This window comes from Mytilus galloprovincialis, chromosome 13 (genome assembly GCF_965363235.1).
Source record: "Mytilus galloprovincialis chromosome 13, xbMytGall1.hap1.1, whole genome shotgun sequence".
In the NCBI taxonomy this organism is placed as follows: Eukaryota; Metazoa; Mollusca; class Bivalvia; order Mytilida; family Mytilidae; genus Mytilus; species Mytilus galloprovincialis.
In genome coordinates, this window is record NC_134850.1 from 29412100 (window position 1) to 29484188 (window position 72089).

General features: G+C 32.7%; 2 protein-coding genes across 2 annotated transcripts; one reads left to right on the forward strand and one right to left on the reverse strand.

Moving 5' to 3' along the window:
- Nucleotides 1-9726: 9726 nt before the first annotated feature.
- On the forward strand, nucleotides 9727-26155 carry LOC143056244 (solute carrier organic anion transporter family member 2A1-like). The gene is made up of 10 exons (XM_076229330.1): nucleotides 9727-9829; nucleotides 10314-10943; nucleotides 12706-12792; nucleotides 15205-15390; nucleotides 16124-16288; nucleotides 19949-20138; nucleotides 21027-21156; nucleotides 22241-22398; nucleotides 24824-24888; nucleotides 25347-26155. Exons 1-10 carry the CDS (start codon nucleotides 9811-9813, stop codon nucleotides 25679-25681), a joined length of 1965 nt encoding a protein of 654 aa, XP_076085445.1. The 5' UTR covers nucleotides 9727-9810; the 3' UTR covers nucleotides 25682-26155.
- Nucleotides 26156-32488: 6333 nt separating this feature from the next.
- LOC143056245 (cytochrome P450 3A4-like) lies at nucleotides 32489-58510 on the reverse strand. Its single transcript, XM_076229331.1, has 14 exons — nucleotides 58353-58510; nucleotides 52316-52412; nucleotides 51837-51889; nucleotides 50497-50593; nucleotides 49963-50079; nucleotides 48061-48149; nucleotides 46112-46260; nucleotides 45646-45773; nucleotides 44079-44199; nucleotides 42622-42779; nucleotides 37528-37616; nucleotides 35733-35870; nucleotides 34320-34482; nucleotides 32489-32824 (listed from the first exon to the last, which is right to left on the reverse strand). The coding sequence occupies exons 1-14, from the start codon at nucleotides 58424-58426 to the stop codon at nucleotides 32750-32752; spliced, it is 1548 nt and encodes a 515-aa protein (XP_076085446.1). The 5' UTR covers nucleotides 58427-58510; the 3' UTR covers nucleotides 32489-32749.
- Between the last annotated feature and the right edge of the window lie 13579 nt (nucleotides 58511-72089).

Consider the following 72089-nt stretch of genomic DNA (forward strand, 5'->3'; position numbering starts at 1 on the left):
TAAGTTTTTTGATAAAAAAAAGTTTTTCAAGACTTTTACATTATATAAAGACACCAAACCTTTCATTTTATATTCTGAAGGGTTAACAATATAATCACGTCTTATTCTTTTAACCTTGTCATTGATACATACAAATATAAAGTAAGGCAACTGATTTCCAATACAAAATTTTGTACAAAGTACATAATCTTTCCTCTTTTTGGAATGTTATGCCATCGACCAGTTTCTAATGGAAATTTGATATTTGAACATTTAAGTTTGGTTACATATATATTCTATTTTCTTTTTTTCAATCTTACTAAATAATGTTCTAAGCAGTATATTAATTGCAATAACAATATCTTATCTTATCTTGTAATATGAGGATATCGACCGTGGGAAGCACAACTTTTCGAGGCTAAACATATCTACATTGGGTAAGAAATATTTCGTTTTTTACATATCCTGAATTTTTTTTTATTAAAAAAAGCATTTTGTTTTGTCTCCTTCAATTCTTTATTACATGACAGAAATTTCATTTACAACATTAAACAACATTATTTATTTCCCCGAGGGTATCACCAGCCCAGTAGTCATTTTTGTACTGACATGAATTAAAATTGATATGGTTATATTTATAAATTAACTGTTTACAAAATTTAGAATTTTTGAAATACTAAGGCTTTTCTACCTCAGGCATAGATTGCCGTAGCTTGACTTGGCGAAATTTTAGGAATTTAGGTCCTCAATGCTCTTCAACTTCGTACTTTATTTGGCCTTTTAAACTTTTTTGGATTCGAGCGTCAATGATGAGTCTTTTGTAGACGAAAGGCGCGTCTGGCGTATACAAAAAATTTAGTCCTGATATCTATGATGAGTTTATTTACATTAATTGGATACATTACGTTTAAATTATGTAACACTCTATACAAACGATCATAAAAATATTCATAAATCACAAGAGAAAAACGCGGCAAATGACCGTCACAATAGAACTTGTTACGTAATGTATCCAAGCGATGTAATTATTTTAATACTGTAATTTATTACAACGAAAAAGACCATAATGGCCGAAACGTATAAAAATTTTTGTTATGCTTTTATTACACAATCAAGCGGAGACTTTACAGTCCGCCAAAAGTGAAGCACCACCTAAATATAACTGGCACTATTGCGAAAACAATTATTTATGTTTTATGTTATGAATTGTATATAACATACACTAAGAGAAATCATTAGGACATGTCATAAAGATACTTTGGCGCCCTTACCTCAGTGTGACTCACAATGTGCGATATAACATTGTATTGCAAGTTCTAAAATCTCCAGAAATGTTTTCACGGTACGTTTACAATTGAACATCATAAAGCCGTCGTTTAAAACTTTCCTATATAAAATGATAACATCCGCTCTCTAGCTAGGTTCTCTCACAAATACTTCTTTCGTCTAGGAATTTATACATCATCGATACAGCTGCCGTTCAATTACAGAAGGATTATGCAAACCACATGTAAAGAAGTATAACGATGACGTAATATATGGCTAATGGTACTAGTCTCAAACTGAATTTTGCTTGCTAAGGCAGGTTTCTTAGATGGAAAATGTTTGTACTTTCCCCTGTGTAAAATCATAGGGAGCATCTATTTTCATTAAAGTGATATGAAGCTGGAGCTTCTTTGGGATAAAATTGAGAATGGAAATGGGGAATGTGTCAAAGAGACAACAACCCGACCAAATAAAAAACAACAGCAGAAGGTCACCAACAGGTCTTCAATGTAGCGAGAAATTCCCGCACCCGGAGGCGTCCTTCAGCTGGCCCCTAAACAAATATATACTAGTTCAGTGATAATGAACGCCATACTAATTTCCAAATTGTACACAAGAAACTAAAATTAAAATAATACAAGACTAACAAAGGCCAGAGGCTCCTGACTTGGGACAGGCGCAAAAATGCGGCGGGGTTAAACATGTTTGTGAGATCTCAACCCTCCCCCTATACCTCTAACCAATGTAGAAAAGTAAACGCATAACAATACGCACATTAAAATTCAGTTCAAGAGAAGTCCGAGTCTGATGTCAGAAGATGTAACCAAAGAAAATAAACAAAATGACAATAATACATAAATAACAACAGACTACTAGCAGTTAACTGACATGCCAGCTCCAGACTTCAATTAAACTGACTGAAAGATTATGATTTCATCATATGTACATCAGGCACAATCCTTCCCGTTAGGGGTTTAGTATCATACCATCATAACATATATGAGAAGAACATAACCCGTGTCATGCCAACAACTGTTTTTAGAATAAATGTGTTTAGTTCCGACGCAAAGACCTTATCAGTGACTCAATATTAACGCCAAAATATGCAATCTTTAATGACTTGACAACAGTATCGTAATTATATCCCTTCTTAATAAGTCTATTCAAAGGTTTTTTAAGTTTCTGAGGTGAATACTGACACCTTTGTGCTTTATAAAGAATATTTCCATAAAAAATTGGATGTGAAATACCTAAACGTATAAGAAGTCTGCATGTTGAGCTATATTTATGAATGATGTCTTTATACCGATGATAAAATTTAGTAAATGTTTTGACTAGTTTGTGATATCGAAAACCCTGGTGTAATAATTTTTCAGTAATACATAAATTTCTCTCGTTAAAATCTAAAACATTGTTACATACACGAGCGAATCGTACAAGTTGAGATATATAAACACCGTAAGATGGTGACAAGGGAACGTCACCATCTAAAAACGGATAATTAACGATAGGAAATGAAAAATCATCCCTTTTATCATAAATTTTTGTATTCAGCTTTCCGTTAGTGATATAGATATCAAGATCGAGGAAAGGGCAGTGGTCATTGTTAGTATTAGCTTTATTTAAAGTAAGTTCAGCAGGATAAATTTCATTAATATACATACTGAAGTCGTCATTATTGAGAGCCAAAATATCATCCAAATATCTAAAAGTATTATTAAATTTGTTTATCAGATGTTGTTTTGATGGGTCTTTGCTTATTTTTGTCATAAATTGTAATACAAAAAATTTGGCAAATTTGGGAGAATACAAAAAAACTTAAATTATCCTTACCTTCGTATTGGTCAATGCAGATGATTTTCTTTCATCAAACAATTCAAAGTATAAAACTTTTAGAACTATCCCATCGATCGAACTTGAAATAAAAGATACTCAAGTCTATTATTAATGCATATGACTTACATCTAGAAATTGGGAAGATTGAGGTCTTAAGTTTCATCGAAAATGTAATATCAACTTATGAAAAAAGTTAAATCACAAAACTACTGAACTCCAGGGAAAATTCGAAACGCTAAAACCCTTATTAAAAGGCAAAGTCAGAAGCTCAAACACATCAAACAAATGGATAACAACTGTAAATTACTTTCCATTTCAATGTACAACACGTCAGCATCGTCTGTATATATACGACATTCAAATTTGTTTTTCGTATAATAATATTACCTTCCTTGAGAGCTATATGCTTTTGAACCCAGGGTTCTTAATCATGATTTCCTTGATTTAAAGTTATAAGCTAATGTACCACGGGTTCTTAATCACAATTCACTAGATTGAAAGTTATCAGCTATCGAACCAAGTGTTTCTTGATTGAGAGGTATAAAAGGTATTGTATCAAGTGTCTCATCGGGAAAATAGAAAGTTTTCTACAAGACATCATGATTTGGTTATCCATATGTTTAATTGTTGTAGCCTCAAGATCAGTCTTCTTTTCCTAAAATGTTGCATACTAGTCACCAAATATAATTTGCCCAAAACAACTTGCCGAAAAAAGGAAAATAACAGAAATACCGAACTCCAAGGAAAATTAAAAACGAAAAGACCCTTAACGAATCCAAAATTGAAAAGCATAAGCACATCAAAATAAAAGAAAACAACTGTCATATTCCCGACTTGGAACAGGCATCCTGTATAGAAAATTGTGCATTAAACCTGGTTCTATAGCTGGCTAAACTTCTCACTTTTTTTATGACAGTCTTGTACAATTCAATCATATATGCCATAATCATTACGACTGTGTTACCAGTGATGCTTAGCCTTTGTAGCACCTGATATCATTACAGATTTTTAATTGGTTGGTGTTGATCACTCTTAGTTTAATGTGAGTATTTTTGTACACTGTTGTCGTTTGTATGCTTTAAGAACTAAATAATTTAGGTATTTTTTTGGAAATCAGCAGAAACCTTAGAATTTAATTGCATGTATAAATTATGTGTTCTCATATATTGTGTTTTAAAATTATATCATTCTCCACTTGTATTTTGCATTTCATATTATGTTTAACATTGTGTATTTTATATATTGTGTAGCTCATTGATATTTTGAAAACAATTTTATTAATGGTACATATAAACTTATTATCATTATATATATAGAATAATACATGGGTAAATCCGTATCGCATGCTGTATGCCCACGAGAAACCAACATCAGTCCCAAGGGCCGAAGGTACCGAGGGGTGGTTTTGGTCGAGGGCTGATACATTATTTTACCATGTATTGGTCGAACCAGTAACCTTTGTGTTGGTAGTCAAATGCACTAACCACTACACCACGGCTCTCCTTGATAATAAAAAATAAAGTATGGTGCTTAAATATGAAGGATACAGAATCATGGGAAATAATGTAAAGAATATAGAAAAATACAGAAAAAAAATACAAAAATGAAGGATCCCTATCCCTCATTTTTGTTCTGTCATGTATTAACAAGTTAAACTGAACATTTACTTTGATGAAAGAATGACGAAAATAATAGTGGGATGAGGAAAAAAATTTATAAATGAGATGAATCCAACGTTATCAAAATCAGGAACTTTCAATTTAATATTAAAAACAAATGACCTTAATACAATGTCAGTACACGATAAATAAAGGAAATAGGTATGGGTGAAAATGAGATAACTCTCCATCCAAGTCACAATGTTAAAAGTAAACATTATACGTCAAAGTAAGGCCTTAAATACGGAGACTTAACTCTCACCTAACAGCAAGGTATAAAGGGCCCAAAAATAACTAGTGTAAAACTATTCAAACAAGAACCGCGTCGGTCTAATCTAACATATATAACGCGAAGACGAGAAGCACCTATTAACCACACCAACAAACGAAAACCATGCAACAGAAAGCTATAAGGGCCATATACTAGTACTGAACAATTTCGTTTTAAAGTACACGAATATATTTTTGTAATTTGAAATACATTTTTTTTTAACAAAATAAGATAGGTCATTAAAACAACTAAAACAAACTTTGGTTTATATATTAATTTTAAACTCTTTTGAACAACAGCTGGTGGAAAATTGATTACGCGTTAAATCTGAAAATCGTAACAAAGAAAAAGAAATTGGATAAAACATTCGTTAAGACAAACATAACTGATAAAATCAAAGAAAACAAAGTCATAACATCGATTAATTACAAATATTCAACGTAATAACGTTTTTGTCAATAAAAATAAACTGAAGTATGTACGCAATTGCATTCTTTTCTTTCAAAATAAAGAAAAGAATATGTGGTCGATTGAAATTATAAAATGTGTACATATATTTATATTTTATAGTGTGTCTTTTTATGTTGTGATCTTATACTATTGTTTCAGAAAAGGGAGAAGGTTTGGTACCGTTGAAACATTTCATTCCACTGCATATTGTTTGCACCTGTCCTTAGTGGAATCTGATGTTCAGTGCGGTGGAGGACATTTTAGCGCATTGATAAGACATTTGAGAGAATCAAATCGGACGTTTTAGCGCCTAAGTAGAACCCATTTTAGCGCCTGATTTTTAACTCATTTTAGCGAAAATTAAAATTGTCAATGCCCATCTTAGCGATTTTTTTTAACCCATTTTATATATTAAGATAAACAAAAAAGGGGGGATTTTCCAGTTTTCCGACAATAACTCAAGAATTCTTTCACCAATTTGCAATAAATTTTAGTGAATTGTTTATATCTATAAACACGAGCTTCCTTTCGATTTTTATAAATTTTAGATTTTACGTTTCCGAGTTACAGAGTTTTATTCATAAAAAAGGTGGGACTTTCCACTTTTATGACAATAACTAAAACATGCTTTCAGTAGTTCTCGTGATACTTTGGTGAATTGTTTATATCTGTTGATGTAAGCTCCGTTTAGACTTTTATAAAATTTAGATAGTACATTTCTGAGTTCTGGGGTTTTCTTAATTAAAAAGGGACGATTTTCCAGTTTTTGGACAATAACTAAAAAAATGCTTTCAGCAGTTCTCATGAAACTTTGGTGAATAATTTATAGCTATTGATGTAATCTCCCTTTTGATTTTCATAAATTTCAAATATGACATTGATAAGAAATTGAACTGTATTTGTTTATAGTCTGACAACAGATTTACCAAGTATTGCGCAACAGCACAGTTCATTGCAAAACAGCAAGAGATCTTTAATGGAATATAAATTCAATTCATATAACCAATTTCAAGTTCTTTGACTACTTTTATTCAGAAACCTGTAATATGTCAAATATTTAATTACAATCCAAATGCAGGCCTGTATCAAGCTTGAATATTGTGTCCATTTTTGCCCCAACTGTTCAGGGTTGGACCTCTGCGGTCGTATCCAGCTGCGCTCAGCGAAGCAGTTTATTATTTTATTGTTCACAACTTTTTTTTATTAAATATATATATATGGTTCAACCTAACATTATTCCATTGTGGCTAGTCTGTAAAATAGACATCAATTTTATTAATGTTCTTATTTCAAAAAGAGGTGCACTCAGCATATAATTAATGTGTGCATGAAGGGACAACAACTTGCTAGAAATCGAATGTTTTTACCACAACTAATATGTCTTAATTAGTGGTTGTCCTCTGTTTATGTGGTTCATAAGTGTTTCTCGTTTTTTTTATATAGTTTAGACCGTTGGTTTCCCCGTTTGAATGGTTTTACACTAGTAATTTTTAGAGCCCTTTATAGCTTGGTGTTCGGTGTGAGCCAAGGCTCCGTGTTGAAGGCCGTACCTTGACCTTTAATGGTTTACTTTTACAAATTGTTACTTGGATGGAAAGTTGTCTCATTGGCACTCGTACCAAATCTTCCTATATCTATGTATATGTATAATTATTAGGATATGTATATATATATTGGTTCTATTTTGTTAGGATTATCTAATAAATCAAAAGGATTTTGAAGAGATTAGCATATTCACCTGGAAAAAACGTGGACATTCACCCCGCTATACGTGTACGTGCACTTGCTTTTACATGTTAACTTGATGTTCAATTGGTTTTAGTAAATATCTGTTATTAAATACATTTTTTTTCTCTTGGAATATGAAATAAAACGTCCAATGTATTTTGTTTATGTAAATATGTGGTTTCAGGACTTTTGAAAAAAAAATCACTTCGGTGATTGGCCTCAGTAAATATCAGTTGTTCAAAGGGAAAGAAAACACATATAGTTAACTCATCATAAGACAGTGACGGCGGTAAATAGTAGCGAGACAGAAACTATGGAAACTAACAACAAAAAAACCCAATAAAACTGGAGACGCGGTTTATTGATGTTAGGGAGCAATCATTTAAGTTTTGAAAAAAAGAAGAGGAGGTATGGTTAAGGTGTTTTCTTTGATTCAGATTTGTTTTTACGCGCGAACATTTAGAATTTAGGATTAGAATATTTAAAAAAAAAAAAAAATACCCCCTCCCCCTACTTGAAGTAAAATGATTGTTCCCTTTGAAAACAAATTATGGGGGCAAATAATAACGTTGAAAAGTCTATTTCGTAAAATGAAATATTGTATAATTGTTCAAATACGAAAGATTGAAAAATCGGTAATCATTTATAAGTGATTACTATTTAAAGTCATAAGAAACCTCAAATTAAAAACAAATATGCACATGTTTTTTTGTAACTCAATTGATAGTTTTCAGTATAAAACTTATGTACATATACTTTTTTCTGAAGACAATTCTTTAATTTGTTCATATTTAGAAGAAGTTTACTTTACTTTCATTGCTTCCTTCCAGGAGCAACTCCCCGACATATTTTCCGTATGCATAGTGACCTCAGAGTCACCCATCTCGTAAAAATCCGGTGATCGCAATACGCATGAATGTCCTTAAAAAAAAACTATTATCTGATTGTACATGTTAAACACGTGCTCAATATCCATGCCTATTGTTGATTGTTGACAAACAGGTGACAATCGTTAGACTTCGGCTTCAAAACACGAACTTTAATTACCTGCCATATTTTCACAACAACACTGACCGATTGGAAAAAAATTTGACGATTGTACGAAATTTATGCGAAAGGATGAAAAATTTTGTCCTGCATTTTTTTTAGCTGTAATATCTGTCCTGCCTTTTTATTTTTCACTCTGTTCGGTCCTGCCTTTTTTTTTTACCTAAATTGTCGTCCTGACCTTTTTTTTTCAAGTGTCTCATCCTACCTTTTTTTACTCAAAACTCCTGTCCTGCCTATTTTTTTCAAATTTCACCCCCCCCCCCCTAAAAATCAAATGATAGCTCCCTAGCAGTCATTGTGCAGTAAGGATTTTGCTTATTGTAGGAGACCGTACAGTGACATTTATAGCTATTAACTTCTATATTTCATATGGTTTTTGGTGCATATTTTTCTGATTGGCAATCTTACTTATCATCTTATTTCTGTATTAGAGAAAATGTTAACACTGAAAAGTTCGTTTCATAAAATGAGATATTATTGTACTATCGTTAATTAACAAAAGTTGAAAAATGTATTAGTATTTATAAATAATCACCATTAAATCTTCTTCAAAGTACGATTGTGATGACGTAATAACTCTTTATCAATATTATAACCGACGTAACAAATATTGATTATGTCACCTTTAACATAAGACGATTTAAAATATTTGATTGTAGTTGGATGTGTAACATCCAGTGGCAAATAGTTCATGCATCTTTAGAACTTGAACAAATTAACAAGAAATACAATAGGTAGGTTCTGTAAGTGTGGACGTCCGGGATGAAAGTCCGAGAAAGGACGGCTACTGTAAAAGTTATGGTAAATTGAATCGGGACAGAAATATTAACCTGCAACAGGTCATTTGGTCCGAGACCACAAATATTGTCCCTAGTATTGACAGCGGGTTACTTGCCATTAATTTTTATACCCCTTCAAAATTTATTTCTCCATGTTTAATGTCTCAAATTGCAAGTAGGGGTGAAATTACACTGAAAGAAATTTGGGTCCAGAATTTTAAAGGAAAGTAGTGATTTGATCCAGCTGAAAAAAGGTTTAAAATTAGCACTTCGGAAGCTGTCAAGAGATTTCAAGACGCCCTAAACATAAAATTGTCCATATTTTGAGTTAGAGCCGATGAAGTTTTCTATAATTTTGATATAATTTGTCCCAAAAGTAGTACAACACACTGTAAAAGTTTCTTTTAGAAAGCGCAGGTGGGATTTCTTTTATTTTCATTTATGTTCCAAAAGAAATGCACTACGCAATAATTGTGGTCTCGGACCATTTACGGACCTCAAATAGTGTATATAAATATAAACGAGTTTTATAGTTCTCCTTTTTCAGCAAAGATATATAAGTTCAATCATTTTACGTGGAAATTTAATTTAATTTAGATTAAAAGACATAATAACACGTGTTCACAGGTAAACACGTTTTAAGTCCATGTATATTTACAAGATATGGTAGCTTTTTGTTTGCACAATAGCCTTTTAAATTTTGTAAAGGTATATTATATCTATTTACTTTGAATGGATAGTATGTACTTAAATCAGCTGGTACGTCGTATATAGCCATACTACGCGAGTTCATATGATCGAATATCAACAAGGTAAGTGTTTGTGTTTGTGTGTGTGTGTTGGGGAATGCTAGTATGGCATACACGTGACTATGTTGTTTTTTTTTAATTCTAAATATGATCAGTCATTTATTTGTCACCATATATACGAATAATGATGTAGGTTAACACTTTGATCTTGATACTCGACAAATACTTACATAAATATACGGATATGTGGTATGATTGCCAATGACACAAACTGTCTGTTAAAACTACAGGTCACCGTACGGCCTTAAAAGTGAGCAAAACCAATACTGTTACCAACGTATACGACATCGTTAAGACAATGTTAGGACATTCTAGATCAATGCGGATAGTAATCCGACCTTTTCACTTTTAGTGTCTAAGCGCTGTCTGATCTCAAACGGGAGCAATAATCGGTACTGTGTGAACGCCGCAGTACATCCGTTTATTTCGTACAAATTACAATATAATGTATGCAACTTGAAATTTCATCACAAACTTTCTTTTCCAGAAATGAATACACAATCTGATAAATGTGGGATCGGCAGATGTCAACCAAAAAGTCTCCAGTATTGTGCGACCATAGCTTGTTTTACGGGCATCTACAGTTTATCCAGTTTGACAACATCCACCTTGTCAATTTATATAAGTTCGCAGATAACAACCCTAGAAAAACAATTTGGCTTTAATAGTTCACAAAGTGGATTTCTGTTAAGTTGTAATGACATTGGTTTCTTGTTGTTGACACTATTTGTGAGCTATAGAGCAACGACTGCTCATATCCCACTTGCACTAGGTATATCAACAGTACTTTATGGATTTGCCGGCATTTTGTGTTCCTTTGCATATTTTCTTATGCCGAGTCAGGGTAGTAGAACAGAAACAACAAATAGAACAAGTTTTGAGCAAACAGATTCTTTACAATTGTGCAATCTTATGAATTTATCGTCATACGATGCAGACCAGTGTGAAAGCGAGGCTCCTAAAGCTGTAGGTACAGCAACAACATTTACCCCTTTTGCTATGGTTATCATAGCTATTGGTATGATATTGCAAGGTATTGGGAAGTCTCCAAGGACGCCCTATGTTTCTTACTACGTTGATGAAAATGTTGAGAAAAGGAAAACATCTATGTATCTTGGTAAGTTAACAAATAAAGGATGTTCGCCTTTCTGTTCAAAACTGACGAGCTTTTTAAAAGACTGTTCTAAATTGAAAGTATACAAATAAACTTATTAATGACATAAATTGATGAAAAAAATAAGGGTCCGTGTGCTTGTTTTCAAGATGTAAGCTATTGAACATTTGGTGGGAAATGGTTCTCTGTAGATTTTTCATACTTTTAACATTGAATGCTTTTTGTTTCGAAAACTATGAAAAGAACAAGGATTATTTTTTATTAAATATTTTAAAAATATAGCTTTTAGATCCATGTGTAATAACATTATGAAAATAAAAGTAGGGTTTAGCGGGCAACATTTTTAAAATACAGTACATTGATAAAACCAGAGGATTCCGAATGTCTGGCAAAAATTATTAAAGGCATGAAATGAAACTGGACGTTAAGCAATCAACGATCCCGCAATCCATTCATCTCTTTTTGCATGATTTTGATGGGGTTAACAAAAGACTTACGTAGTTTTCTTTAAATTTTCAGTGAACTAACTACTAATTGAGAAGCATCCTTTGAGTTCATATATCAGTGAACATGAATTAACAATTGGTTTCTTGACATGCAGAGATCAACTCTTGTATGCAATATAGAGACTCGTTGGACAAATTGTTTAACAGAGCAGTAACTGATTATGATCGTTTATGTCCAAACTCGTATAATAAAAAGAAAAAAAAAAAAACCATTGCAAAACTAGATGTGTCAAAGCGACACGAATGGCCCCGTCTCAAAAAGTTGAAAAATCTGCAATTTCAATTACACATGTGGACACAAACATGATGGTAGTCTCACATATCAAACATCAGCTCAAAATCTGGAGGCGTATAGAAAAAAAGTCTGTATAACTGTGATTTTCAACAATTTTCAAAGTTGTAAACCCTTAATTTTGGCAAAAATTAGCAGAGCGGAGCGGAACGAAACTTAAACTTGATATGTAACTCATCATGAGTAACTCACCTACCAAAAATCAGCCCAATATCTGAAAGCGTTTAGAAAAAAAGTCTCTAAAACTGAATAATTTATCAAAGTCCAAAGCCCGTAATTTCGGCAAAAACTAGCCGAGCGGAAAAAAAACTTTAATTTGATCTGTAACATATCTTCATTAACTCACATACCAAAAATCATCCCAATATCTGAAATAATTTAGAAAAAAAGTCTGTATAACTGTGATTTCCAACAATTTATCAAAGTCCAAAGCCCGTTATTTAGGCAAAAATTAGCGGAGCAGAACGAAACTTAAACTTAATCTGTAACTCATCATTGTTAACTTATATACCAAAAATCAGCCCAATATCTGAAGGCGTTAAGAAAAAATCTCCGTATAATAGTTTGTTGCGGAATGACGGAATTTTGGAATAACGGAATTACGGAATTTCGGAATTTCAGATTTACGGAATTACGGAATTTCGGAATTTCAGATTTACGGAATTACGGAATTTCGGAATTTCGAAATTACGGACAAGGGTAAAACTATATGGCACCGACAACTTCGTTGAGGGGCCATAAAAAAAAAGGTTTTTATTTTAAATCAATGGAGACCGAACGGATGTGTTTTACCCTAAGTGTGGTATCATCATGACTTTGAGCACGTTTATCTTTCTGAACATTATACATTTTATTTTATTTGGAATATAATTTGTATGCTTAATATTCATTTATTTGACCTTGTACATTTTGTATCCAATGTATGTTCATAAAATTATGTACAGTGTGTGCTTGTTTTTTTTTTTAGGTATAATCATTACTGTTGGTATATTTGGACCAGCACTGGCATTTGCCTTAGGAGCAGTTTTTAGTAATATATACGTTACATTAGAAGGTACATGATATTTTGGCTTCGCTCGTTTAAATGAAAAAAATAGAAAACAAATAAAGCAAACACAAGAAAAAAAATGCGATAACAGGGACAGATTTTAGAGTAATTAAAACTAGTTGAAGTCTATAACATGGTGGTTTGCCTATCAAAAGTCAATAAAAGTCAATATTTTTATTTCATATGATACTTTTTTTTATGTATAAACATGTTTTGGTACCGGCTGTTTCCACTTGAAATTAATGTCTTCACATAGATAATTGTGACAGCGGAAATTTGATGCTTTCAGAGAATACGAATCATAAAATAATTTATACTTTTTGTGAAATTCAATACTTGAATATATACTTTGATTTATTTAAGATTTTAATGAGAGAAAAAAAACATTATTTTGTAAAAAAGATTTAATCTAGTCGTCTTATTAGTGTCAATTTAAGAAAAAGCTTAAAATTAGAAAGTCGCGTTACGTTACCATAGTTAAACTGAGCACAGTACCTAACCTAATCATAGAGTTAAACTGAACACTGCATGCGACCTAATCATCGTTAAACTGAAAAAATTATGTACTTTGACCTATAAAGGTTTACTTTTTTCAAATTTTGAATTGGATGGAGAGTTGTCTCATTGACACTCATTCCACATAAACTGAAACGTGACTGTAGTGTAATGTTTATTTGTCGTTAAGGGTACAGTTGAGTAGAATCTTAGTTTAGAAATGCATGGTTTACGCTAGAGAAAGAGTTAGGCAGATTTAGACGTTTGGCGGGAAAGTTAGTGGTCGGGTCGAAAGTTATAGGGGTGATCGTAAAGGACTCTCTATGCTCCGTAAGGGTAACATATAGAGAACACCCCTATCAAGGAAATAGTGGTATCGACCACGGGTATATAAGAGAGTGAGAAACGGCACTTGAGGCTGTCGGTTGGCTGACGATGAGCCGTCATAAGTCAACAGAGCGTACGTCGGTAATATTAAGGGCTGAAAGAGCTTTAATATTTAGAGGACACTTTGTACCGGGTACAAAGTAAACGTACGAGTTGATTGGATTGACAAGGCAGACTGTCCCACTCGGAGGACAAGTTGTACCAGCCCGCACTGTCTGGTAGTGACAGACTGTCCGATCAGAGGACAAGTTGTACCAGACTGCACTGTCTAGTAGTAACAGACTGTCCCATTCGGAGGACAAGCTGTACCAGCCACATTGTCTTATAGTGACATAACGTCCCATTAGGAGGACAGGCTGTTATATTGTATAAACTTGTATATATAAGAGTTCATACGTACTTTGTATCGACAAGGAGCCCGTGTATATATTTTGGTTCATTGTGAATAAAGTAGATAGCTGTAGTTTTTAGTATTACCGTATTGTTTGTGGACAACTTGGATCCAAGCATTGACTGGAACGGACGTTTGGGATATAAACGCCTGGTTACACGTTACAGTAGTTAAACTGAATACTGTTCGTAATAAAACCAGAGTTAAACTGAGCAGTATATATTAAACTGAACATAACCTAAGTTAAACCATAGTTAAACTGAACACTGTACGTAACCTAACCATAGATAAACTGAATATTGTGCGTAACTTTACCATAGTTAAACTGAACACTCCATGCGAAACGTCGGTAATAATGCAAACTAGACAAATATCCACCAAAGTTTAGATGACATGGGTGTTCGTGTTTATATATGTCTCCTTCATCTTTTATTTGGTGCTGAATGTAAGTTCATGAAAGTATCTGTTAAATTCAATAACACCTATAAAGACAAAGGGCCATGTAGACTTTTACATATTAAATGGTACACAAAATACAAGGGAGTATCCGAAAGTAACAAATCCAATAAAAACAGACATCTCTATGACCAAGAATAGTAGATGACCTGGTCGTAAAATTAATGCAATTTCTGGTTCATTCCAAGTACTTTCAAGGTCGAGAGTATCTGTTACAATTTTTATACCCCATCTGTGGGCATTATGGTTTTTGGTTTGTACGTCCGTCCGTTCATCCGTCCGTCTGTTCCGCTGTAGGTTAAAGATTTTGGTGAAATATTTTGATCAAGGTAGTTTTTGATGAAGTTGAAGTCCAATCAACTTGAATCTTAGTACACATGTTCCCTGTGGTATGACCTTTCTAATCTTATTGCCAAATCAGAATTTTCATGGTCCACTGATGCCAGAAAATGATAGTGCAAGTTGGGCATGCGTGTACTATGGACACATGCTTGTTGGTAATTATCCCCACCCAATTTTAACATTACAAGTATGTCACGTGACTAGAATTTGCATACACGAATCTTTATATAATTCTTTCGTACGCCGAAGCCAATTTTCAACATATTTCAACATAAATGAAAAATGACTATCACCCAAATGTTTTAATTGTTCACCCATAAAGAATAAATTTATAATATTTATTTCAGATGTTACCATTACAACAAGGGACCCACGCTGGATAGGTGCATGGTGGTTAGGCTTCCTCATTTTTGGAATTATTAGCATAGTGATATCTTTGCCGTTGTTTTGTTTTCCAAAGCACTTCCAATCAAATAAGGAAGTAATAAAAACCGAACCAAAGGAAAATGTTAAATTTCTCAGTCATATGAAAGGTTTGTTAAAATTTGCTTTGAAACATCATCTTTTTTTTTTTTATATAGAACTGTCATATAATTATACTTGTGAAAGAGAGGCGAAAGTTACCTAAAGGACACACACACTCATATGTTGAAAATAAGCTGACAACGCCAATGTAAAAATAGTGAAAGACCAAGAGAAAAGTAAACACTGAGCAAGCGAACCCATCAAAAACCTGGGGTTCGTGTTTTCCCAGATGTTGAAAGGGTAAGCAGATCCTGCTCTATTTTATTACATTATTAAATACACGTAGATTTACATATTGCATAATGACCGTATTAAAAATGCTTTAAAAAAACCTAGCTTTGCCAACTAAATTATGTTTGAGCAATTGAACAGTTGAATAACATGAAGTATCAAATTATCTGTAATTCTGTGGTCTATTCTCCAAATAAAGCTTCGGTATGCCTTGTCTGTTATGCAGAAAATGAATTTAAATCGTCTCACGTATTTTTTTTTCATTGCGATTTAGAACTTGAAATAATTCGTTTTGACACATGTCTGCTATTGAAAACTGTATGTTGACTTCTAGATATCGTTTGATTATCAACTGTATCAATAGGCGTTGTCTCATTGAGAGTTCTGGTTTATTTTTACAGCTGACGTATTCAATGCAAGAGAGTCATGATACCTCCTTCACGTACCCTATAATATTGACTATTAACTATCATTTAAAGGATATCTGAAATGTTTCTGTATTTATTGTAGGATTTATAAGCACTGTACTACGTCTATTTAGGAACGGGTGTTTCACCTTTTCTATCCTGGGCAGTTGTTTACAAATGTTCTTTGTATCGGGTATGATTTCTTTCATGCCAAAGTTTTTGGAAACACAGTTTACTATACCCACGTGGCATGCTAACTTATTAATGGGTAAGTTTATCTGATTAAATACGAACTGAATAACTATATTTTCACCAAGGCTGATGTTAAAATATTGTTTTTTATTCTCAGAAAAGCTTCTTTTTGGTATTGTTAAAAGAATTAAAATATAAGACGTTTGAAAATAAATGTACCCAAAACGCCAGAAATGCTTGTTAATCCTTCTATTTTTTTTTATGAAGAATCACCCTCTTTAATAAGTTTTATAATATGTTCTGCTGATAATATACTTTCATTAATTGTTTGTATTATTTTTTCAATAGAGAAGCGATATAGCATAAATTTTATGCGTAATGTGCGACAAATGTCCAGAAGCGAGTGTTAATTTTTATAATTGGCGACTTTAAATTTACAAAATGAGTTGTCTTCCTTTTACTGGAAAAGCATCTAATGAGGTGTGGTACGATTGCCAATAAAACAACTATCCATCAGAGTCCAAATGATATGGATGAAAGTAGAGATCTAAGTCACCTTATGACCGTTAAAAATGAGCAAAATTAATACTGGTAAGTTCATAATAAAAGCCACGACTTGACGAAACGTGAAACAATTCAGACGAAAAAAAAAAACCGCAACGAAAATAAATGATTAATGATCAAGTTATAAACAAAAATCAAATATACGTGTATGAAAACGATAGCAATATTGACATTGGACAGGCAGCACCATAGCAATTGCGGAGTTAAACATGTTTACCTACACTCAACTATTCTCTTAACCTGCAACAGTAGTATACATTGTACCAGCACACAAGTAACACATGTAGGCAATATGATTGATTTATTAAAAACAAAACCAATCACAATACCGATAAAAAAATATTCAAAGATTTTACTGGGGTGTTAACTTGACAACCTTAGAACAAATGTTTTTAAAGGGCCAATGAGTTAACAATGATCGTACTAAACTAATATGATCTATAAACCACATTACCGTAAACATTCCGATGTAATGTCCATATTTTAATAAATTTGTACAAATACAGCCATGCTTAATTTTTGTATCTAAAAAAGAATTTAGTAAAGATTCAACCTCAATTATTTATGCCTTTTCCATAGAATTCGTTCATTTGAATTTAAAACGATGATACTGGTAAACGGACATAGCGAACGCGTTGTAAAACATCCACACATTTTAAGAAGGAAAGAAAACAAATAACAATATGGGACGAAAAATTGTCTCTTTTTTTATGAGTGTCCCGTATGAAATGGAAATGTAGAAAATAGCAATTATTGCTGTTAATATTAAATCCATTCAATGGGAGTTTGCTTGGTTAAAATCAAATATAAATCAAGAATTCTTGATTATCCAAAGCATACATATCATCCAAGAAACTTGTTTAAATAAACAAATTAAATAGGATCTTCGCATAGTTATGCCATTAACAATACAGATATAATAGTAAAAAGTTAAATAACAAAAATTCCGAACTCCAAGAAAAACTCAAATCGGAAATTCCGTTTTCATTTGACAAAACCAAAGCACATCAAAAGAAATAATTAATTCTATAGTTTTCATATCCTCCCGCCTGTATTACGAAAGGTGATATCAAGTTAAGTAATGGTTTTACGGACACTAGTCTACAGCACAAAAGGTTAGGTGTAAAAACTTAATAGAAGAAGAGGTATTTCCTCATATTATCCTTTCGTAGCTGTTTTATAAATAAAAGGATGTTTTTGTCCCAGGTTGATGACCCTGGCCGTGTTGGTCACAACTTTTTGGAACTTTTGGTCCTCGGTGCTATTCAGCTTTGTACTTGTTTTGGCTTTCAAACTTTTTTCATCTGGGCGTCGCTGGTTAGTCTTGTGTGGACGTAGCGCGCGTCTGGCGTATTAAATTTTTAACCAGGTACCTTTTGTTGGCTATTAATCGTTTGTAACTCTGTCCTATATTTTCTCCCATTTATTTGTATTGTAGTCCTGTCATGTAATGTTGTCATTGTAATGTTATAATTAACATTGCCATTAGAGCGGGAGGTTTGGCATGCCACAAAACCAGGTTCAATCCACCATTTTAATCTTAAAATGCCCTGTACCAAGTCAGGGAAATGGCCATTGTTATATTATAGTTCGTTTCTGTGTGCGTTACATTTTAATGTTGTATTTCTGTTGTGTCGTAGTTCTCTTATATTTGATGCGTTTCGCTCAGTTTTAGTTTGCAACTCGGATTTGTTTTTTCTCTATCGATTTATGAATTTCTAACAGCGGTATACTACTGTTGCCTTTATTTAAAAAGAGATGGTAGAATTTTTTTTTTTTTTTTACAAACGAGCAAATCATATTACATACAACAATTCTCATTGAAAAGTTATAAGTGCATTTACAATTTATTATTCAACGAAAAATTTAATGAACATAAATAAAAAGATGAGGGCGATTCAGTTAACATGTACCAGTGCCTGACTGTGACTAAAATATGATTTACTGTAAAAGTAGATATCAGAGCCATGAAAACCATTAAAAGGAGAATACCAAAGTTTTAGAATTTAAATACAAAAAGACATTATTTTAAAAGTTAGGTGGGGTTTCTAAGTATTCGACGATAGATTTTTAAACTTCTATAAACGACTTCTGTGTCAATGTATTTTCAAATTTCGATTTCACAGCTGGGTAACGGATTTAGTTTTTTCGTTATAAAGAATTGAAATAAGCGAAATCACAGTCATTTTGTATGGGTTATAAAGGGTTAAATAGTTTCGGTTGTCAATCTAATAATACTTGGAAAAATATTTTTCAACCAAAAAAGCATTGTTGCATTTAATAGTTATCAAAGGTACCAGGATTATAATTTAGTACGCCAGACGCGTGTTTCGTCTACATAAGTCTCATCAGTGACGCTCATAGCAAAATAGTTATAAAGCCAACAAGTACAAATTTGAAGAGCATAAAGAATCCAAAATTTCCAAAAGTTGTGCCAAATACGGCTAAGGTAATCTATGCCTCGGATATGAAAATCCTTAGGTTTTCGAAATATAAAGAGGCGCTAAGAAAAAGACACCTTATCTACTTTAAGGCCATATAACAGGCTAGATGTACACATCGTGATTGAATTATATATGAACCATTTAAAGAACACATTTATTTTTGGTGCACTTATAAGTAATGAGATATATTCATTGGGTTTCTTATCAACGTTCAAGGATATTTTTATTCAATTTACATAAAAGTAAAAAAGTAATTTGATTGGTTCGGTTCTCAAATTAATAAACATACCGATGGATAAATAAATGTAGTTCCACTTGTCTCTTGTCTAATTAATTTAGAGATACTAAGGATGTTCGACCCCCAGGAATAACATACCTTAGCTGTATGAGACAACAAAACATCTCGAAAATTTTGGTCTTCAATCTTGTACCTTATTTTACGTTTTGAAAGTTTTTGATGCGTCTATTCCTGGTGGTTCTTTAGTTAACGAAACTCGCGTCTAGAATACACTATCTTAAGCCATATATCTATGATGAGTTTATTTAATACCCTCTTCTGCTAAATGAAACATATCTTTTAGGTAAACAATAAATAAAGCACGCTTAGAATACAATTTTTATTTTACGATATAGGATAGTCATTGCTCTGAACCTGTTGCATTTCTTTTTCAAATTCATTGTGACAAAAAACACTGATGATTTAAACGAACTGCAACATTAATTTTTAGGTGGTCTTAATATCTGCTCTGCTTCACTTGGGACATTCATTGGTGGATTCATTGTATACAAATTTCGAATGACCCCGTATGCATGCATGAAATTAGCACTGATTTTGACAGCCACTACAAGTTTCGCTCCACTAATTGGATTTTTTGTTGGATGCGATAACCCAGAAATAATTGGATACAACACAAAAAGGTAGACTTTTACGTTCTGTTTTGTTTTTGTTTTCATTGTGGTATATCATTTGTTATTTACACTTTCACTATTTATTGTTGCAGTACCATTTTTGTCTTCATTAGTGCCAACTGATTGTTGCTCAAAATCCAGAATCCACAATGAATTATCCGGTTCCGTTGTACGTCGCAAAAACACTCAGATGAAACGAAAGGGACAATCAAACACCATAAATCACTGTTTTCCAGACAACACACAACATTGTTAAATATTTTCATCTGAAACATATTGTAATCTGACTAGACAAAATCGGACCGATTTTTTCGGAACACTACCGATCCATGAGACTTTTCGGACAATGATAGGGCATTAAAGATAGGATCATTGAAGATAGTAATCTGATTTTTTTATTTTTCGTGTCGTATTGCCGGCTCATCTCAAACGGATGTCATAATCGTTGCTGTGTGTACGTCGTATGAAAAACATTATATTAACATTACATTAAAAAATCTTTCGATTTTGCCATTTGGTAAGGGACTTTCCGTTTTGAATTTTATTTGGAGTTCGGTACTTTTGTTATTTTACATTTTACCTCAAAGCTTTAACAACTCTATTAGCTTTCTTCTGACTGGCTTGTTTTGAATATGTGACTTTTAGTTCATTTTAAATTAAGGTGGCATTTTGAATTTTGAAGATCGAAATTCAGTGATTGAATTTCGATCTTCAGATATTAAATCTCTAATTTCAAACTGGACTTGAGTAGCACTTAATATATAGCAAGTAACATCATTATATTACTGTGCGTAAACCGGTCTAAATGACACGGTACGCGAAAATCAAGCTGATCACAACATTTTCATGTATGTAAAATACATAACAACATTAATATTTCATGTTCCTTTTTTGTAGCAATGTCAATTTAACAACTTGTATCGAAGACTGTAATTGTAACAAGGATACTTATTTTCCTGTGTGTGGTTCGGACAACCGGAACTATTTTTCGTATTGTCAAGCTGGGTGTATGGAACATAATTTAGACGTAAGCTTATATTACTCGTAGACAAATAAACCGTAAATGTCCTTCGCGTCATTCGGTCGGGGTTGCATTATATTTTTTCGAAGATTCAATCCTAAAGCTACTTCAGCTGACTTTTCGTACAATCCAAATTATCTGAATTGAAAGGGTCAGGACAGGTTTGTGATTTGGGGTAAAACAGCAGTTGTTCATTATGATTATTCATATCAGAATTACTGTTGACTGGCGGTGCAAGACTCTGCCAAGTATGGTAGTATTGCTACATGAAAAAAAGTTTCAAAATTGACGGTGTAAATATGTAATTGTAAAGTCGAAAATTCAAAAAAGTATTTGTTTAAATATGTGGTCGTTTCTGTAATCAAGATCCCCCCAAGGCAGGGTGATAAACCCTTCATGTACGTTTCACCCCTGGGCCCGGAGGACTAGCATCTTTAATGTAAGGTTTCCACCCTCTATAAGATTGCTGTTGCTAACGAGTTTCATCTACCATTTTTTGTGTTTGAATTCACTTCCATAGCCTTTGATTCAAAAATCCAATCACAAGGCAATGATATTATTTGATCCATAGCTGTGACAAGGATAATGAGCGCTAGGACATGTCCAAACACCGTTTAATTTGGCCTACCCACTGCATCTCTCGGGCCCTTGTTGCTCCGAGTTCTTCTATATATGCACATGGGAAAATGTAGTCAATTTAACTATGTACTGTCGCGTGGAGGCACTTTAGAAGTCTTTGATAGTGTAGATATAAAAAAGAAGATGTGGTAGGATTGCCAATGAGACAACTCTCCACAAGAGACCAAAATGACACAGAAATTTACAACTATAGAGGCTTTTTACTGGCAGGAAAGTTTTACATACAACTGATGTTCACCCATTATTGAGTTAGCCATAGGCAATACAGAGTATAAACTCATCACTTTCACTAGAAGCATACACAATCCCTGTGTTAAGTACCACATGCACAGCTCAAGTTACTGATGTTAACAGAACATATTCTGGTGTGTGCTATAAAAGACGAAAATCCATTAAATCTGCAACACAGCACTGACAATTTATTAATCTTATGTATAAATGTCTTTTCCAGGGATACGCTGAGTGTAAATGTATCGGAGAAGGCGCCACTGCTACACCAGGACTTTGTAAACCAGATTGCGATATGCTGTATGTTTATATATCACTGGTATTTGTGTTTGCTTTGTCGCAGACAATAGCTCTCATGCCTGAATATATATTTGTGATGAGGTAGGTTTTTTTTTCTTTCACTGTTATCTAAATATTAAAACTTTTTCCATCCTTTTTGTAGCAATTGCAAGCTACTATGTTATAAAATGAAATTGATTTATTGAAGCTCAATAAATATATATTCACCAAAAATAGATTTTTTTTACCTTAACATTTAAATGCAACAAATTTCAATTCAAAAACGTATTTAACACATAGTTGACCGATAAAAAAAACCTGTTAACAAACTAACTTTAAGAACTGTCCGTGGCATTCCCATGTACAATAGTAACGTGAATGAGAATCTGTGAATTTTTCAAACCTACTCTCTTTTATGAAAACATGAACAAAATTGTAAAAAAAAAATATATTGCTACAAAGATGACTAGAAAGAAGAAAAACAAAGTCTGGGAACAGAAAGTGTCTTCGATTTTTTTCCAGCCTGTTTTCGTCCTGCTTGTTCTGTTATCCCTGAAAATAATTTCGTCGTTGACTTAAATTGATCCTATACTTTGCGATATTCAATGGCACAATTTCATTATCATATTATTTTATTAAAACCTTAAGGTGGTCCATAACACTACACTGAGATAACTCTGTTAAAATTAAGTGAATACTTTGTCACGTTCTATTGTTAAGGAAATATTAAAGTCATATGAAACGAGTGACTGGTGAAAAATAATGTTATTCCAATTCTTGAACCAATGCATACAAACATCATAAACTTAGTCTTCTGTGCACGATTTTATCATTTTTTTTTCCGCATAATTTTCGTTTACTAGTAATCGTCAATTTTTTTTTCAATCAGTCAGTGTTATTGTGAAAATATGGCAGGTAATTAAACTTCGTGTTTTGAAGCCGAAGTTTAACGATTGTCACCTGTTGTCAACAATCAACAAAATGGATGGATATTGAGCACGTGTTTAACATGTACAATCAGATAATAGTTTATTTAAAGGACATCCATGCGTATTGCGATCACCGAATTTTTACGAGATGGGTCACACTAAGGTCACTTTGCATATGGAAAATATGTCGGGGAATTCCTTCCTGGAAGGAAGCAATTAAAATAAAGTAAAGTTCTTCTAAATATGAACAAATTAAAGAATTTTCTTCAGAAAAAAGTATATGTACATAAGTTTTATAATGAAAACTATCCATTGAGTTATAAAAAAAAATATGCATTATTTTTTTTAATTTGAGGTTTCTTATGACTTTAAGCTTCTCAATGGTCAAAATTAGTGTTTTTAAAACTGTTATATATCCAATGATTTCTTTTCGGATTAATTGTGTGGTTAAAGTTTATTGAAATTTTTATATTTTGTCAACGGTTTAAAGTATATATTTTGATAAAGTTTTATGAAAATTAAACGAGCCAAATTAATTTTAAGTTAAGGTGTTTGGTACCACCTTGAATTATCTCTTGTTGTTATCCGTTAAATAAGGATCTTATCTATATAAAATTATTTTTAGTATTGATGACATAATTTTCAATGACAAACACCATACATGCTTTACTGTTAGCCCCTTTTGTTGGGTTGCTTTCTGATCTATGTGTATCACCTTTTATTCATATAGATATATTACAAACATGTATCTCGATTACTATAGGGATCATATGCCTGATAATGTATAACATAAAATAAAACAGCACGAAGAAAAAAATGGTATATGTGATAAACGCGTCTGTGAAACAACATGCGCAACACATACACACATCATGCACTAAAAGTGAACAAGTAAATATTAAAACACAAATCAAAGATACCTGGTTTAAAAGCTTGAACCCCAGACGCGAGTTTCCTCCAAAGAAAAATCATCAGTGACGTTAAAATAAAAAGTAAAAAGTTGGAAATGCCGAATAAAGAACGAAGCAGATGAACATTAAGGACCCATAATTATGAAAATGGTTGCACAATTAAGCTAAAGTAATCTATTCCTGGAGTTGCAAATCCTATGTTTTTTCTGAAAATGTTAAGCTTTTTAAACAAAAAATATATTAATGAAAACAAAAATTATTTAAAAGCCATTTCAGGAATGACTGTAATATTTTTTTTGTCTACTATATGAAGAAAAAACATTAAAATCGTGGTTTACACTGAATGAAATTTACAAGTGTGAACCACATTTTTTAGGTCATATGTCATATTCTAAAAGACAGCAAAATATAACATTCCTTCCTTATAATTTAATTTTAAATCCATTTTGTAGGAGTAAATCATGAAAAACACTGACAACGTCACGGTTATATGACAAAATTATGTCAATGAGATGATAGACAAAAACGTTTCAGCAAATCAGAAGATTTGTTACATCTAAAAATCAATTATATGAAAAGAATGCTAAACATATGCTTCAAACTCTATAGTCTTATAGATGACACCATACACCTATCTCAATTATTCTTACATGATCTTCCTCTCTCAATTTTCAAATGAATTTTCAGATGTGTGGATGACAAGGATAAAGCCATGGCACTTGCATTCAGATCTTTATTAGCCACAGTATTGGGTAAACATAATATTTTTCTGTATTTTTTATTATACTGGAGTTGCCACTTGTATATAATGCTTCTCCACCACGCGCGTCATTTAAAAGTAAATGCAAAGACTGATCGACTAGGAGTCCTGACAGGCGACATGAATGTGATCTCTTTGTTTAAATATGATACAGTGTATCTATGAAGTACAAAGCAGAGTATGAAAATAAGAATATATTGTGTGTTTGCCAATCCACTCTCCACCAGAGACCAAATGACGTAAACATTATGTTTAACCTTGTGATTTGCCATTGGATTATGGACTTTCCTTTTTTAATTTTCCTCAAAGTTCAGTATTTTTGTGATTTTACTTTTTTTTCATATATATTTTCCATGTTCACGTTCTGCATTTTTTCACATGTTGAATGGTAGTTTGCATTCCAATCTCTGTGATATCAGCTTAATGTTATTCTTTTCTCTTATTTCAAAGGTTGGTTTCCAGGTCCGGTAATAGTAGGAAAAGTAGTTGATACATGTTGCCGATTATGGAATTCAAGTTGTGGCGGAACGGGCGCATGCGCTTTGTACGATTTAGTAGATTTTAGATATCGACGTCATGCATTAGATTTAGGTGTGAAGTTGGTAGCAACTGTATTCTCGTTCCTTGCTTTCATGTGTGCGAGAAATAGACAAGATCTTAAACAGAAACCAGTTAGTAAGTTAGAGAAAACAATAATACCAGAAGTAGAGGAGTTAATGGAGAAATCAACAGATGACGAACACATCCATGGGCACAGAAAACTTATAAATGGTCATTCGGCTTAAATGTTTGTTATGTGCTATTATATGCAATACATATATATTTAATATACAAGTAAAATATTCCATTTAAAAGGTAAAAGTAAGCGTGCAATATATTAAATTATCGCAATACCATAATGCAAAATCGTTTGCTACACATGGTGTTTTGTCAACTCAGATGATTTGCAGTAATAGAGCTATTGCTAGTGCAATATAATATTCTACGTTTTGGACAACGTTCGCTTAAGCAATATAAATGCATCCATCCTTAAGTACATTGTTTGTATTTACTACACAAGTTTCATTTTACTTTTAATGTGAGAAAACAGATTTGTGCAAGAACCAGTTGTATCGGACATAAAAAAAGTGTGCAATAATCATTCGTATCGCACGTTAAACATATAAAGTACTTATTTTAAATGATTTCATGTTTTTATATTTTTATAAGGTATTGTCATACTATATACATATTCAATACAAGACATACTTGTTTCTGTATATTTTCGTACTTTATTTTAGTGCATATTTTTATGTAGAATAGATTTTTTTAAGTAAAAAATAATCTTGCAATAAAGTATTTACTTTTCTAAAGTTTGTATGTAAATGGTTTGTTTGATGTAGTTTGACGAGGAAACATGGATAAACCTAATGTCATATATTCAGAAAAAGTGAGCCTTTCAAAAGAGGGTCAAAAGATACCAAAGGGAGAGTCAAACTCATAGATTGAAAATTAACTGACAACGCCATTGTTATTATTTGTATGTAGATTAAGACTACGTCACATATGTGAATGTGATGTAATATATATATATATATATATACGCCGGCTGTTTTCAAACTATTTTTTCTTTCTTTCATTTTTTTTTATATAAATAAGGCCGTTAGTTTTCTCGTTCGAATTGTTTTACATTGTCATATCGGGGCCTTTTATAGCTGACTAAGCGGTATGGGCTTTGCTCATTGTTGAAGGCCGTACGGTGACCTATAGTTATTAATGTTTGTGTCATTTTTGGTCTCTTGTGGACAGTTGTCTCATTGGCCATCAATCATACCACATCTTCTTTTTTTACATATACTGACGTTTTTGTGTCGTTATCCAATCTGACATACAATTTATTCACTTTTCTATTGTGTGGACCGCTGTGTGCCTATTTCAAAAAACGACGGGCGTATCATGCGTTCATGGCACAGCTCTTTATTATTGGTATATACAGTGGTGTGCCAAAAGAGATATACAGACCTTTGTCAGGAAAACTGACGATCCTTACGAATTAGAATTTCTGAATGGTTTAATGGTTTGATAAGCAGATCATATATAAAATAGTTCCTTGGGTTGTTTTCAAGGGTTGTTCCGTTAAATTTGACTGGGTGAAATGTTTTTTTTTCTTCATTATGTTAGTTGTTTTAACTTAGCTAGTAGCTGTTAGTAGCAATCTATTGCTTTTATCAAGCTGTGGAAAAGAGTGAAAATAAGCCAAATTCAAAAATTAGAATATGACCTTGACCTTAGAAGAAAAACAATAGGTCTTTCCAAAGAAAAGTGGAAAGACCTAATTATAACGGCCTTCATCCTTATCACACACATATTCAAATAGACTGTCCGTATGCAAATTAAAACGTAAGCTCCGCCCGATCAGTTAAAATAACATTGGTATTATACTATGTATAAGAACGGTACGCTAATCCAGATTATAATCGTTCTAGTTTACAAGGTATCCGCCCACATGAGACAGTCACCCTACTAAGACACAATATTCTTGCCAAAAAATCTCCCCGTGACAAATATTTGTTCATACTAAAAAATTTAGTGCGCTAAGAGGAAAGGAGCAGATACCAATTTAAAAGTTTTTGGATTGACCCGGCCGGTAATCTAACTCCACCTCCCCTATTCGAGGCAAGTACGCTACCATGTTAGCAGCAAGGCTGTCCCTCTCATGACTGTTTCTTTTAAATGTTTTATGCTAAAAATCAAGCCATTAGCTCTTGTATTTGGATCGTTTTCATGGTTATTATCTATTTTTTATTGTTAAAAGCCGTATGGTTAGTTTTACCTGTTTTTGTTTGTTTTTGGTGAGAGGTTTCGATCGATATAAAACAAGGCTCATTCCACTATTTTCTACATAAAAAAATCATGTACCAAGGAATGGTACGCACTGAAACCCCGACCGGACCGGACTCCGGACCCGGACTTTGGTATGAAACCTAGACCCGGACTGGACGTCGGACCCGGACTGGATGCCGGGTCGTGGGATTTTTTTACTACTTTGATGTTTTTAAGATTACTGTCATGATAAACAGAATATTTTTTTTTAAAAATTCCACATTCAGAACGCAAAATTAAACAAAAATGAATAATACAATAAATGAATATTTGTTTGAAATTATTCAAAATTTCTCCAAGAGTTTATTATTTTTGGTTTATGCTTTTGTATCTATAATGCTAATAAGTGGTTTTATATGACTGAATTGAAGTAAAAACACAAAAATACTGAACTCCGAGGAAAATTCAAAAGCGTTTCATTGTATTATTCATTTTTGAGAGACACTTTATTATGTTGTATGTTCCTTGAATTTGTGTGGTGTTTATATAGAAGTTTTTGAAGGATTCGTGTTGCTTAGTATTTAGTTTTCTATGTTGTGTCTTGTGTACTATTATTTGTCTGTTCGTTTTTTTCTTTGTAAGCCATGGCTTTGTCAGTTTATTTTCTATCTATGAGTTTGAATGTCCCTCTGGTATCTTTCGCCATTATTTTGTGAGCTGTTTCTTTATCTTGGATGCACATGTCGAGTCAATAAAAAATTTAACAAGTACCGGTAAAGTAAAGTAAGAAGGAGATATATCATTCCTTTGTCGTTTTATGGAAATTGATAAAATCTTTTTACTATCAATGAAAGCAAATAAGAACTAATTGCTATGTTTTGTTTTATGATTTTATATCTTGCTACTATATATAGTATATCACGGTTAATTGTTCCCTCTTTATACATAAACATTAATAGCAGTTTTACGAATTTAGCCTCAACATGTGCTTTACAGTTGAATGGACAAGAAATGTTATTTATTGTTTAAGCAGTCTAATCACGTTTATCATTTGTTTCCTGTTAAGAAAAGTTCAATTGGGGCTGTTGTTATGTCACTGTGTAATAAAAGTCTCATGTTTATTAAACGTTTGACATTTGCGCCGATTTTAAAAAGTTTTGATCTTTCATTTGCGCCGATTGGTGCACAGGTAAATTACAGGTGAACGTCATTTTCAATTCATCAATATTTCCGTAAACCAGTTGTACATATGTTATGAATTGTTATGAATATGACAAATGTTTCCCATTCGTATGATGTGTTTTAGCCTTTGATTTTGCCATTTGTTAAGGGTCATTCTGTTTAAAATTCTCACTGAAGATCGGTATCTTTACTTTGTATACCTTTATCCTTTATTGTTTAGTTTGATTTAGGCAATATTGTGACGTGATACGGTATTTATATACTCCACCATTACGTTCTTGTTTTGTTTGCATTTGTGTCTTTTATTTTTTATGCTTATGTGTTTTTTCAATAGCGTGTCATTTTGTGTTTCTTTGATAATATAGTTGTGTTGATCTATCTTTATAGCGATTAAGTTTATATCACAATATTGGGTGTTGTCTATATAACGGGAAATGCCTGTTACAAGTCAGGAATTTAAAAGTTGTTTCCATTTATTTCATTTGATAAGATAGAGCTTTTGATTTTGAAATTATCCGTGGAGTTCGGTATTTTTAAGGTCTTTCCTCTCCGCGAGGAAAGACCTTATTGTTTTTCTCCTGTTTTTTTTTTTTTTTTTTTTTTTTTTTTTCATCCAGCATTTGTTTGACAGGGCCTCCCCTCGTTTCTATTGGAGTTATCAAGACCAAATATGGACCATCGGTAGACCTCATCATGAAGTATTACCAGATGAGGCTGTGTAGGATTTCATCATCCCCTTTAGAAGTTATCTCCCTTTTATTGTTTTTTTTCGACATGGCCCCCCCCCCTCGTTGTTATTGAAGATATCATGACCTTATTTGAACAAAAGTTAGATCTCATCATGATGTGTTACCATATGAGGCTGCTAAGGATTTCATCATTCCCTATGAGAGTTATGTCCCCTTGAAGCAATTTCTTTCTTTTACATTTTTCTCAAAAAGTATTCAAGATAGAATCGATTTGAAAACGGCAACATGTACAGGACCAGATGGCATGTTAATTAACATATACAATCATTTTGTTGTTAACCCTTATAAGGAGTTATTTTCCTTAAAAAAATATAAACAATTTTTGAAAAATTGTATCTCGCGAACCAAAAGTCGTAAAGACTTGGGACCTACACCAATAATCTTAAGTTCATGTGACCTTTAATTTGCACCCAAGGTCAAAGGTCACCGAGTGCAAAAAAAAATTACGCTGCAATTTCAAGCTTTCATATTAAGAAAACGATAAGAGTTTGCTGCATACTTACAGCGTATAAAATGTTCCTTTCGACGAGCTCTACATTTTATACTATGACCTCAAAAGAGTCCGACTGTCTGTTCAAAAGTTACGACGGGATGATTCTTAAAAGTATAGTATTGTGTGTATATCTTTTTAAAGGTAACAGATATCAACCTACTATAAACTGCAAAGATGATCAGTAGTTCAAGACCTTCAATTTGAGGTCAATGTCAGGTCATGATGAAATTTCACCTTGACCTTCATATTTTACTATGACCTTGACCTTGTAATATTTGAAAGGTCAAGTGGTCCTGAGTTGAATGGTGATAGTCCCATGTCTCTACGACTTCCGGTTCTCAAGTTTTGTATTGCATCATATATTTGATGATTAATTGTGACCTTGGTGAACTTTGAAATTGTCCCAATTCTTTTTTTATAATGTTGTCCTTCAACTGCAGATCATTTATCATTTAACAGATTTGAGATATCTATTGTCGTTTTAGAGATAATGCAGTTTGAAGTTTTTCGAGCGGAGGCATGTATTTCTGAATCATCAAGAGCTTACCACTTAAAATGTTTACAAATTGAAGAGGTTGACATAGTTATATGTTTGACCAAATACCAAAAACATTCCATGGAAAAAAACACCAAAAAATCAATTTGAAATTTTCAAGTTTTGCATTGACTTTGTAAGTTTCATAACTTCTATTTATATAATTGATATTGCATCATTATTTGCACTTTGTCAAATGGGGTCATCTGATATATCAAATTGAAGGTCTTAATAAACTCTACTTAAAAATGAAAATTTTAAACCCCCTTTTCATCCCAGGGGGACGGGTGGGGTCATTTAGTGCAAACATTCAAATTTCTCAGATGGTAAGGTTGTCGCATATCAAATGAAAGAACATAAAGCGTACATTTCAAATTTCAAATTGACGTCTCCCAAAATGGGTTAGATGGGGTCATTGAGTGCAAAAAATAAATGTTCTTTTAAGGTAGGGTTGTTGTATATCAAATGAAAGGTCATGATGTGTACATTTGAAATATCAAATTCCCGACCTCCAAAAATTTGTTGGATAGGGTTATTAAGTGCAAAAATCAAACTTTCAAGAACATGGTGTTGTCGCATATCAAACGAAAGCTCATCTACTCTGTTCCATATATCATAATTCCGATATCAAAAATGTAGACGGGTGAGGTCATTAAGTGTAAAAAGCGAAAAGTTTCAGAAGGTGTGCTTGTCGTATATCAAACGAAAGGTCGTACAAAGTACAATACGAAAACATCACTTTTACAGGAAAGACCTTTCAATTGTTTGTATTGTTTTACAAACAATTGAGATACTAGTTTGTTAATATTATTTTTACCACATATTATTTTAATGTGATGTTTTCAACACAAGGATAATACTTAATTTTACCTGAGCTGTATATCTAATAAAAATTTGGGGAATTTTAGGACCACAGTGGCCTCTAACGTCGTACTGTATTTGTTGTTTTATTTGTGTATTTTTTTATTCGATCGTCACGGATGAATTTTCGTGTCCGGAATGCGTACACAATTTTAATCCTGGTATCTGTGATGAGATTTATATACATATTAATCAGTTGTCACTAATTTGCATAAAAACTATTTCGACCAGTTGAACCTTTATACCGTACTTCGCATGCGGTGTAATGTCTTTAAAAAAATTATATACATAATACATTGGCAGGAGTTTTGCAGGGGTAGTTTAGTGAAGTTGCGACCGTAAGACTTCATTTAGCTATTTTGTGGTTTTTTTTAGCGTAGTAATAATATGACGAGTCAAACTATTTTTACAGTTATTTTCAGTTCTAATGTTTTGCCGCAACAACAATTGTAGAGTTGCGCCTCAAAAACATGTTTAATCCTATCACATGCTTGATATTCCTGCCAGGATAGTAAACCAATGGTTGCTGTTTGTTGTCATCTCTCATTGTTGCATTCTTGTTTACCTTTAAATAGCACTATCTTAAATCAGGCAATTAGTTTTTCTCTTTTGGATCGTTTTACTCTTTATTATCTGTGACGCTCACCATATGGTATGGGTTTTGCACGTTGGTCTGTATTTATTTACTTCCGTTTCCTTTGTTAGATAATGTGTCTTATTTGCCATTTCTCCTTTTACTTTTGTATTGACAAATAGTCAAAAGTATAATAAATAAATCAAATAGGATTGTAATACACGAGGATATAAATGGTGGTTCTTCATTTAACATGTATTCTTTTTTTTTTTGGTCATTATTCATTATCATAAAAAAATATTGTTTTTTTTTGTTTATCAAAATATGGACCAACATGTCAGACACCAAAATTCAATGTTTCTATCAAGAATGTGGAACAACAATGTACACGATATATGAATGACACCAAAATTTTATTTTTATATCGAGAAAACTTACATGACACCAAAATCATATCTTACTATCAAGAGTATGGACTGTTTTTTTTTTCAATTGTCAATTATGTCAAATAAATGTTATATTTTGAAAGTATGCTCAAAAGCAAGTGCAGCAATATATTTTAAAATATAAAAATCTTCAAACAATGTCTGTCAAGTTACGATGAAAACATTAAAATTATTTAAACAATTTGAATCAAGTTCCAATGAAAATATTGGATCATCTCTTCTCAATTTTCAGGTGAATTCCATTAAGTGGTCTGGTGATAAAACCTTTTTCAAGAGGCATTGGTATCTGTAAAAAATAATAGAGCATTGCAATTGTTTTCTACATGAGAACATGTCTGTATTAAGTCAGGAATATGACAGTTGTTATCTATTCGTTTGGCATGTTTGAGCTTTTGATTTTGTCATTTGATTAGGGACTTTTCGATTTCAATTTTCCTCGTAGATATGTATTTTTGTGATTTTACTTTTTCCTTTGATTAGCAGGTTTTTCATTCATTTTTTTGTCCATGGCTTTTCAGATTATTCTTGACTTACGAGTTTAAATATCCATGTGGTATATTTCGCGAAATTACGACCAGACATCAACTAAGTGCACTGTATTCAGCTAAACAAAAAAAAAACCAACATAACAACATGTTCAATGGAGTTAAATAATGGTGTCAAGGACAATTTCAAACAAACTCTTAACATTAAAAATGTCCAATCTGTAATCAAATGATATATTGCATGTAACTTATGATACATTTTTCTCATCTTTTGTTTTTATCGTAGATTGTTCTATTACTGAATCCAACTAAAGGAAAATGCATTTTTAAATTCAATTCCACTGAGGCTTAATGGAGGCTTGTTTCAGTAAACCATTACCAATTTTAAGTCATTGGTCAGGTAAACAGTGAGAAATAGACAAAAGAATGATAATACAAAATTATTTTCGACGCCTTATAATGTCTTTTGATCATATCTAAATAGCCTTAAATTGACGCCACAAGCATGACAATTCTCAGAATTGAACTTGTCACTGAACAAAAATCAGTTATACTGTTGATAAACTTGTAACAGTATGTAGAGAATTTTCAAATAGAAAAGTGACTGTAAAATTAAGATGAAATAACTTTTATAAATTGTATTACATAACAAATGGATCAAAAACGGTTTTAGTCCCAAGTAAGCAATGTCAACGTTAACGATATCTACAAGTTACTATGTACAAATCACTGATGAAGTATTCACTCTCTTTAACCGACCTTATGATTTGACCTTTAAACTGTTTTGATTCAAACGCCCCTAACGAGTCTTGTTTAGACGCAAAATTCGTCTGGCGTACCACATGTATAACCTTATATCCTCAACCGACCTTAACATTTGGCATGTTAACTCATTCCCAGAAGCGACACATGTACAATACCGTGGGTGTTGAATGCGAAGCATAATAAGATGATAACTCATTCGTTTACTGAGGGAGGCAGGTATTGAAAATGAATAACATAGCATTGTGAAAACTGAAATTTATTAACTTTGGTCAATACAGAATGAAAATGAATATTCTGCAATCCAAATTGCAGGAATCGAATGTGTATAAAAGGGAAAATAAAAAAATAGCATGAATGCGTAGCAACAGATGAAAATAAAATGTTCAATCCTGAAAAAGATTAGCCTGCATCGCCCCTCTCTTACCCCCCCCCCCCCATCACATCCAGGATATTAAATATTCGTCTCCTGGATAGTTGTATTAGAAGAATTTTACCACATCTCCTAATGTTTATATTAATGTTTCCACCTACCTCTGTTTTGGAACCGACTACAAACTTAAAATTCTGCACCGTTGAAATGAGAGCATACTTGGTTTCGATCAAAGCAAGTCTCATACCGATACAAACACGTGGTCCCAAGCCAAAAGGAAGGTAACTGTACATAGGTCTTGTAGCCTTATTCTCATCTGTAAACCTAGACGAATTTGAATACATATACATAAAAATGATATAAATGCCTAAGGATAAATTATTCAGAATAAAAGAGTTGTTGCAAGCGTTTGTATGCATATAAAGTGTGGCACTCTCGCTCCAAGAGGCATCGGATTTAACGTCCCCATTCTAACCACACGTTGCAAACGGACTACACACTTTGGCAAGTGTTTTACGTCCGTGTGAAAAAATCCAAAGTAATCATATTTATATTCATTAGTTATTCTTGAGGGGTATCTTATTATAGACTAATCTTACTTATTAATATAAAAACTTGAATTAGTCAAAACCAATAACCAATATCTGTTCATTGGAAATAGATTTAACATATTTTCAGGTATTCGCTGAATCTCACAAACGACCAGAACATTAAAAGTTATACTTGCTTTCAAAATGTACAGATTAAAGCACAAGAAAATAAACCAAGAGGCAGATACAACCTATGTACATCTGATAAAGTTTCTTTTTAGATTCCTTCAATAGCCAAGGATGAGTTTCCAATTAAACAAGCCTACATCATCTACATGATTATTGAAATCTAAAAACTGCTATAAATATCTGCAAAAAGTGTAATGTGAAAAAGATTCCCTGCAAGTTTCGTTGGAATCTTTTCAAGATTTTTATAAGTGACTGAATTCAGAATCAGTTTTTCACAATGAATTACTGAAAATATTTTTTATATTCTTTAGATGAAGCTGAACTGCTTTTTTTAAGATTGGATTTGTAAATTGTTTTTCTTTGTCTCCAGTTGAGACATAACTGTGCTAGTCCATACTACTACAAATGTATGTTACTGCTTGAATAATTTCGAGAATGCGATTTTTTTGCGATGTTTCTATCTTTTCATAAAATTGCTACGGGATGGGCGAATAAATAAAAATTCGCCTTTTAGAATTTATTTAGCATGATTGATTGGTATGCAGCATTTCTAAAATTGCAATACTTTATCTTGCATTACTGTAGACTGTTCATCAATTACAAAAACAAAACTACGCAAAAATTAACGAATTTACAATGTTCCGAGTACCAATTCAAATATGATCTTAACAGTAATTCGACTTTGAACCCCGGTATACTACTGTTGCCTTTATTTACATTCATAAACTTGTGGGAAAAAAATTACGGATTAAGTCATCTATCAAATTCACTAAATGATAGAAACTTCTATTTCATAACATGTCTATATGTGAGCGTGTAAAATTTAAAGAGATTTTATGATTTCTAGTGTTTTACCTTTCTGGATCAAATTTCTCTGGTTCAGGCCAGTATTTGGGATTTCTGTGCAATGCAGATATTGGTATAGTTACATCAGTGTCCTTAGGTATAAACATTCCATTCACCGTGATATCACTTTTGGCGCGTCTGTTAATCCTGCGTAAAAATGGTACTTATTAACATATTTTATATATTTTATCTATTGCAAGTATTTATCACTGTTAAACGCATCACTGACCACTAAGGTTGAGAAATGACTGACCTATGGTGGACTAGAAATCTGATCAAATATTCTCTACTGTGTAAACCCCAAACACACCTGCAAATGAGTTTTATATTACTGGATAATGTTTTGTATTATATTGCAGTGATTTGATTTAGGGAGCTATCATTTTATTTTTATTGGGGCGGGGGTGAAGCTAGGATAAAATTGGGGGGAAAAGGGAGGACAAAGAAATGGAGGACTGAATATTCATGCTAGCCTCCCCCATAAAAATGAAATGGTAATCCCCTTTATACAATTAAACCATTTAGGTCTGCATTGACCCATCAGTGGACGAAACGCGCTTTTGGCGAAAATACAAATTTTAAATCCTGGTATCTATGATGAGTTTATTTATTGCAAACAATGAGCCGAAACTGTCATTTCAACTCTAATAATGCATAATAAAGGTGTCGTGTCTTCATAATTTATAATGTGAGGTGCCAAAGTGAAAAAAACCCAAAGAGAATGACGCTAACGTCATAAAGGCTTCAATCAGTAGACATCGATCACATAACACATGAAAATCCGGTACATCAATGCAGAACTAAATTGTTTAATTGTATAAAGGGGATTACCATTTCATTTTTATGGGGGAGGCTAGCATGAAAACTCAGTCCTCCATTTCTTTGTCCTGCCTGTAACACATTTTGGTTACAAAATATTTTGATCGTTGGTTGTGGCCAAGGTTTTCCTATTTACTATTTAATAATGAAGATGAATTTCAAGGACATATTTTTGCAAAAGTGAACCTTGTGCTTTGTTAAATTATTTCAAGTTAAAAAGTTGTCAATAAACGAAAATACCACGTTATAAAACAAGGTTTTTTCCTTTGTAAAATTATTACAAGTTAAAAGGTTGTCAATAAACGAAAATACCACGTTATAAACTAGTTTAATTTTTGACAGCAAATCTATCAATTTGTGCACTCGAGTAAATGTTTTCTTCATGAAATTAGTCTGTCAAGTATAAATATGCTTCTTTAATGCGTCAGAACTCGAACTGATAATGTGTGAAATTTACCAATTTTAACTTTTTCATTTATATAAGGAGGTGCCAATTCATTTAAAGATTTGAATACCAGAACAATTTTGTGCTACCGAACTGTTTTTTCCCGAATATTAAGAACGCTCAAACCTATACATTTGAATCATTAAATTTGTTTTCAAAAACATGTATGTTTTTTGTTAAGCCTCGAAGAATCATATAACATTATGTTACGTGAAAGCGCAATTTTTTGAAGAATATACGAACTTATTTTGAGTTTGTTATTATACAAGAAGAAGGTTTATTTAAAAGTTATCCAATTTGACCAGGTTGTGTAAAGTCATATCTTAATAAATTGAAACAAGACAAAAATTGAAAATGAAAATGAGGAGTATGTCAAAGAGACAACAACCCGACCAAAGAGCAGACAACAACCGACTTAAATTCCCTCTTAAATGAGGAAAAATAACATCTTGAGCTCAGTTTGTAATAAGACTATGAAAGGTATATACATGTACGTTGATCATATTCTTCTCAGCACGCACATTTGAAGTATTAATATACCTTGGTACAGCTGCATACAGACGAAGAACCTCTGCTAGGAACATCTCTAGATACTTCATGTTGGGAAGCGAATCATAGGTAGGAGGACTCTGTAAAAAATAAAGAGTTGGACAATAAAAAAAGGACATTTTTAACTCAAAAGTGGAAAAATTGACAACGCCATAGGGGGAAACGAAAACGTCGAATAGACAAATAAGTCCACAAACTGCTATATAGAAAACTGTAAATTGGGCAACATGAACGCCCTCTATCCTCGTATCCCCCTAAAAAGCGGATATGTTTTCAATGCTCTGGAAGGGAATGTTGATCCTGATCCACATGTGTCATATATAAGGATACAAATGTATCTTCGTCGATTGTTTTGTTTTTCCTAATATTCTTCGAAAATTAGTGTCAGAAAAGTATGGAACGCCACAGCTGTCTTATGTGGAACTCTGATATTACTATATGTTGTTTTATTATTACTTAATGATATTTTGTCTTTACTTAATATGGTTTTGACATTACGTAATGATGTTTTAATATAACTCAATATGGAATAGTCATTACTTAATGATATTTCGATATTACACGATATGGTTTCGTATTGACTTGATATAGTTTTGTCATAACTCAATATGGTTTTGTCATTACTCGATGTGGTTTCACCATTATTTAATATGGTTGTGTCATTAGTCAATGTGGTTTTAACATTACTTAATGTGTATGCGACTTAACGTAATGTAGTTGTTTCATTACATGATGTGGTTTTGTTATTTCGTAATGATGATTTGTCTATTCTTTATATGGTTTTGACATTGCGTAATGATGTTTCAAAATTTGACGATTTTACACTACTTGATGTGTTTGTTTCATTATTTGATGTGGTCTTGTCATTCTTTGATGTGGTCCTGTCATTCTTTGATGTGGTTATCCCATTACTTGATGAGGTAAAACCACGTGACCAATACGGAAAAAAAACTGTTCTATTTTTAGATAGATTGCCTTGAATGCGTGTGGCCATCCATCTAGTTAGTGTTCAAATTAAAGTTCGGGTTACTGTTTGAGTTAAACTTTGAGTTAGTTTTCGAATTCAAGTCATGCTTAGAATTAAAGTTCCAGTAAGCATTGAGTTTCGAGTTGGACTTCGAGTTTGAGTCACATTTAAAGGCAGAGTTCTAGTTTGAGTCACTTCTTGAGGTAGAGTTTGAGTAAGATTCGAATTTAAGTCTCATTTAGATTAATTAAGATTTCGAGTTGAAATTCGAGCTATTTTATATACCTTTTTGCGTACTAAATAAACAATGTTGCAGTATACAAACGCAACATAGGAGTTGAGATAAAGTTAGATGTGGTGTGATTGCCAATGAGACAACTATCCACCAGAGTTTAAATGCAGTGGATGTAAGAAATCATATATAGGCAACCGTACAGCCTTCAACACTTTGTATAGTCAGCTACAAAAGGCCACCATGCACTGTGAAAATGTGAAAAAAAATCAAACGAAAAAACTAACGGTCTATTTTACAAAAAAAGACAAATATGACACATATGTATACAACGACAACAATTGAACTTCATGCTCCTGACTTGGGGCAGGTACATAAAGAAAGTGCACGTGGTGGAGTTTAACATGTATGTGAGCGAACATCGGACTGAAACAGTAGTGTAACAGCACAACACGAGAAAAAAAATGTAAACTAGACAAATTGATGCCCCGCACTCCACTCATTTAACCGCTTATACCCCAAAAAGGACAAAGTTCAATTTTTCTCCCAAAAGAGGAAAAATAATAAAAAGAAAAAAACCCTTACCACATGAACACCTTTAATACATGTACAAACAGCTAGCAGAATGATAAATTTCTAGCATTCAAACTGTAGGAGGATTTATCTGGAAACGCCCTACTTATGCAAGTAAATTTCCCAAAAATGACAAAGTTCAATTTTCTCCAAAAGAGCACATATTGATAAAAATTAAACCCTGACCACATGCAGCACAACTTCAATATATGTACAAACAGACAGTAAAGAGAAAACTTCCTAAGATTCAAACTGTTGGAGGAGTTATGCGGAATAACTATATACCCATAATGGGACGGAAAGACGGACGGACAGAGGTTAAACACTATGCCCCCAACTTTCAGTTGCGGTAAAGTTGCGGTGGCTTAAAAACAGTTTCAATTGGCTGACACAATAGATTGGTATGACTGGGTAATTTAAATCCATCGGGGTTATCTCGGGTTCCCCAGAAAGGTAAGGAGATTCTGCTCAACGTGTGGCACCCGTCGTGTTATTCGCGAAATTACAAACCGAGTGATTTGGTTTTATTTGGAAGTTCACATTCGAGTAAAAGATGAAGGTATTATGGTTACGACAACTAGAACATGTTTGTCGTTACATGTGAAACAGATATTCCAAAAAGTTTATTTTTCAATTAGTGCGAGGTAGATCAGAGAATTCAATTGATTAATAGTAAAAGACTGATATTCGAACATATGTTCAAATGATCATTAACGCTAAAAAAAAATTCGGAGAATTCTTATTTTTATAGTATTGATGCTTTGTCGCTTAGGTTAAGCCCCTCCCCCGATTTTCCTGTGACTTAAGTGTAAGTTGATTTGAAGTGTCTCATTTGTTAACAAAAAAGTATTAGTCTTTTGATTTGTGTCGAGCCTGCGACATCAATGTAGCGGCAGTGAGACACAACAACGTCGTAGAAAGTGGTGTCATATCGGGACCTTTTATAGCTTACTATCGGGTATGGGTTTTGCTCATTGTTGAAAACCATACAGTTTTGTTTTAGTTAAATAAAATCGAATTTAACTATTTTGACATGATAACTTTATTACCTCCATGGAGTGTTTTAAAACTTGTATAGGAGTTTTTCCTCAATATCAAGAAAAAGCATCTACAGAAAAAAACAATTTTTTTTTAAATTTTAACGATCAATGTACAGCCGATCACAATAAGGCTTTTACACTTAAAGCAGCAATATCAGGCGAGACACAGCGTTCCGTGGACTATTTTACAAATTTATTATAATACTGTTTCTATTTGAGAACTTCGGATCAAATAACAGGACCAAGTGGTTTGGGGATATCCCAATTATGTCCAAAATACTGTCAAATTTTAAGGATTTTATTATTTTTATTATTGTCTGCCGTTCCCCTTTTTCATACCAAATAACTCTGAACAACCACTCGAACTTTAATTTGAACTTAAAGTGCATGGTGGCCTTTTGTAGCGGACTATACGGAGTGTTGAAGGCTGTACGGTTGCCTATATATTATTTCTTACATCCACTGCATTTAAACTCTGGTGGATGGTTGTCTCATTGGCAATCACACCACATCTAACTTTAATTCAACTCATATGTTGCGTTTTGTATACTGCAACATTGTTTATTTAGTACGCATATCCCGGAGACCTCTTTTCGGAAGCCCGAGCAAAAGACCTTGTTCCGGGATAGAAAATTTAATTACGAACTCAAAAAGACATATAAAATAGCTCGAATTTCAACTCGAAATCCTTATTAATCTAAATGAGACTTAAATTCGAATCTTACTCAAACTCTACCTCAAGAAGTGACTCAAATTCAAAGTTGTAACTAGAACTCTGCCTTTAAATGTGACTCAAACTCGAAGTCCAACTCGAAACTCAATGCTTACTAGAACTTTAATTTTAAGCATGACTTGAATTCGAAAACTAACTCAAAGTTTAACTCAAACAATAACCCGAACTTTAATTTGAACACTAACTAGATGGATTGCCACACGCATTCAAGGCAATCTATCTAAAAAAAAGAACAGGTTTTTTTCCGTATTGGTCACGTGGTTTTACCTCATCAAGTAATGGGATAACCACATCAAAGAATGACAGGACCACATCAAAGAATGACAAGACCACATCAAATAATGAAACAAACACATCAAGTAGTGTAAAATCGTCAAATTTTGAAACATCATTACGCAATGTCAAAACCATATAAAGAATAGACAAATCATCATTACGAAATAACAAAACCACATCATGTAATGAAACAGCTGCATTACGTTAAGTCACATACACATCAAGTAATGTTAAAACCACATTGACTAATGACACAACCATATTAAATAATGGTGAAACCACATCGAGTAATGACAAAACCATATTGAGTAATGACAAAACTATATCAAGTCAATACGAAACCATATCGTGTAATATCGAAATATCATTAAGTAATGACTATTCCATATTGAGTTATATTAAAACATCATTACGTAATGTCAAAACCATACTAAGTAAAGACAAGATATCATTAAGTAATAATAAAACAACATAAAGTAATATCAGAGTTCCACATAAGACAGCTGTGGCGTTCCATAGAAAAGAATAGAATGGAAAGAAATAATGTCTAATATAGAGAATAACATTATTGAAAAACTCAAACGAGAGTACAAAAAGAAAGTTGTTAAAAAATGTCGTACAGCATTTGAAACTCCACGAAAAAAGCATTTACGACTGTTAAGAAACTTCTTATTCACGAACATCCCTTTAGTACCCTATACACAGATACTTTTAAACAGCAGAAATTCAATATTCAATTGGTAATACCGAAGACGGAGTTCTTGTACATATTCCGATAGATAAAAAATAAAAACATTTGTTATTGCTTACATTTTGTAGTTGACTAAAATTGCAGTAGATTTTTCAAGAAAGCAATTTCTTTGTTATCATAGTTTCTGGAATCAGCTTAATTGTTAACTGATACTCTACATTTTCTTTCGTGAATAAATGCTTGTATTTCGTACCATGGTGTGTGACTAGCCATTATTGTTCAATTATACAAAATTTTCATTATACAAGAATGTTTGATTTTTCTTGTGCTGAATGCCATTTTCAACACAATTGCTATTTTCGCTACTTACAGTTTTATTTTATAGAGGAAGACAGAGTGCCCAGATAGAGCCCCGACATTCAGTAGGAAAACTGACAATTCTTGTTAACTAAGATAAGAGTCCAAAAGGAATGCACCTGCCATGTGTGGGGTTCGAATTCACGACATAAGTGTTTTTCGGCTAGTGATGCAGTACTTAAACTACGAGGTCCCATGAGAATGAATTCGTCATACCTTTCCTAGTTCGTTGTCAATTTCAGTAAACAATCTTTCTTGCATATCGGGATGTAAGGCCAAAACATAGGCGGCAAAAGAAAGAGTGGTCTTTGTTGTATCAAAGCCAGCTCCAAAAAATACCATGGAATTCGTCAATATTTCATTTTCGTTCATTCCTTAAAAAATAGAAATCAATCTGTATAAGAAATTTCATTCGTAGATACATGTTCAATACTTTTTTCTCTGATTTTTCGAGAAGTCATTTATCTGTAATACATAGATAACTTACATGTGTCCTTCCAGAACACCTAATATAATCCACGGTTTTTGTAGGGTTCGTGTTAATCAATCTTTAGTTTAAAGTTGTTATTTTTTGTAAACTTTTATTTTCCTTTTTGTCTTATTTATATTTTTGCCATGACGTTGTCTGTTTATTTTCAACTAATGACTTTGAATGTCATTTTAGTATCATTCGCCTATCCCTGTTAGTTTTACTTGTATATATATAGATATGTGTGTGTTCAACTCAGTTATTTTATTGTTGTTGTTACTTTTGTTTATGTCACAAGTATAATGTTACTTATATGACAAATAAAGATTATTATTATTATTAATTCAAACATTTTTATTTTTTTTTTAGATAAAACAAAACACCAAATCTATCTGAATTGATATCACGTGAAATCAGTAATATAAGAATTCTAATTTGAACCTTCTGTGATTGGTCAATGAATTCATTAATAGAATATGCATTTAAGCTGCATTATATACAATACGTCATCATATAGATCTGACATAGTTATCTTCAGTCTCAACAAAATGAAACCCGCGAAATGAATTGATTCCTGTTTCATGACCCTTTTTATTTATAAAAGCAAGGGCCTTAATCTTTTCGACAACTAGCCGTTTAGAAAACATTCAATAATAAGGAAATATTTTATTTTCTAGGAACACAATTGTCGTCCCCTATTGCTAGTTTAGCTTACATACACATATTTTGTTTGAAACGTTACCTTTGTTGTACATGAAGACCTCTGATAGACGTATCTACACTTATATGCAAATTTGTCCGCCATTACGTAAAATCACACAGGTTCCCGTAAACTTTTACATAGTTTAAAATATTTGACGTCACAATTTAAAAGTGATTGTTGCTTGACGTCAAAAGGTGATTCGGAGTAGATCTAAGGTCATTCGGAGGCAAGATTCAGCTAAATACCAAAAGTGTAAATACGTTTATTACAAACAAGATAATTTATATAACTTTCTCTGTTGCATTGTTTGAAATATTGCTGTCCTGAATCTTTTCAACATCTACTATTTGCTATGAGTTTGCTTATTGTTGAAGTCGTACGGTGACCCGAAGGTATGTACATCCTCGACCTTTAATCCCATAAACAATCTTCTTATTTTAGTATGTAGGTGTACACACACTCGAAAGCACTTTAAAGAACATAAGCTATATTACTGCATACCTCTATTTTTGTATTCAGAAAAGTCAAGTCCTCCCAACTCATCAATCCTCCCATTTTCTTTTTCTTTGGTTTTATCTTTATGAGAGTTCAACATCAATTGAATAAAATCTCGGAAATGACTCTAAAACGAGAAAGAGTATTGCTTTTGGGGCACATGACTCATATGGAAAACAATAAATCATTTGAAAAGAAGATGCAGATAAATTAGAAAATTTGTCTGATCTATTTTTGTTTATTAAGTTCATGTAATTGCAAAGCATACTTAAATATTACCATTAAAATATGAAGGAAGTTGTTTATTTAATTCTAAGCCATTTAGCATATCGAATACAAATAACAACAAAAGTTCGTGCAAAAGTAAAGCATCAAAAGCGAAGCAAACTGTTTGATTTCACTCATTACCACAATAATTTCAGAACAAAGTGCATTACTGGACGTGGTCTTACTATTTGTGTCGTAAGAGAGCAATCATCAGATAGCCATTTTAATTTCTAAGCTTAATCACAATTGATGCATGAATTAGTTATGTTTTCAATATGAGGTATAAATAACATGTAAGTCAAATACTGTTCATTTGTATGGTTGTTTGAATGTTTAAGTCAGTTTTGTTGTATGTCTTTGATGAACATGTATGTTTATACCGTTTTGGCTGCTGGATCCCAATTTTGTCATATTAACTCACATATTGCACAATGTATATATATCGGACCAATAAACAAGCGTCATACACGTGTGATGTTTAACTAGCTATAAAACCAGGTTAAGTCCACTGTTCTTCGAAAAATGTCTGGACTAAGTCAGGAATATGACACATTCGTCTCAACTCGGCCGATTCCGTACCCTCATAGAAGGAGAGTAGCGGATTCTACCGAGGATTGCCGAATGGAATATGACAGAGTTTTCCATTCGTGTCGTTGGTTGATATATTCTAACGTTTGATTTTTTTCAGATTTATAGATTTCTTTACTCCTTTTGAATCTACTTTGGAGTCCGGTATTTTTGTTAATATTGTTTTAATTATATTTCAATTCAATCCAAATATTTATTGACATAAAACTACATATTTATAGTATGTGACACAACATAACAAAATGAAAATAAAAAATAATTATAAAAAGTATAACATGATCCAGATAATGAAAGATAGTTCACAATATATAAGAAAAGCAATAAGGCTACACTTAAAATACTTTGGTTTGCCCAAACCCTTAGGCCTACTAAAGGTAGAGCCAGTGGGTAGGTATCTAGGCATTTTCTTTTTTTCGAAAAAGAACAATTGAAGAGTCAGATGTTTTAACTCTTCATGCCTTTCTTCTGAATGAAAAAAACCCCACTTTTTCACATCAAGACATTAAATATTTTGAGTAGGCAACTATTTTCTCGAAAGGTAGGGTTAGGGAAAACAAATTTATTTTTTTGAATGGGCTAACCTACAGAGCACTATTTGTAACTTCGAACCAAACTCTGAAAACGTTGTACATAACGTCCTCTATGATAAGCTACATGTACGTTGACTTTAATGTGCGAAGCAATCTCACCACTGTTTCAGAGATTAAATTATAATTACATTGGAGTTTGACTTTCTTTCTGCTACTAACTGCTGTACTATATTTCTGAAAAAATCCTCCGAACCCTCTCCGAACACTGGAGCCTTGAACAAAGTTCCCATCAGATTTTTCAAGAATGGAAAAATCACTAAAAAAATTGTATTATACATCATAATTGCGTTAATGAATAATAAATCAAGTTATTCTATATTTCCATTGTAAATTGTGCTAAGAAAACAAAAAGAAAACGGCGAATTACAGTTTATCATATAACACGTATTTCAAAGTAAAAGAAACTTAAAACCATATGTTTATAATCATTTATTGCAAAATTTCAATGAAAAGTTAATAAGGCCGTACGTTGACCTATAGTTGTTAATTTTAGTGTCATTTGGTCTCTCGTGGAGAGTTGTCTCACTGGCAATCATACCACATCTTTTCTTTTTTTTTTTTATAAAAACACCATTATAAAGAAACATCACTTACTAACTATTACAAAATATGGCTTTACAACGCTGTCCGTGAGTGTTTTCTTTGTATTGGTAACGAACTCGTTGTCTGGTTCTTTTTGCGAGTTCACCTGAAGACCAAATGCAGTGCTTGCAATAACATCCAATGTAAAACCACCAAAGACCCTGAAATATATAAATGTGTACATCTGACACATGAACAACACATTTGTTGAGAAGATACAAATACAATGTGTATATCTGACACATGACCAACACATTTACAAAAAATAGTAATATACATGTACATGTGTATGTATTTTTGACACATGAACAAAACATTATTTGAAGAAAAAAAATAGAATACAATGTGAATATCTAACACATGAACACCATGTGACCAACACATTTTTGAAAACAAATATAAAATGTGTGTATCTGATATACTACAATTGAACATGCGGCTTTAATTTAATAAAAGAATGTCCATGAGTTCGGTTTTAAGTTTTTGAGTGTTTCTTTATTGCTCGCTATATGGAGCATTTTCATGTTAAATGTTGCATTTCTAGGTTGAAGCAAATGTGTTGACAGCTTTGTTAACATATTAATATATTGATGTGGAGGCGACACCCATTTTAAATTGTGGGACTTGTCATTTTAAATTAAGGATATAATCTTTAATAAGTAGGTCTCGCTATAAATGGTAATTTTTAATTTACTCTTAAAAAAGTTTGCTAGATCTGTTAATGGTAACCAGTAGAGAAAAATAGCTATTCTCATATAAAATACCAATGATATTTCAAATTATTTTATTTTTCTTCCTTTGTGAATATTTTGAATGTCGTGTAAATATCCATTTCTTTTGGGTTTGTGGTGAATATTTTGAATGTCATGAAAATATCCATTTCTTTTGGGTTTGTGTTTCACAAACCCAAAAGAAATGGATATTAATATCACAAACCCAAAAGAAATGGATATTTTAATGACATTCAAAATATTCACAAACCCAAAAGAAATGGATATTTTAATGACATTCAAAATATTCACAAAGGAAGAAAAATAAAATAATTTGAAATATCATTGGTATTTTATATGAGAATAGCTATTTATTAACACCACTTGGTTTGCACTTCCTAAATAATCTGCCATTTAACGGTTCTAAACAGTTCTACCCTAGATCTGGGCTAGAGTACAACTGTCCGAATCAACTAAGATAAATCAGTCGAAGTTGGTTCAAAATTTGTTTTCGGGTAGAACAGTTCTAAAAATGTAAATAAGAGCAGCTTTTCTATCTTAATTAAGAACAGGCACAGTTGACTGAATATCCGTGCACGCCATATTTTAAAAATGTCCTGTACCAAGTCAGGAATATGGCCATTGTTATATTATAGTTCGTTTCTACGTGTGTTACAATTTAACGTTGCGTCGTTTGTTTTCTCTTATTTTTGAGTGTAAATTGACATTGCGATAAGACTTGTCACGGTACTTGTCTATCCCAAATTCATGTATTTGGTTTTGATGTTATATTTGTTATTCTCGTGGGATTTTGTTTGATGCTTGGTCCGTTTCTGTGTGTGTTCCATTGTAGTGTTGTGTCGTTCTCCTCTTATATTTATGCGTTTCCCTCAGTTTTAGTTTGTTACCCCGATTTTGTTTTTTGTCCATGGATTTATGAGTTTGAACAGCGGTATACTACTGTTGCCTTTATTTAGATTAAAAGTATTAATTGAAAAATTATTAACAGTCGTGTTTGCCATGTTTATTATTCGTTTGTTGTTTATTAGTACAAACCACGTCGTTGGTTTTTCTTCTTTGAATTGTACATTTGGTCATGCTCATTGTTTAGGGCTTTACATTAAACTATATTTATTTATATCGTCCTGAGATTTCTGCTATCATTTTAAATTACAATCATACCACATTTCCTTATAATTGATCTATGGATTTCATATCAATAAATCAGAAACAGTTATAAACCATACTCACTCTGTCATTTCAACAGTATCATTTTGTTCTAATTTACCATTGATATTATCTACGAGATCATCACAGCATCGCAGTATCATCGGAAGCATCTGGTGAATACAGAACAAAGAATATTAACCGAAAAGGTTTGATGGGATAGTATAAAATAAACTTACAGAATCATAAATAGGCACCGTGTCATTCGTATCATTGTTGTCCGACATTAAGACGTCAGCAATAAGAGTCAATTTTGCCAACTTCTGTTTCAAATTATGTAGGCGTCCATTGCTTTGCATTTGGGTATTAACATATGCAAATGAGGTAATAAACCTATACTATAACAGAACGTTTTCTACCGCACGCGTGATCCAATTAAATGACATGATTTTTGAAGGCAGACAAGCTTTTTTTTGTAAAGGTAGTACTTGTACAATCGTTTAGTTAATTGAAGGTTCTACAGTCGGAAACCAGGTTGAAATAGAACAAAAGAATCGAAGCTCTTTGTTAGAGAAGGCGATAAATGTTTACTGTATTGTTTACTATAGTGACAAAATTTTTAAAAGTTGATAGAAACAAACAAAATTGCAATTTTTTTCTTCTCAATTACGAGGTGTTTTATTTTAAAAACACCATTTGCATAAGTTTTCAATTTATCTAGAACATAGTTAAGCAGAACAATTAGATATCAAGTCGACGACATGGGTATCTTTCAAGTTGGATGAAGAAAATGCATAAACTCCGATTTTTATGAAAAAATTACCACGGACGGAAAACATATCGATCTATTAGTTCAGTAATTTTCGTGTCTGCCCTTCCATTATGTGACTGAAGAAAAAATTCCAAAAAATGGGTAACAATTGTATCGAAAAGAGAAAATCGAGTGCATCTTTTTATGTTAGGGCGTGTTTGAGTTGAGTATTTTGTCTTGATATCGTACAAAGTAAGAATATTTCATACATCGTCTCGCTTCAGATTCTATCATTTTTATATATTAAAGCTACAGGTTGACTTTATAACACAAAAAATCACAGTACTAAAAGATGAAATATATGGGTCATGTGAAATACCTATCTAATGAGTCACAAAAACAGAGAAGGTGTGTTCGAATAGCTATTTTTTTACTGAAAGTACTTGACGACAGTCTTTCAAGTTGGATGATGAAAATGCATATCTTCGAAAAATTCTAATTTTTTGTGTGCGATTACTAGGCTTTATAGTCTTCATACACTAAAAAAATCTAGTCTGCCCTTCCACGAAATATTTAATTACAATTTTTTTAAATGTTTATGCATTTTCAAAAATTCTACCTGACAACCGATCAGACAATAGTTTTAAGTTGAATCAATGCAGACAAGATTATTAACTAATGCTCATTAGCTAAATGATACATTTGTCTTTTAAAATACAACTGACATATAAGGATCGTAATGGTGCAATGTGGATAAATTTATCGGTTTCCAAGAGCAATATTGGTAGCGCGTCATCCCTACAATGGCTTCCATTTCTACGATTGTGAAAATGAACTGGCGTAATGGGGAGATAATTTTGACGAAGTAGACTCCTGACTGTCTAGCGATACAACATATATAAATCCCCTTTTATCTGTTGCATCTGTTTGGTGACCAATTTCATCATAACATTTTACAGTATTGCGAATAATTCCTATAAGAATTACATTATAATTTTCCATTTACTGTAGAAGATTTAGGGTAAAATAGTTTTAAAAAAAATGAAATAAAACTTAGCGTTAAACAGACATTAACTCCAAAGATCAGACTTGGAGATATCCACATCATGTTAACTCTGGTGGATACATGTCTCATTGGCAATCATACCTCATCTGCTCATTTTTAATATATGAAATTAAACATTCATGGCAATCCTATCACATCTGCTCATTTTAATATATGAAATGACACATACATTCTTTAATTTTCCAGATGTAAATGTAGGTGTCATAGTACTTCTAATGAACTTCCAGTGGTCATCTTCTGCAGCTGTTATCATACTGTCCAACAAATCATCTGTCTTTAGAATCAGCTGCAACATAAAATGCTCTATAAACAACACAAATTAAACAATTTATCACCCTAAAGACGTTTGTTTTCCCGTTTGAATGATTTTACACAAGTCGTTTTTGGGGGCTGTTATAGCTTACAGTTCGGTGAGAGCCAATGCTCTGTGTTGAAGACCGTACTTGACCCCTCATGGTTTTGCTTTTTCAAATTGTGATTTGGATGAATAGTTGTCTCATTGGCACTCATACCACATCTTCTTATAACTATTAACATTGATTGGGTTGTTGAGCTTTTCTTAAAAGCATTTACTTTTTAATTTGTTAGTGGTTATTTCGAAGCGTACATTTCATGCCCTATTCTTTTACTGTTAATTAATATAACGACTCGCATTTGTATCCAACCAAAGCATTTCTTAGACTAAATACAATTTACAACTCACCACACGATTGGTAAATGTTTGATATTCTTTGACAAATATTTCTTTAATCAGATCTGTATCTGTAACTAATAGTACAGGAATAGTTCCGTTATATACTCTGCAAAATAGAGTCAAATGTACATGCACTGTAATACAAAATGAATATGAGTACATACAGCTGATCAGTATCTGCGTCGGAGAGAAATCGACATTATGCAAATGGACGTTTACTATCCGGGTGCGCGATTTTCACGTGGTGCAGAAGACCCATTGGTGGTCTTACTAGGTTGTTTTTCGCTCTTTGGTCGTGCTGTTGTCTCTGTAATAACACAGTCCCCATTTTAATTTATAATTGTATGTACATGTGTACGACTGCGATTAACCGGTTTTGGGGGTGAACACTAAAAAAAAATCAAAATCCAAAAAATCTGGAGGCCTATGAGATGACTTAATTTGTTTTTGTTATAGACGAATACTGTTACATGTAATGCAGTACAAGCTAGTGTTTATTTGTCAAATAAATATGTTTCAATGACATTTTTGTCTAATTTCTGTATTGTACCTTTGATATGCTTTCACTTAGATACATGAATTTAACTGAAACTCGTAAATCAATACATTTTCTTAAAAATCAACATTAGCTTGTACTGCATTATATGTTACAGTATTAGTTCATACCGATTTTAAACAAATTAAGTCATCATCTCGCAAGCCTCCAGATTTTTTTGAAAATTTAGTGTTCACCCACAAAACCGGTTTGGCCACAACATAAAAACTTCCAAGTTTATTTACAATTTTTACAGTGTGGATATGTTAAGTATGTTTAAATGAACATATGTTCCCATAGTTTAGGACTTAATTCATTACAGGTTGAAAAATACAGGCAAAGTTTATATGTTTATGAAGGGTCCTATATTTTTACTTTAGTGGAACCTTAACTACGAAATAAAAGACGAATAGTGGTCTGTTATGTGGGGTTGCATATCAATTGAATTTTAAACAATTACATACTTTGCATTGAGATTTTTCAACCCGAAAAATAGTTAACAGATGTATCAATACTGAGTTGAATAAGTTCTAATTCTATCATTATATTATTCCGTTACGCCAAGATGGCGTTAAATTTAATTGGATACCCTGCATTTTTTCACGCTTTTCAATTAGATACACCCGTTCTGGATAACGACCTCAGAGATGTATATACTATACTTGCAAGACACTATGTGTAAGCTAATCATGTGTAAATATAATGCATAATTCTATACTAATGTGTAAATAGCTTAACAGCTCTTTAAATTGCAGCTTTTGCTTAACACTGTGTAATACACGTGTTTTAAAATATTATCAAATTTTAAACGTACCCAACTACACTGCCATACTTTGGAACAAGGTCTTGGTCAGTTTTTGATACTCCCTAAAAGACAGTACAATATCAATAATACAGACATTTCTTTTGAAATTTAGCTTTGATCAAACCATTATTAAGTATTTTCCTAAAATTGAATATAAAATAATAATGCTTATTGTTCGAAGAAATAAGATGTTTCAATGTTATAAATATTACACCATTGTACTTTTTTTGTTCTTTTGTCCTTTTTTATCTATAAAGTGAAGAACTGCAAAAAACAAAATTTATACAATCATTGTAGTAGAAATTGTTAAATATTACTTGTTCGTTGTGTGAAAAAGAAACCTTTCATGACATTATGTATATAACCTTGACTTGAAGAATACACACGTTTTCGTGCTAAGCCTATCCCCACTCGTTATTCAAAATACAAGAACACTAACTGTGGTCAAGTACATGTAGTACCTATTGCATGTACTACCTGTACCTTACCTTTACTGCCAAGTCTTTAATGCTGCCAAGGACAGGGAACGGTATTGGTCCTGGAACTCCTAGCCTTCTCCATAAAGTATGCTTCCATAATGTGTATCTGATGGAAAACACATGGCATTTCATTTTTTTAGTGATTAAGATTATAACTCAATGTTGACTGATGTACCTCAAATTTCAACATTTTTACCTATTATGTCTGTTTTATTTGCTAAAAATATGTAAAAGAAATTTTAAGCGTCTGTCATCAAAGTGAGAGAGTTGGCTAGCTATTAAACCTGGTTTAATCCACCATTTTCAACATAAGGAAATACCTGTACCAAGTGGGAAATGTGACAGTTCAGAGGCCCCCACAGGGTACCCCCTCAGGTCGCAAGGTCGCTTTTAGATTCGACGAGAGGTCGTTTTTAAGGGAAATGTACAGGTCGCAGGTCGTTTTTCCCAACACAGAGAACGGAAGTCAGTCGGAGGTCGTTTTTTCCAAATTTTACAGGTCGCAGGTCGTTTTTAGAAGGCCCTCAGGTCGGAAGTCGCCTCTAAAAAGCCCAGAGGTCGCAGGTCGTTTTAGACCCTGTGGGAGCCTCAGTGTTTTTCAATAGTTATAGGTGTTTAAGCTTTAGATTTTGCTATTTGTTTAGGGTCTTTTCGTTGAATATGTTCCTTGGTGTATGGTATTATTGTTGTTATTTTACTTTCTGCATCAATCTCAAGTACCAGTGGAAAAACTTTTACATTTTATTCAGGTTTAAATGACATATTAAAAAAACGAGGCAAAACATTATTGTATTGTAGTCAAGAATTTTGAAATTCTATAAAAACAAAGTTCCCATAAATTAAATCTTCTTAGTACTCTCCCTATATATTATTCAATTCATTTCGACATGTCAAACAAGAACTTATATGGTTTCTGGGTTAGGATCTCGACCATGTTCAAGATATTTAAACATTCTCAACAGCTGTGGATGGGAACGACCATGGGGAACTTATATGATCTGTCATTCAAATCGCCCTTACATGACAAACAGGAAAACGTAATGCTGGGGTGTCGTCATATCAACTTTTTTCAAAATATTTGAACATTCTGATAAAGAAGAGAGTGTGGATGACCCAGGGGGGCTAACCTTGTATATTATTCAATTTATATAGGTATGAGAAGATTGTACATACATATTATTTAGTGTCGGAGGTCTCACTAATTTGCATAGTACATGTATTTAAACATTCTTAAAATGACAGGGAGAGGAGATAATCTGTTGTGGCTCACCCTATGATATTGTAAAAATAATTCTCAATACTAGGGCTGTATTGAACCCTTTGCGCTCATCCTATATTCTAGATCTATTTGATCTAATTTGTCTTGTCATGTTTAACATTTACAATCATTAAAATTTACATACCTTTACTGTTTTGAGTAATTAAAAAAAAATATGTTCAAGGGTCAAATCTAAAGGTGACCATTGACCTTGACATTTAAGACTGATCACGTGGTGCCATGATCATAACTGAAGGCCCCATGTCTACAATGTATTTACATTTCATAAATTATGGGCTACAAATACAAATTCCTTATATTATTCTATTATAGTTTAGAACCCCTTTTTGATCCTCCCAAATCAAGAAGCAGAATTAGTAGAAGAAGATTTAAAAGATTTTAAAATTTCCTTTTAGGAGCCTTTATAATAAAATTTGAAACGGAAATGCTAATTTTAAATTGTTTGATCTGACATTTTATATTTCAACCTTTGTCCTACAATTTATTTAGATACAGAGAAAACAACAAGTCACACTATGTCTTATAAAGCAGATATCAATTTAAAATCTAAATAATCTTAAAATACGGCAAAAAATATCGATTGTTTGAAAACGACGGAATACATGTACAGTTGTAATTACGTAACAATGAATTATCCGAACGATAGAAATGTACAGAACTTATTGAATATGTTATATTGACCTAAAAATGGTTTAATAATTTCTGTTTGTGTTTTGTCTAATAAGCATTTATTCCAGACTTCATTTCTGAAAAATTTTTTTTATTTTATTCGGCATAACTGGGAAAAATGAACTTGTGAAAGACAGGCTGAAAAGGAAAAGTCTGCACAACAAAATAAAGAACTTAGGTCAACAAAAAAGTAGTCAAAAATATACGCGGAACTAGCAACAGGTCTAAACGGATATTCCGCCCGAAATGCCGCATATCCCCACCCCAAAATAGAATGATCGTATAAAGATAGTAACATCAGACTGACTGGTGTCAGCAAACACGTCAGTTATATCCGTTGTGCTAAAGCCTGTACTAACAATAGTCTCGATCATCCAGCCGCTACAAACTGTTACATAAATTTTAATGCAACCTGAAACATCGAGTACATGTAGTTATATTCTTTCATGCGTGTCCGTGCTACGCAAGCAAGTTAATAATTATACAATAAATAACAACGTTTGTATTGACTGGGACCACTCGAACAGTCGTGTGTACGCTATAAATACATTTTTGAGTCGATTTGTAGTATCTTTAACTTTATAAATACTTGATGGGAAAGTGCTATGACGCCAAAATATGAACTTCATCCAAGATAAGTTTGTTGTATCTATCTGTAGTGTATAAGGGAGTTAAAACTTTGCCTCTTGATATGTGTAAAAAAAGGGGGATAGGAGAGATGCGCAATGTTGTACACATTTAAAGGAGAGAACGCAATCCAAAACCATAAGCAGAAGAAAAACAAAGTATATCTAGAAGATGCCATTTTGTACAAACACCAAACGGTCAAAATGATTTATGCTCGATTTGTTTTTTAACAAATGCATTTACAAACATATAAGAAGTGGGACACGTTGTTATGAAAAGTAATTAAATATACTGTAAGTGTTAGTAAACAAAGTCTGGACTGGTCAACTTAAAATAGAAAAATCCTTTTTTGCACTTTTAAAAGGCATTTTTTTTTTACACTCAAAAAAGTTCATAAAAGAATACAAATGTTGCCAGTGAATATATACCAATTGGTTATCTAAGCTTTGAAATAAAACTATGGCATGAGGAAAACAATGAAAATTCGATTTTATGCAAAACAATAGACAGTAAAACAATAGATCCAGCATCAATATAAGAAGGTGTTAATGAGGCAGCACCGATGAACCCAATGACATACATTACCAAAAGTAGACATCAACATGATTAGGAGGTCATACTGTAGACAAAAACAATTATTGAGAATAAAACTACCAATTAAAAGGTTGACATTAAACAAATAAGAAGATGCGGTATGAATAACAATTAGACAATTATCCACCCCAAGTTCAAATGAGGTGGATGTATGCAATTGTAGGCAACTGAATGGCCTTCAACGATGATGAAAATTCATGCATCATGATTTTGATAGAGAATATAAACAGGGAATGTGTCAAAGAGACATCACACGACAAAAGAGCAGGAAACACCACAATGCCACCAATGGGCCGTGTCTTCGTCCCGTAGCAGGATTCAGCTTGCACCTAGACATTTTATAATGTATATTTCTATATGATGTTTTTTTCCAAACATTTTGTTTTTTATATATGCTATGCTGGTGACCATAAATTTTATGATCTTAACATTTACTTCCTTTTGTAGACAACCAATGATGATTTCTGGACACAGATGTTATTTGTAAAATGTGAAGAATTAAAAAAAAACTATAATATTCGAAATTTTCATTGTATCATAAACAGCTTCAATTTTATAACAAAAAGATTCAAAGATTTGTATTTCATTACTGAAGCAGCAATCTCTATAAATAAATCACAGTATCAAAAATGTTGGGTAAACATTATTTTGACAGCAACCACAAAGCGAAAAAAGGTACACAGACATATATTTAGTAATTAAAACAAAAAACAAGAAACACATTGTTGTCAGATAGGTTATAGAGAATTAAGATTTGTATTAACAAATTAAAAATCATATAAACAATTTAACAGATTTCACGTTTGAACTGTATCTCATTTACATGTCTGGCCCTTCTCAGTTAACTATATGGTATGGAGTTTTTCTAAATATTGAAGGCCGAGCAGTGATTATATTTGCGAATATCATGTCATTTAAACTCTGCTGGGTTGTTGCCTCATAATCAATCATGCCAATCTCCTTATTTTATATAATGGTTCACATGTACACGAGAAGTTATTGTTCTTGTGAAGCTGCCCTTTAACACATGATGGATATTATAATAGTTTGTAGTAGGAGAATACACTTTTCAGTTATTTTTTTTAAAGTTAGCATGCAGTATGGGATAAATACCATTCCATCTTTTATACCATGTGATTGATTCAAACTTGCATGCATTCAAAGAGAATTGGGTTTCATGAATGGCTGGTTAACTTTCTTCATAGACACGGAGACTGGCAAAGTGGTATTGTGTGAAGGTTGGTCCCTCTTTTCCCAAAAGAGATTAGGCGATATATAGATTATTGTTGAAACATTCAGACTATTCTGACGTTTGCAATTTTAAGATCAGTTAAATTGGGAAATAAAAAATGAGTTGGCTCATAGTGTAATCTCACTGCCAGTGATAAGTTGTTAAGGAGGTTTTTCTATATTGAAATCTTAGTATTTGTATGAGTTGTTTTTCTTTCAATAAACATTACTTGATGTGTGCTTTTCGAGTAAGGTAAGTGCGTCAGATATCTAAAAAAATATATAAAAAAGGAAAGCATAAATTATAACAAGAATTTACAGAAATAAGAATAATGAGACAAAACTAAGAAAAATGGATAAAAAATAAAGAATACAGACTAACGTGGATACAATATACCGACTGTTGGTTGCTGTACGTCAAGTGGCAAATATTTCATACATGTTCAGAACGATGGGATACAATATAAAGAATAGAGAATAAATATAGTAGTGTGCTATAATATGAAAATAGAGAAAATTTGTATTTTATAGTATGACGATCAGAAAATATTAAACGTGGTGTGTAAAATATCAAAAAAATAGATTGATTTTGTGTTGCTTGGTTATTATCTTGTGGTAAATAATGACAACGTTCAAGACAACAAAAAATATAAAGATCCTTGATTATAGCCTGTTCAGGATACATGTCGGAGAAATTATAACTGGCCAGAAAATTAGGTTATATTGTATTGCTTTATGTACAAAGGTCCACCTACGGATCCCTCTCTTAGCGCGCAGAGCGTGGTATCCTCTATACACGAACAGTTGTGGATCCAGAACTTGTTATAAGGAGGGCACTATACAGTCATGCTATAGTGTTTCCCTATATAATGAACCCGCAAATTTTCCCACGAAAAAACAATTCTTTCCGAGTTTAAATTTTGTTTTTACATGTGTACAAAATTCAGGAAAAAAGATCACTACTAAATGCAGTTTTCGATCGTTCTTTTAAAATTGCCCATTTGCAAGTTGGGCAACATAGGGTCAGCTACAATAATATCAGTTTTAATAATCACGTATACACGTATAAACGTTACACTGTTTACTGTTGTTAATTTTTTTTGAATACTGTAAAATGGGGATAACGGATGTGCTATTTATAGATATGCTCTATATTTAATTATTTGTTACGCCCCTATAAATACCTGACCAGTCTGGTTAATCACCCCAGACGCTATATTTAAATATGCGTCGACTAGTACTAACAAGGGAAAAGAAAACAAAGGCGATGATTTTATTTTAAGGCATATGAGGGGATAGATTAATTCTCAATTTTAATAGGCAAATCAATTATTAATTATTCATATCATTTGTACAACATAGTACCCTCATTTCCCATTGACAGTCGTCTTGGACATACATGAACTGTTTGCCACTGGACGTTAAGCAACTAATCAGTCAATTCCAATGCCAGTCGAGATTCCCGTACTGTCGGTTCGAGATTTTAAATACTAAGTATTTGTATTAGAATTACCGTTTAATTGTTATACATGTAATCTTTGTGATAACTTAATAATTCAAACAATACAAAGATCTAATGGATTAAATATAAAATTAACAATTAAAAAAACTAACTTATTTGCATAAAAATTATGAAGAAAAACTTACAAATATAGTGTAAGAATGAACAGTAGAATCGTGAATATCCACGAAGGTATATCTACCAGACCCAAAACTTCCATGTCTACAACGTTAATACCTGGTGAAATAAGTATGTTGACTGAGAGAAAAAAGGTTGAAATATAGGTCGCTCAAATATACGTGTGTCCTAGATCGCAACTTTATTTATTGATTTCATCATCCGTATCTTTACATGTCTAGAAAAGTTTTAAAATGAGGCCTTGAAATCTACCCGGATTATGTACATTGCCAAATATTGATTTAGTGAGCGTACTGGAAATTTAACTTTAATTTTCACTTAAGTTTAATATTAATAGAGGTCGGTCATTTAAAAACGTATCAACCGTATCATATACGTTAACGTATCCGCATCTGCAGATATACCAAAAAACAGTATGTGATCCCAAGCTTTAATTTTATGTACTTTCAATAATGCAAATGGGCGACTGATTAAATTCTAATGCAGAAATTTACAAAACAAATTATTAGGAAATATCAAGTTTTTGTGGAACATGTCACCCGACTTTTGAAGATATTCCGGATATTTGGAACATTTTACAGGCCTGATAGGAGTTAATACGGTACAATCGTTTGTTAAGGTCTTTCCCCTACATGGGAAAGACCTTATTGTTTTTAAGGTCTTTCCTCTCCGCGAGGAAAGACCTTATTGTTTTTCTAATGTTTTTTTTTCTTTTTTTTTTCCTTCCAGCATTTGTTTGGCACGCCCTCCTACCGCTTCTATTGGAGTTATCAGTACCAAATTTGAACCATCGATAGACCTCATCATGAACTTTTGCCAGATGAACTTTTGTAGGATTTCATCATCCCTTTTAGAAGTTATCTCCCTTTTATTGATTTTTTTCAACATGGCCCCCCCTTAATGTTTTAAAAGATATCCTGACCTTATTTAGACAATAGGTAGATATTATCATGATGTATTACCATATGAGGCTGCATAGGATTTCATCATCCCCTTTGAGAGTTATATCCCCTTGAAGCAATTTCTTTTATTTTTATTTTTCTTTAAAAGTATTAGAGATAGAATCGATTTGAAAATGGCAGCATATACAAGAACAGATGGCAATGTTTATAAACATAAACAATTAATTTGTTACTAAGCCTGATAAGGAGTTATTTCCCTGTTAAAATTATAAATATTTTTTGAAAAGTTCGAGAACCAGAAGTCATAGAGACTTGGAACCTTCACCAATAATCTTGAATTCATATGACCTTTAATATGCACCTAAGGTCAAAGGTCACCGAGTGCAAAAAAAAAATTACGCTGCAATTTCAAGCTTATATATTAGGAAAACGATAAGACTTTGCTGCATACATACAGCGCATAAAATGTTCTTCTCGACGCGCTCTACATTTTATACAATAAGCCCAAAAACGTCCGACCGTCTGTTCAAAAGTTACAACGGGATGATTCTTAAAAATATAGTATTGTGTGTATATCTTTTTAAATGTAACAGATATCAACCTACTATAAAGTGCAACGATGATCAGTAATTCAAGACCTTCAATTTGAGGTCAATGTCAGGTCATGATGAAATTTCACCTTGACCTTCACAGTATACAATGACCTTGACCTTGTGATAGTTGAAAGGTTAAGTAGTCCTGAGTTGAATGGTGCTAGTCCCATGTCTCTACGACTTCCGGTTCTTAAGTTTAGTATTGCATCATATATATGATGATTAATTGTGACCTTGGTGAACTTTGAAATTTTCCCAATTCTTTTTCTATAATGTTGTCCTTCAACTGTAGATCATTTATCATTTAACAGATTTGAGATATCTATTGTCGTTTAAGAGATAATGCAGTTTGAAGTTTTGCGAGCGGCGGCATGTATTTCTGAATCAACAACAGCTTACGACTTAAAATGTTTAAGAAATTGAAGAGATTAACATAGTTATATGTTTGACCAAATACCAAAAACATTCCATGGAAAAAAACACCAAAAAATCATTTTGAAATTTTCAATGTTTTGCATTGACTTTGTAAGTTTCATAACTTCTATTTATATCGTTGATATTGCATCATTTTTTGCACTTGGTCAAATGGGGTCATCTGATATATCAAATTGAAGGACTTAATAAACTCTACTTAAAAATGAAAAAAATAAACCTCTTTTTTATCCCAGGCGGAAGGGTGGGGTAATTTAGTGCAAAAATTCAAATTTCTCAGATGGTAAGGTTGTCGCATATCAAATGAAAGAACATAAAGCGTACATTTCAAATTTCAAACTGACGTCCCCCAAAAATTGGTCGGATGGGTCATTGAGTGCAAAAAATAAATGTTCTTTTACGATAGGGTTGTTGTATATCAAATGAAAGGTCGTGATGTGTACATTTGAAATATCAAATTCCCGACCTCCAAAAATTAGTTGGATGGGGTTATTAAGTGCAAAAATCAAACTTTCTAGAACATGGCGTTGTCGCATATCAAATCTACCCTGTGTTACATATATCATACTTCCGATCTCAAAAATGTAGGCGGATGAGGTCATTAAGTGTAAAAAGCGGAAGGTTTCAGAAAGTATGCTTGTCGTATATCAAACGAAAGGTCATACAAAGTACATTACGAAAACATCACTTTTACAGGAAAGACCTTTCAATTGTTTTACAAACAATTGAGATACTAGTTCTAATGTTTTTAAGGTCTTTCCCCTACGTGAGGAAAGACCTTATTGTTTTTCTAATGTTTTTTTTTCTTTTTCTTTTTCTTTTTTTTCTTTTTTTTCTTCCAACATTTTTTTTACATGACCGCCTCTTGTTTCTGTTGAAGTTATTACAACCAAATATGGACCATCGCTAGACCTCACCAAGATGTATTACCAAATGACCCTGTTAAGGATTTCATCATCCCCTTTAAGAGTTATCTCCCTTTTATTGATTTTTTTCAACATGGCCCTCCCTCGTTGGTTAAAAAGATATTGTGACCTTTATTGGACATAATGTAGATCTCATCATGATGTATTACCATGTGATGCTGAATAGGATTTCATTGTCCCCTATGAGAGTTATATCCCCTTGAAACAATTTCTTTCCTTTGCATTTTTCTCAAAAAGTATAAGAGATAGAATTGATTTGAAAACGGCATTATGTACAGGAACAGATGGCAATGTTAATAAACATGTACACTCATTTTGTAATTAACCCTTATAAGGAGTTATTCCCCTTGAAAAATTGTACATAATTTTAGAAAAATTGTATATCGAGAACCAAATGTCGTAGAGACTTGGGACCTTCATCAATAATCTTTAATTCATGTGACCTTTAATATGCAGTCAAGGTCAAAGGTCACTGAGTGCAAAAAAAAATTACGCTGCAAATTCAAGCTTACATATTTGGAAAACGATAAGACTTTGCTGCATACATACAGCGTATAAAATGTTCCTCTCGACGAGCTCTACATTTTATATGATAAGTCAAAAAATGTCCGACTGTCTGTTCAAAAGTTACAAAAGGATGATTCTTAAAAGTATAGTATTGTATGTATATCTTTTTAAAGGTAACAAATATCAACCTACTATAAACTGCAAAGATGATCAGTAATTCAAGACCTTCAATTTGAGGTCAATGTCAGGTCATGATGAAATTTCACCTTGACCTTCACATTCTACTATGACCTTGACCTTGTGATATTTGAAAGGTCAAGTGGTCCTGAGTTGAATGGTGCTAGTCCCATGTCTTTACGACTTCCGGTTCTCAAGTTTGGTATTGCATCATATATTTGAAGATTAATTGTGACCTTGGTGAACTTTGAAATTGTCCCAATTCTTTTTCTATAATGTTGTCCTTCAACTGTAGATCATTTATCATTTAACAGATTTGAGATATCTATGGTCGTTGTAGAGATAATTCAGTTTGAAGTTTTGCGAGCGGAGGCATGTATTTCTGAATCAACAAGAGCGTACCTCTTAAAATGTTTTAGAAATTAAAGAGGTTAACATAGTTATATGTTTGACCAAATACCAAAAACATTCCATAGAAAAAAACGCCAAAAATTCAATTTGAAATTTTCAAGTTTTGCATTGACTTTGTAAGTTTCATAACTTCTATTTATATAGTTGATATTGCATCATTTTTTGCACTTTATCAAATGGGGTCATCTAATATATAAAATTGAAGGTCTTAATAAACTCTACTTAAAAATGAAAATTTTAAACCCCCTTTTCATCCCAGGAGGACGGGTGGGGTCATTTAGTGCAAACATTCAAATTTCTCAGATGGTAAGGTTGTCGCATATCAAATGAAAGAACATAAAGCGTACATTTCAAATTTCAAATTGACGTCTCCCAAAAATGGGTTGGATGGGGTTATTGAGTGCAAAAAGTAAATTTTCTTGTAAGATCGGGTTGTTGTATATCAAATGAAAGGTCATGATGTGTACATTTGAAATATCAAATTCCTGACCTCCAAAAATTAGTTGGATAGGGTTATTAAGTGCAAAAATTGAACTTTCTAGAACATAGAGTTGTTGCAAATCAAATGAAAGCTCATCTACTCTATGTTAATTATATCATAATTCCGATCTCAAAAATGTAGGCGGATGAGGTTATTAAGTGTTAAAAGCGGAAAGTTTCAGAAGGTATGCTTGTCGTATATCAAACGAAAGGTCGTACAAGGTACATTACGAAAACATCACTTTTACAGGAAAGACCTTTCAATTGTTTTACAAACAATTGAGATACTAGTTTTTTCTTTTTCTTCCAGCATTTGTTTGGCTCGCCCTCCTACCGCTTCTATTGGAGTTATCAATACCAAAATTAAACCATCGATAGACCTCAACATGAACTTTTACCAGATGAACTTTTGTAGAATTTCACCTTCCCCTTAAGAAGTTATCTCCCTTTTATTGATTTTTTTCAACATGGTCCCCCCAAAATGTGTTAAAAGATATCATGACTTTATTTGGACAATAGGTAGATCTAATCATGATGTATTACCATATGAGGCTGCATAGGATTTCATCATCTACTTTGAGAGTTATATCCCCTTGAAGCAATTTCTTTTATTTGCATTTTTTGCAAAAAGTATTAGAGATAGAATTTAATTGAAAATAACAGCATGTAATAGAACAAATGGCAATGTTTATAAACATAAACAATTAATTTGTTATTAACCCTTATAAGGAGTTATTTCCCTTTAAAAATTCAATAATTTTTTCAAAAATTTATATTCGAGAACCGGAAGTCATAGAGACTTGTAACCTTCACCAATAATCTTAAATTCTTATGACCTTTAATATGCAACCAAGGTCAAAGGTCAACGAGTGCAAAAAAAAATTACGCTGCAATTTCAAGCTTACATATTAGGAAAACGATAAGACTTTGCTGCATACATACAGCGTATAAAATGTTCTTCTCGACGAGCTCTACATTTTATACAATAAGCCCAATAATGTCCGACCGTCTGTTCAAAAGTTACAACGGGATGATTGTTAAAAGTATAGTATTGTGTGTATATCTTTTTAAATGTAACAGATATCAACCTACTATACAGTGCAAAGATGATCAGTAATTCAAGACCTTAAATTTGAGGTCAATGTCAGGTCATGATGAAATTTCACCTTGACCTTCACATTATACAATGACCTTGACCTTGTGACAGTTGAAAGGTTAAGTGGTCCTGAGTTGATTGGTGCTAGTCCCATGTCTCTGCGACTTCCGGTTCTTAAGTTTAGTATTGCATCATATATTTGATAATTAATTGTGACCTTGGTGAACTTCGAAATTGTCCCAATTCTTTTTCTATAATGTTGTCTTTCTACTGTAGATCATTTATCATTTAACAGAATTGAGATATCTATTGTCGTTTTAGAGATAATGCAGTTTGAAGTTTTGCGAGCGGAAGCATGTATTTCTGAATCAACAAGAGCTTACCACTAAAAATGTTTAAGAAATTAAAGAGGTTAATATAGTTATATGTTTGCCCAAATACCAAAAACATTCCATGGAAAATAACGCCAAAAATTTAATTTGAAATTTTCAAGTTTTGCATTGACTTTTTAAGTTTCATAACTTCTATTTATATAGTTGATATTGCATCATTATTTGCACTTTGTCAAATGGGGTCATCTGATATATCAAATTGAAGGTCTTAATAAACTCTACTTAAAAACGAAAATGTTAAACCCCCTTTTCATCCCAGGGGGACGGGTGGGGTCATTTAGTGCAAACATTCAAATTTCTCAGATGTTAAGGTTGTCGCATATCAAATGAAAGAACATAAAGCGTACATTTCAAATTTCAATTGACATCCCCAAAAAATTGGTTGGGTGGGGTCATTGAGTGCAAAACATCAATTTTCTTTTACGATAGGGTTGTTGTATATCAAATGAAAGGTCATGATGTGTACATTTGAAATATCAAATTCCCGACCTCCAAAAATTAGTTGGATAGAGTTATTAAGTGCAAAAATCAAACTTTTTAGAACATGGCGTTGTCGCATATCAAATGAAAGCTCATCTACTCTGTGTCACATATATCATACTTCCGATCTAAAAAATGAAGGAGGATGAGGTCATTAAGTGTAAAAAAGCGAAAAGTTTCAGAAGGTATGCTTGTCGTATATCAAACGAAAGGTCGTACAAAGTACATTAGGAAAACATCACTTTTACAGGAAAGACCTTTCAATTATTTTACAAACAATTGAGATACTAGTTTTTTTTTTTTTTTTTTTTTTTCATCCAGCATTTCTTTGACATGGCCTCCCCTCGTTTCTATTGGAGTTATCAAGACCAAATATGGACCATCGGTAGAACTCATCATGAAGTATTACCAGATGAGGCTGTGTAGGATTTCATCATCCCCTTTAGAAGTTATCTCCCTTTTATTGGTTTTTTTCGACATGGCCCCCCCTCGTTGTTTTTAAAGATATCATGACCTTATTTGGATTACAGTTAGATCTCATCATGATGTGTTACCATATGAGGCTGCTAAGGATTTCATTATTCCCTATGAGAGTTACGTCCCCTTGAAGCAATTTCTTTCTTTTACATTTTTCTCAAAAAGTATTCAAGATAGAATTGATTTGAAAACGGAAACATGTACAAGACCAGATGGCAATGATAATGAACATATACAATCATTTTGTTGTTAACCCTTATAAGGAGTTATTTCCCTTGAAAAAATATACCCAATTTTTGAAAAATTGTATCTCGAGAACCGGAAGTCGTAAAGACTTGGGACCTACACCAATAATCTTAAGTTCATGTGACCTTTAATTTGCACCCAAGGTCAAAGGTCACCAAGTGCAAAAAAAAATTACACTGCAATTTCAAGCTTGCATATTAAGAAAACGATAAGAGTTTGCTGCATACTTACAGCGTATAAAATGTTCCTCTCTATGAGCTCTACATTTTATACACAGAGCTCAAAGGTGTCCGACTGTCTGTTCAAAAGTTACGACGGGATGATTATTAAAAGTATAGTATTGTGTGTACATCTTTTTAAAGGTAACAGATATCAACCTACTATAAACTGCAAAGATGATCAGTAATTCAAGACCTTCAATTTGAGGTCAATGTCAGGTCATGATGAAATTTCACCTTGACCTTTACATTATACTATGACCTTGACCTTGTGATATTTGAAAGGTCAAGTGGTCCTGAGTTGAATGGTGATAGTCCCATATCTCTACGACTTCCGGTTCTCAAGTTTTGTATTGCATCATATATTTGATGATTAATTGTGACCTTGGTGAACTTTGAAATTGTCCCAATTCTTTTTCTATAATGTTGTCCTTCAACCGTAGATCATTTATCATTTAACAGATTTGAGATACCTATTGTCGTTTTAGAGATAATGCAGTTTGAAGTTTTGCGAGCGGAGGCATGTATTTCTGAATCATCAAGAGCTTACCACTTAAAATGTTTTAGAAATTGAAGAGGTTGACATAGTTATATGTTTGACCAAATACCAAAATTATTCCATGGAAAAAAACACCAAAAAATCAATTTGAAATTTTCAAGTTTTGCATTGACTTTGTAAGTTTCATAACTTCTATTTATATAGTTGATATTGCATCATTATTTGCACTTTGTCAAATGGGGTCATCTGATATATCAAATTGAAGGTCTTAATAAACTCTACTTAAAAATGAAAATTTTAAATCCCCTTTTCATCCCAGGGGGACGGGTGGGGTCATTTAGTGCAAACATTCAAATTTCTCAGATGGTAAGGTTGTCGCATATCAAATGAAAGAACATAAAGCGTACATTTCAAATTTCAAATTGACGTCTCCCACAAATGGGTTGGATGGGGTCATTGAGTGCAAAACATAAATGTTCTTTTAAGGTAGGGTTGTTGTATATCAAATGAAAGGTCATGATGTGTACATTTGAAATATCAAATTCCCGACCTCCAAAAATTAGTTGGATGGGGTTATTAAGTGCAAAAATCAGACTACCTAGAACATGGCGTTGTCGCATATCAAATGAAAGCTCATCTACCCTGTGTTACATATATCATACTTCCGATCTCAAAAATGTAGGCGGATGAGGTCATTAAGTGTATAAAGCGAAAAGTTTCAGAAGGTATTGCTTGTCGTATATCAAACGAAAGGTCATACAAAGTACATTACGAAAACATCCCTTTTACAGGAAAGACCTTTCAATTGTTTTACAAACAATTGAGATACTAGTTTGTGTATGAACTTGTGCTTACGTAGAACCAAATTGTTATTTGACATGACAAATAGAGTTATACTCTGTACTTTTCTATTAACTTTTATGATAACATTGCAAATGAACAAATTATTCAAAGTTCCTTATATGTATATAAGAAGTACATTTGATTTTTTTTTGTGTGATTATTCATGTAAAATCTTGAAATATTTTATATAACTAGATTATTAAAGGATTGTGTACGATATTCGTGTACCTGCCCTACATTGCATGGCTCCTTTTTAAGAACATGTAAAAGTAGTTGATAGAACCCCTTATTTTTTTTTTTATACAAACACCACTTTCACAAATATTGAAAGTGTATATTTGATTGTTTCGAAGAGATTCCAATTGGGTTTTTTTTTAATGAAGCATGTTTTTTTTTAAATTATAAGCTCGGGATCACATAATATTTTTTGATATATCTGCAGATGTGGATACGTCAACGTATACGATACGGTTGATACGTTTGTAAAATGACCGACCTCTAATAGAGCATTTGCATTAATCAAGTATTTGCTGGCGTATCCGTATCGACGTATCGTATAACACGTATATGAGGAAAAGATAAATTAATTCAAGTTAGTACCGATGAAAATATTATATAATGCATTAAATTTTAATTGAGATCGGGGCAAAATCATTATTGTTAACAAATCTGTTCGATACGTATAGGTCGATCCGTGCACGTATCCTGATACGTGAATTATGCAAATGCTCTATTTATAAGAGGTCGGTCCAGAGGTCGGTCATTTACAAACGTATCAACCGTATCGTATACGTTGACGTATCCGCATCTGCAGATTTATCAAAAGTTATTATGTGATCTCGAGCTTAAGAACACCTTACGTTCGAATCAATCAAACATTCACTTTCAAAATTTGCAATAGTGGTGTTTTGTAAAAATAATAATAAGGGGGTCTATCAATTACTTTTACATGCCCTTAAAAAGGAGCAAATGTAGGGCAGGTACATGAATATCGTACACAATCCTTTATTAATCAAAGTTTTGCGCACTCAAAAATATTTCAAGATCTTACATAAATAAACACACACAAAAAATCAAATGTACTACTTATATACCTGTAAGGAACTTTGAATATTAAAATTGAGAATGGCAATGGGGAATGTGCCAAAGAGACAACAACCCGACCATAGAAAAAAACAACTGCAGAAGGTCACCAACAGGTCTTCAATGTAGCGAGAAATTCCCGCACCCGGAGGCGTCCTTCAGCTGGCCCCTAAACAAATATATACTAGTGCAGTGATAATTGTTCATTTGCGATGTTATCATAAGAGGTAATAGAAACACGAGTTGTCTTCAGATGTCATATAAATACATGTACATTTAATACTGAAAACAGTACTGAGTATCACTCTATTTGTCAAATAACAATTTGGTTCTACGTGAGCAAAATTTAGCACGCAAATAAACGATTTTACCGTATTCACTCCTATCATGCCTGTCAACTGTTCCAACTATCCGGAATATCTTTAAAAGTCGGATTACATGTTCCACAAAAACTCGGTATGTCCTACTTGTTTTGTTATTTTTTGCATTAGAAATTAATCAGTTGCCCATCTGCATTATTGAAAGTACATAAAATTAAAGCTCGAGATTACATACTTTTTTTTTTGGTATATCTGCAGATGCAACGTACATGATACGGTTGATACGTCTTTAAATGACCTACCTCTATTACAGATAGTGATGAAGTGTGGCCTGTAGTACATGTAAACACGATGACAAAGTTCAAGCGCGGATCCGGCAATGTTTAAAAGGGGGAGGGGGTTCCAACCATATGCTTCCATACAAAAGTATTAGTTGTGAAACACGAAGGAAGGGTAAACACGTCCAACCCAGAAACACCCTTCTGGGTCCGCAAACTGAAAACTGTTTTGCAAGAGAATGTTCTGCTGTGTTGAATAAATGTAGGAAAATGTGATATGAATGTTAATGAGACAACTCTCCATCCAAGTAACAATTTATAAAAGTATATCATTATAGGTCAAGGTACAGCCTTTTACATGGTGCTTTACCTCACACCGAACAACAGGCTATAAAGGGCCCCAAAAATTACTAGTGTAAAACCATTCAAACGGGGAAACCAACGGTTTAATCTATATAAAAACGAGAAACAATAGGTTTACATTGAATCGGAACAGATAATTAGTTTGGTATATATAGTTTAACGAAGTCGAGCAAATTCGCAGAAGGAATTTGTTTTGATAATGTGCTGGTGAAAAAGTCATTACTCTTTGGATCTCTGCCCTGGTTCTTCTAAAAAAATATTATGGCATCCTAGAAACATATTGGCATATGCATTTTTTCTGATAAGCAAGTCCATTTATTCATTTTTCGTGTTGTTATCTTCTTTTTCAATCAAATATAATATTATATATGATATTTGTGCGTAAACCATTCGCGACTTCCCTAGCTAAACTAATGAGATTTTTTTAAAATTGATTAAGTTAACATACGGTTGTTTTAGGGAAAGAGAGGAGTGGATTTCATAACCAAAAAGATGGTTAATTATTGCATAACTATGGTATAATTTTGGTAATTGAGATTTATACTCTTGTTTTATTCCCATAGGTTACATTGTACAGCTATAGGTTAATACTAACTTGTCGTACGACATATACAAAAAATCAGTCCTTTAGGAAAATAATCTTAACTAAAGTAGTTATATTCATATCAGCCCTGATTAAAATAATGTTACTTCCTTATCACACCATACGCAGCTAGGTTATCATGCATTTTAAATTACAGTACTGCAAAGTTGGAATTGGATGACGTATCCTCAAGTTTTGCGGCCACGACAAAAGCATCAAGTGTTAAACGCCACGGATAAATCTCAAGCAGAAAATTCAAATTCAATCTTTTTACCTCGTACCCCCGTCTACTAGTCCAAAATAAAAAGAGACTCTACGGCGTCATTCTTTGTATGATTTTGAAGCAATTTTTAAAATGTCCGGAATCTAATATATAGGACAAATTATATATATATATATATATATACAAAAAAAGTTTCTTTTCAAGCGGTGTACAGAATTATATATTAAAAATTAAATACACAAAAAGAGTTTTAAAAGCAGCATTGTCTAGCGCTTTCATCCATCTTGGGACTTTTCAAGACTATGAACGTCGTTATGAACGTCGTTATGGGGAACACATTAGTATTATGACGTAACGTCATTGTTCGTAAAATATTAGTAGTATGACGCAACGTTATTGTTCATGTAACTACTAAGCATTAAGCTTGGCGTCAAACACTTTTATAAATTTTCTTTCTAGTTCTTTACGGTATTCTTCTGTTGGTTCTGTACATTTGAAGAACGGGAAAAATTTGAATTTTCCTCCCGCACAAATATCTAAATGTTCGCTCAACGGAATTTGTCTGTACTCGGGTTGCCGTATTTGCTGTTTATGGATCCTGACCCGTTCACACACACTATTTCCTGTTTGACCGATGTAGTTTTCTTTACAGTTGACACATGTTATACAATAGATTACATTTTCTGATTTGCAAGTCATATTTGCGTTTACTGTAAATTTCTTACCGTTTTTGAAATATTTCGTACTGCCTATTTCTAAGTAAATATAATTGTCTCTGGAACATACTCCACAGCGTGAATCGCCACAAATTTGTACGGATGATATCTTCTTAACTATATCAAATCGCGCTTTTATAAGTTGGCGTTTCAAATTTTTCGGTTGTCTTCTACTATAAATGATCGATTCTTCTGTTACCAAATTTTTCATTGTTTCACTTTGATGTAAAATCGGAAAATTCGATTTTATAAACTTGAAGGCATTTGGTAATGACGGATCATGAGTAGTCACAAACGGGAGGATATCATCATCGGTTGTATGTTCCTTCGGTGTCCTTAGTTGATTTGTAGACATTTTATTTGTCCTCTCGATACTGTCATCTATAAGTTTTAATGGATATTTCTGCTGTAAGAGATACATCTTCAGTTCTTCTAACCTTCTTTTGCGAAGAGTTTTATCTAATACAATTGAACATACTCGTCTTGCCATACAATATGGAATGTTTCTTTTTGTATGTGATGGGTGGCATGATTCAAAATTTAAATACTGGTGTGTGTCTGTCTTCTTGTAATAAATATCCGTAATGATTTTATTGTTTGAGAGTTTAATTAAAATGTCTAGAAATGGGAGTTCCAAGTTACTACTTTCAATAGTGAATTTTATTGACGGATGCAATGAGTTAAGAATTTCATGGAATTTTTCTAAGTCGTCTGTTGATTTACTCCATAATATGAAACAATCGTCTAGAAATCTTTTCCACTGTTCATAAACATAAGTTTTGAATTCCTGTCCAAAAATCTGACCAACTTTTTCGTATAGTATTTTTTCTAAGTAAGCCATAACTAAATTGGCATAGGTAGGCGCAACTTTTGTTCCCATTGCAGTTCCTTTAATTTGTTTGTAGTATTCACCATCGAAATAAAAAATATTTCCTTCAAGGATGATTTTCAAAGCTTTTACAATTAATTCCGTATCGAATCTGCCGTCGACAATTTCTCGGTTTATTTCAACCCAATATTTTATTGCCGTTGTTCCTAGATCGTGCGGTATATTTGTATACAAGCTGGTAACATCAAATGTTGTAAGGAGTGTATTTTTCGGAACTGTTTCAGGTATATACCTCAAAAAGTCTATATCATCTCTGACGTAACTTGGTATTAGCGGACATAACTTTTTTAATATTAGATCCAAAAAGTGACTCATTCTTTGAGTTGGTGATTCAGGGCCAGCAACTATTGGTCTCAGTTTAAGATCGCTAGGGTTGGGAGATTCAATGTACTTTTTATTCTGATGTTTTACAGCTGTTTGGATTGTATTACTTTTGTGTATTTTTGGTAACCCATAAAAGTTAGCTTCTTTTGGAGTAAAGTCACACAAATAAGCAATTTCATTAGCCGTGAATGATTCTGAGTATTCTTTCACCAATCTTTTAATTTTTCTGATTGTACTTTTATCATTGTTTTTACGAAGCTTGGTGTAATATTCGTTGTCATTTAGCT

What these genes read in the sequence shown, in the direction of transcription:
- LOC143056244 (XM_076229330.1), top strand. An exon ending in GAAAACATCTATGTATCTTG is followed by an intron (nt 10,944 to 12,705) that starts GTAAGTTAACAA and finishes TTTTTTTTTTAG; the next exon opens with GTATAATCATTACTGTTGGT. An exon ending in TTTATTAGCCACAGTATTGG is followed by an intron (nt 24,889 to 25,346) that starts GTAAACATAATA and finishes CTTATTTCAAAG; the next exon opens with GTTGGTTTCCAGGTCCGGTA.
- LOC143056245 (XM_076229331.1), bottom strand. Translation starts at nt 58,426, where the DNA reads ATGGAAGTTTTGGGTCTGGTAGATATACCTTCGTGGATATTCACGATT. An exon ending in GATACTGTTGAAATGACAGA is followed by an intron (nt 46,261 to 48,060) that starts GTGAGTATGGTT and finishes TATATATTTCAG; the next exon opens with GGTCTTTGGTGGTTTTACAT. An exon ending in GCCATATTTTGTAATAGTTA is followed by an intron (nt 45,774 to 46,111) that starts GTAAGTGATGTT and finishes CAATTTTTTTAG; the next exon opens with TGATTTTTCCATTCTTGAAA.